Source organism: Nicotiana attenuata, unplaced genomic scaffold (assembly GCF_001879085.1).
Source record: "Nicotiana attenuata strain UT unplaced genomic scaffold, NIATTr2, whole genome shotgun sequence".
Classification (NCBI taxonomy): Eukaryota; Viridiplantae; Streptophyta; class Magnoliopsida; order Solanales; family Solanaceae; genus Nicotiana; species Nicotiana attenuata.
Window position 1 is genome coordinate 1 of NW_017674237.1, and position 65,499 is coordinate 65,499.

General features: G+C 41.2%; 1 protein-coding gene across 1 annotated transcript; it reads right to left on the reverse strand.

Annotated features, from left to right (window-relative positions):
- Positions 1-26,496: 26,496 nt before the first annotated feature.
- Positions 26,497-27,117, reverse strand: LOC109218266 (SKP1-like protein 11). Its single transcript, XM_019382619.1, has one exon. The coding sequence runs from the start codon at positions 27,104-27,106 to the stop codon at positions 26,609-26,611; it is 498 nt and encodes a 165-aa protein (XP_019238164.1). The 5' UTR covers positions 27,107-27,117; the 3' UTR covers positions 26,497-26,608.
- Positions 27,118-65,499: the final 38,382 nt, after the last annotated feature.

The window sequence follows — 65,499 nt, forward strand, 5'->3', positions numbered from 1 at the left end:
AAATCGGGTGTCGATCGGACCCTCAGTGAACGGTTCGCCCCAGCATTCTCAGAGCAAACGCATAACTCTGTAACAGTATATACCCCAAGGTGTGGTAAAGCTATCCTTTCAGCATCTTCTTCATCCATCAACACCTGCTGATATCCTGCGTAACAGTCCACGAAGGACTGTATCTCATGCTTGGCGCAGTAATCAACAAGGATGTGGATGTTTGGCAAAGGGAAGTTGTCTTTGGGACTTGCCTTGTTTAAATCTCTGTAATCCACACACACCCGGGTCTTTCCGTCATTCTTTGGAACTGGGACTACATTAGCTAGCCATGTGGTGTACCTAACCACTCTGATCACCCCTGCTTTCAACTGTTTCGTGACCTCTTCTTTGATCTTGTCACTGATGTCAGTTTTGAACTTTCTTTGCTTTTGCTGGACCGGGGGGTAATCGGGGTAAGTCGGTAACTTATGAACCACCAAATCAACACTTAGCCTTGGCATGTCGTCTTACGACCAAGCAAACACATCTTTGAACTCAAACAGGAGTTGGACTAATACATCCCGGGTTTTCCCGTCCGTGTGAATGCTTATCTTGGTTTCCCTAATATCTTCAGAACTACCCAAGTTAACCGGCTAAGTATCGTTTAAGTTTGGCTTAGGTTTATTCTCAAATTGTTCCAATTCTCGATTTATTTCCCTAAAAGCCTCTTCTTCATCGTATTCCGGTTCTTGGTTCATTATTTCACAATTAGACAGCGTGTTTGGATCTGGGCGTGAAGTCCGCAAGCATGTCATGTTATTTAAAGCCGCATTATTAGAATTGAAAAAAATAAAAGAGAAAAATAGCAAAATCAGAAAGAATAAAGAAAGATGAACGATGAAATATTGATTTCATTTCTTGGAATTTGAAGATAACAGGGTTTACATTCGGAAATTAAAAGACAAGAAATTAAAGAAAACACCCGAGTTACGCCCTGGAATAACTCGCAATGCAGAAAAAGTGGCAGGACAGGTCTACCGGGACTCCCGCCTGATTGGGAATGGCTTAGCCTTCCAATTCTGCAGCTTGGCGTTTGGTCCCATATACAGCACCTTAGCGGTGCTCGAGCCCTCTCCTGGCTGGACCATGTTGGTTTCATATAGTATCTTTCTCATTGCCTCACAGATCTCTTCAATCTCTTCGGCCGTAAAGGCCTCATCCTCCTCTTCTTCATTGTATTTTGGCTTGACAAATGTTTCGTACAGATGTGGCAGCAGTTGAGGCAAAACCCATCCGTCATTCTTTCTGTCGTCTGCCCATTTTATATCATCTGAAGTAGGTCGGAAGCCTACTCCGATGAACTTCTCAATGGCAGGCAAGGTAACTGGTTCAGCTATCCCTTGCAAGGATTTCTCAAGTCCCTTCCCCGGTTTGAAGCCATGTCGGATCATTTCTTTGGCCACCATGATTGGTGCATTAGAAAGGAAGGGTTGGGGGCAAGGGTTTCCCTCTTCGTACTAGTCTGCCACCACAACTTCAAAGGCCTGATAAACTATGTGCTCACTCCCCTCTCTTGCTTCAAGACATGGGACTGATGGGTCCCGATAAATTGATTGCTCATCTTCCCCGTGGACCACGATCTCTTGATCCTCATGCTCGAACTTTACCATCTGATAAAGAGTAGAGGGCACAGCCCCCGCTGCATGGATCCATGGCCTCTCCAAAAGAAGGTTGTAGGAGGTGTCCATGTCTAGAACCTGGAAGGTTACTTCAAAGTCTACTGGGCCGATGGTCAGAATTAGATCGATCTCTCCAATCGTGTCCCTTTTTATACCATCGAAGGATCGTAAGCAGACATTGTTGGGTCGGACTCTTTCAGTCCCAATTTCCATGCGCTGTAAAGTTGAGAGTGGGTAAATGTCTACCCCATAACCTCCGTCCACCATAACCCTCTTCATGTAGTACCCTTCGCATTAGACTGTTAGGTGCAGGGCTTTGTTATGTGAGGCTCCTTCTGGGGGAAAGCCATTTTTGCTAAAGGAGATCTGGTTGATCACAACAAATCTTTCTGCCATTCTCTCCAACTGCTCTACAGAAGTCTCGATAGGCACATAGGCTTCGTTAAGGGTTTTGATCAATACCTTCTGATGTTCGGTGGAGCTCATCAACAAAGATATTAAAGAGACTTGTTCGGAAGATTTTCGAAGCTGGTCGATCACCTCATAATCTGCCATTTTCATCTTTTGAAAGAAGGCTTCCGCTTCTTCGGCACCCACGGGCTTCTTAGATAGGAAGCACTTTCTAGTGGCATTGTTCACCTCTTCCAAATTAAAATACTTTTCAGCTGGGTTATTTTCTTGAACTTCACCTGAGATTTCTTTGCCCTTATAGGTCACCACTGATTTGTTGTAATTCCAGGGCACAGCGGCAGGATCTGTCATAGGCTTCTGTGGCGCTCGGCCAATAACCACGGGCTCACTCAGCCTTGGTGGATTAATTGGCCCCCGCATCACATAAGCTCCCTTGGGCACATACATTTGGGTTGTCTTGTTTAGCTGGAATCTCCTGGGAGGACTCAAAGTCATCTGCTTTTCTTTGCGGCCTCGAGGGATATAGAGAACAACATCTTTGGGAGGCGTTGCCCCAGTTTCAAGTTCAATCTTCTTCTTCGACTTTGGAGGGGTGGTTTTGTTCTTTTTCTCCCCTTTGTCTTGCTTTAGGGCAGCTTTTGGTTTCATTTCCACATCCGTGATGGCAATGATGGCCTTCAACACTGGGTCAAATTCCTTGTCCTCACAAATCATTTCGATTATCGGCCCGCTGTTGTGGGCTGGCAGTGGGTTGTTGGTCACATTGGGAATATCTTCATCCCTCAGCACTATCTTCCTTTGTTCTATCAAATCTTCCATGGCTCTCTTCAAAGTCCAACAATTTTCTGTATCATGCCCCTCAGCTCCTGAGTGATAAGCGCATCGGGTGCCACGTTGGTGAGAAGGTGATTCTGGGTTTTGCCTATTTGGGGGTACGGGCTGCAACAAACCCATTTGGACCAATTTTGGGAACAGGCTAGAATAGGACTCGCCGACTGGTGTGAAATTTGTTTTCCTTGGCGGCTCCCGAGCACGAAAGTTATTTTGTGGAGGTCGGGGATTGTAGTGGGCTTGGTAAGGAGGTTGGTTTCTAGGAAATGGATCTTGGTTCCAGTTGGCTTGCTGCTGAGGCTGGACATAAGGTTGAGCATTCATGACTGTGTATGGCTGAGGAGCGTAGGCCAGGTCCTGGTGAGGGTAATAGTGCTGCGGGTCCTTTCTGGGAAAAGGGATATGGGAGTACGGTGATTTCTTGCACCCGACGCTACCATGGATGTTTCTTCCTTTTTCTTGCCCTTCGCTATTCCTCCAGACCCACCCTGAATGGCTTGGGAGGTAGCTCTGATAGCGGATTGGCTTAGAATTCGACCAGTTTTCAGCCCATTTTCAACCATTTCGCCAATCTTGATGGCTTGAGCGAACGGTTTACCCATTGCAGACATCATATTTTGGAAGTAGTCAGCTTCCTGAGCTTGGAGGAAAACTGTGACCATTTCAACCTCATCCATCGGAGGCTTTACCCTAGAGGCCTGCTCACGCCATTTAACTGCGTACTCTCGGAAGCTTTCCGAGGATTTCTTCTTCAAGTTTGTCAATGAGTTCCTATCTCGAGCAATATCAATGTTGTACTGGAACTGCCTGACGAAATCTCTAGCAAGATCATCCCAGATGTGCCTGCGGGATATGTCTTGGTCCATGTACCATTCAAATATGATGCCAACCAGACTTTCTCCGAAATAGGCCGTGAGGAGTTCTTCCTTTCCACCGGCTCCTCGCAGTTGGTTGCAATATCTCTTGAGATGAGCAATAGGATCATCGTGTCCATGATACTTCTCAAATTTTGGGGTTTTGAATCCCAAGGGTAGATGTACATAAGGGAACATGCATAAATCGGCATAAGACACACTTTTCTGCCCACTCAAGCCTTGTATGTTCTTGAGGCTTTGTTCCATACTCCTCATATTTCTCGCAATTTCTTCTTGCTCAGGAGTTTTGGGAGTCTTTTCTTGTCCTGCAGTGAACTCAAATTGAGGCGGCTGGGGATAAGTATAAGTGGGGAACTGGGGAGGCTCCATTTGCAAGGTAGGTGTTTGGAATATAAAAGCTGAAGGGTCAAAAGTGGGCCTAGGCAATGTAGGTTGTGCCGTGGCCGAGCATGGGGGAGCGGTGAAGATGTTTGAGGCCGCACTGGACATGAACACTTGGGGGCGAACCTTAGAAGGTGTTCCCACGAAATGAGCTGATATAGTTGGTTGTCCGAGTGGGGTGTTCGGGTGATTGATTGGAACATTTGAGGTACCCCCTGATCTAGGAAAAAGTTCGGGGAATCCCGGGATGGCACTTGGCGGCTCTCTTCCATTCGCCCAAGCGTCCCACATTTCCATAACCCGAAGATGCAGGATTCTGTTTTTTTCGGCAGCTACCGATTTTGAGGTCAGGATGCCCGAGATTTGGCTTTCATCTGTGATGGGAATTGTTGGCAGAGTCATTTCTGAAGACATTCCGATGCTCCCCATTGATCTAGTAAAGTATTGGTGCGAAGCCAGGTTACCACAAAAACCAACCACCGTTCTATAAAAACCTGAACTGGATAGTAACAGCAGCAAACGGTTAGTTTGAAACAAGTAACAGATAGGTAATCGCACGTTGGGGTATGATGCACCTATACAGTTAAATGTATTTCTACATGTTTTGCAACGGTTGCATGCTTCATCCCGGCTTTACTTATTTTTCTTCATTTTTCTTCTTTCCACTTTCACTCTTCCTTTTCCATCTCATTTTTTCTTTTTCATTTTCTTTTCTTATTGGAACTATTTACAAAATTATGACCGGATCCGATGAGGACTGCCTACGTATCACGACACCGCGTGAATCAGATCATTACGTAGTTCAAGAAAAATAAATGCAAAAAGTAAGGAAACAATTTTTGGGAATTTTCAATTTTTTATTAATAAAACTTCTATTAAAAAAAGATGTTAAACTACTCGTTTTCTTGGAAAAGAAAAACTACAAACAGACTCAACATAAACGAAAATACAGACTCGATGCTTGAAAAATCAGGAATACATTAAAGCTTCAAGTACTGGGGCCCGCAGGGCATCATTCGGCCTCGCCGCGTGCCTATGTGCGAGACCCCCTTGTAGTCGCTCCAAATCACTCATAACTTGACGGACAAAAGTCAGCACTGCAGCAAAAAAGGTGGTACGAGTCATGTCCTCGCACGCTTGGCACTTCATGGCAATGTAGTCAGCGATGGTTTTGATCCTTTCTCTAATTCTGCCTTTTTCCTGAAGTAACCGCCCTATCTGCTGGTTCCGGGCTTCTAACACTTGGGAGTCATGGAAGTGTTGATTTTGCAGTTGCTGTATTTCTTTCTCCATTTGAGCCATCAGATCATAACAGTGCTCCCTATCAGCTTTGAAATCTTTAACCTGCTTGGCTGCCTCATTCTCGAGAGTGGTTACCTTTCTTCTTAGGCTAGTGATGGTCCCTTCATAGTTCCTCTTCATTTGTTGCACAAACCGTGCCCGTTCTTCTGCCTTCTTTGTCCATTGTGCCCGGATTTTTGCTAGACTGGCTTCAGACTTTTCCAGGTCTTCTTGACACTCGAGGACTTTCTTTTTTAGACCTCTTATAAGTCTTTCATCAGCCCCGCTTCTTTCATGGTTTCTGGCAGCTATTTTCATCTTCCGGATCTGAGCTTTGAGGGCCTCATTTTCCTGGGTTAGTTTTTCCTTTTCTCCCTCGTCTGCGGCGGCTTGAACACCCTTTTCAAACTGGAGCTCCATGACTTGCCTTTCCAACTGGCTTATTTTGGCCCGGTACTCGTTTTCTTTGGTCAACCAGTCCCATTGCACTTGTGCCCCATCGGTGAACTGTTCGACATGGGGTCTCTTTGCGGGCCTTTCAGGAATCTGGAATCTTTTGCCGAACCAGAAAATGTACTTAGGGCCCACTTCACCTCTGGCTAGATCTCGCACCATTGTCTTAGGTTCAAGAAATCTAAATTCGTTCCACACTTGGCGAATTTTCCCTTCTGGAAATATTGCTTTTGGGCCCAGATCAATGACATGTTTACTCAGATCTTCATCATTGGGGACGGTTTGAAATCTTCCTAATTGGCGCAAAACCCTGTAGGGAGCATATGGCTGGATGCTCCGGATGCCCATCAAGAGGATATAACACACTTTAGCTGACGTGTACACCGCTTCGGTGACAGGAAGCCATCCGAATGCCCACTCAATTTTATCAGCAGTCAAGGATCTCAAATGTGCAAGCCAAGCTTCAGTACCCTCAGGGAATTCAATACCTGCCACTCGGCTTTCAAATTCTTCAATGCAGCTCAACCCGGTCAAACCGTAATTCATATACCCAACCCGGTGGCAGAGATGTTCTTGCATCCATAATTGTAGTAACAAGTTGCAACCTCGGAAGAACTTTCCCCCTTCCCGACAGATGGTCAAGGCTCAGTAGATTTCAGATACGATTAGAGGAACCACAGTGTTGTTGGCTTTCTTGATTGCAACATCGATCATTCCTACGAGACCTATCTCTATATTACCATCTTTTCGTGGACAAATTACAACACCCAAGAAGGCTACCATAAAAGCTAAACCCCGCCTTGCCTCCCATTTGTCTTTATTTTCGGCATGGGTTAGACCAGTGTTCGGCTCTTCAAAACCTCGGGGGTTCCCATATCGATGATACAAAAACTGGAGTGTGCAATACCCTTCAGATAAATTTCTGTCCTTAATATCCCGACTAATACTCAGCAAATCCAGAAATCTGTGGGGAGATACCGGTCTTGGTGACAATGGATATCGACTTCTAAGATTTCCATTAAGGCTCGCATAACCCGCGACTTCCTCCAATGTAGGTGTGAGCTCAAAGTCAGAGAAATGGAACACATTGCGAGTCGGGTCCCAAAAAGGTATTAAAGCTTCAATTATGTCCAACCTTGGCTTGATGTTCAATAATCCGACGAGGCCTCCCAGAACTTTTACCAATGTTTCTCTACTGCCTTTTCCTAGATCATCCCACCACATGTGGAGCTTTAAGGGGATCTCATTAAGGACTGTGAAGGGTTCAATTTCATTCGTGCTCATCCTGCACATTTATTAAGGTGATTTAATAACTCATTTTGACCTAAAAGAAAAAGTAACACCATTTTTTTTCCAAAATTTTCATTTCAAAAACAAAACTCGGCTTTGCAGATACGGCCTTTTAGCACTTCGGGGAAAAAGATTTTAAGGTTGTGCCCGCTAACCGTTAAAAATGACCCAAGGTGGCTGTTCTTGCAAAAACAGCCTTCCGGCGCCCTTTTGGGACATTCAGCTTATTTTTAAACAAGAATGGCATCACCCGACTTATTTATGACAAAAATTAAAATTTTGTTATTTTTGGGCTATTTTTGCAAAAAGGGAAGTTGGACCCGATGGGGGTTGCCTACGTATCCCACATCCGGTGAGAATCAAACTGGCGTAGTTCGGGCAGATTTGACAAAAACCAACTATTTTGAAAATAAGGTCTTTCTTTTCTCCCTTTTTTTCAATTTTTCTCAAAAATTCGGCAGAGTTTCAGAATTTTTTTTAAAAAAAAACCTATCTCTCACTCTTGTTTTTTTTCTTTTTTTTCCCTAATCTAGAAGCTAGTCAACATGCAAGCCGAAACGAATAAATGCACAAGTAGCACGTAAGATGCATCAGGATGGTCTTTTCATTTCAGGTACACCTATCCTAGACAGACCCAACCTCTGTGTTGAGTCTCCTAAGTCAAATGCACGTGATGCAAACAAATGTTCCTACTAGGGATCCGGCATGAGGCTTTGTTATACTAGGTTTAAAACCTGGGTTTATTGTTCTAGACCTGGCTTACCCGAGCGAACAACTCGAGCCGAGGGTGGGCAGCGTACAATACAGAAGCTTCGCCGGCTTAGCAACTTGTCCGAACCTCGTTCTAAAATGGGATAAGACTCTAGACAGAAGAGAAGTCACACGAAGTGCACCCTTCTCCATGATGTAGAAGACTCAGAGAAAGGAAGGGTTTCGTAGCAGTTTATATATACAATTCACCAAATATCAAAGCGGTAAAGCATTTAGCACATTAGGATGAAACATGTAGGAAAATTAGATAAAGCCAATCATAACAGCTATTCTAAGCTCAAATTCTTGAACCCTGAACCGAAGTTCTGGGTTCGTATCCCCAGCAGAGTCGCCAGAGCTGTCACACCTCCTTTTTTACACACTAGCCCGAAAGGTAGAATATAAGGGTGTTTTTCCACTTTAAGTGACACTATTCGAAATGGGATCATTTATTCAGAGTCGCCACTTCGGATAGTTTATTTGGTGTCCCAAGTCACCGGTTTATTTTGAACCCCAAATCGAGGAAAATTTCGACTTTCCTTGTGAAGTTTGCGAACCAGAAATTCTGACTAAGGAATTCTGTTAACCTGGGGGAAGGTATTAGGCACCCCCGGATTCCGTGGTTCTAGCACGGTCGCTTAAACTATTACAATTGGTCTATTATCTGCTGGTAAACATGTTCAAACCTATAGTGCAATTTTAAATTATCTACCACTTTTAATTAATTTTAAAGAAGATTGAACGTCGTTTAAAACATGTCTTTGGATCGCGTCACATGAAATACACCCGCAATCCGAAACACATCTTATTCAACGTTTTAGGATTTGGATTTGGGTCACATGAAATGCACACCGGAGTTTAGGAAGGTGATATTATTAAAAGACGCGCCTAAAGCAACTACGCGTTTTTACTTTGCGAAGGCCATGAAAATTTGTTAAATGGCATGCCTCGAGTTCTAAGTATTTTAAAGGAAATAATTAAAGAGGGCCACGCATATATGATTTTATTTGGCGCGGCGCACCTCAATTTTATTTTTAAAGGATGTCCTAACAAAAATTCGGGAAGGCCATGGACTATTATGTTATCTAATATGGCCCTCCTCAAATTATTCTAACCTAGTTTCTAAATTATCCTATGTGGGCCATAAACTTAAGTATGGATCTAAAGGACCAAGGTTTCAATTTTGTTTCACCATTTGGGCCTGGCCTAAGGTGAGGCCCAATAATTTATTAAGGCCACAAGCTGCAAAGAAGGGATTCCGTAGCAAATTTCATCGGGCCCGTGTAAGAGGCCCAACATGCACAATCACGCTCAAACCGGGTGATGATAGGTCTCGTGTGTTGAACCAATGTCACAGCAGAAATCATTCAAACCTCCAAAAAAAAAGGATTTAAACAATGCAGATCTAAACAAACTTGGCACCGAATGATTGCTAAAATTAAACCTACAATTGCTAGGTGTGAAAGCCATGATTGAAATTAACTGAAACCCATTCCTATACCATTTTGAGTTAACCATGTGCTTATAATGTTCAATTACACACTAGAAACTGAAAATCATGAAAAAACATTAATTATTATAGTCATGATTCACGTCTCACTTGAGCTCATCCTTAACACATCAAATACAACTCTATGAATTTTCAGATTCTAGCACAAATTTTGAACTACTTTTTCTTTTTCTTTAAAAAAAAAGGAATTATAAACTGAGCTACATAAAGTCACGAGCAGAATGATAAGCAAATCAAGCCATTTTCAATCTCTTATCATAATGCACACCTCACAGAAATCGTCACAAAACAATACCATCATATTTAAGCTAATCATGAGACTTTGTCAGTATCAAACATCTGTCATTTTGCCCTTGACCTTTCTGACATCAAACCAAATATGAAAAATGTTCCCAAGCAGAGTTACTTATGCTGCTTAGAACTAACAGATCTAAAACACATTAAATCTGGCTAGACTTTTGAGCACAAAGTTTTAACAGTCCTTAAACAAATAGAAATGCAAGAGCTATTTAAGTAAACTTAGTATTCAAATCACAGCTAAGATTTACATAAGGAATTGATGCAAACAGATAGCTTAAGCATGACAGTATCAAAACTGAACATCAAAAAAACTCCAACAACTTCCATTCCTTCATTTCATTTGCCACTCGATCATCAGATTACATAGGTTTAGGAGACATGTACCTGGATGTAGAAGAAACAAAAGAAGGATAGAGGATCAGAAGGTATAGAGCAGCTATCAGCAGTTTTCAACCAATTTTAACCCAGAAAATGAAGTAAACAGCCTAGAAAAGCAACTTCATACCCAGCAATGAACCAGAAGACCTCAACTAGACTTGATTTCACTTCATTTCAGCTATCAGCTACCCAAAATTGTTTCAACACTAGGAGAAATTTCAAAAATCACCAACAGGACTTAATGAAACAGTATTTTTGAAGTTTTTAGCCGTCTAGAATTTTTTCAGGATTTTTCAGCTCTTCTAATTCTTTTCTCTGTATTTTCAGCTCTTCAATTTCTCTCTGTTCTGATCTCTAAATCTGATTTTTTCAGCTCTTGAAGTTCTCTCCAAATCTCCTCTTGCAGGGCAAGAATGCAATGCCTTTATAGGCAAGCAAGTAGGGCAGCCCTGCAGATTTTTATTTTATCCTTTAGGTCCTTTCTAATTTATGCTTTTATCTTAAAGATCCCTAAAATTTTGACTTGTTACTCAAGTTACACTAACAAAAAGTCTGAAATTGGCTAAAAGCCCCTACTAGAAGCTTCTAAGTTAGTTACACTAAAGATTCCCCTATCTAGATTGCCTATGCTACCCCTAATTACCCCTGTATTTACCTAAGCTTAACTGACCCAAATCATGGTCAATTTGACCTAAATTCAATTGGTAAGTCTGGGTCTAGCAGACTCTGGGCTGAATCTCTTCTTTTGGAGCCCAATTTCAATGCAGAAAGTTCAAACATACGCGGGGAAAGGGTAAAACAACGGGTTCAATCAAACCCTTCACAAGCCCAACTAAAAGGCAAACTAAAACAAATTAACATTTGATAACACACAAGAAAACTAATAAATCTAGGACAAAAATGCAGAAAATCAGAACAGGGGGGGGAGGAAAATTTAAACGCACTCACACAGTAAAAGGAAAAGATAACAAGTTAATTTTATATAGTTTCAAGAATTAGAAAAAAACAGACGCATACCTAGTAAAAGAAAGCCTAGACCAGTCAAAGCACAGGGACTTCAATTTTCCATGGATTATGGGTCAATCGGAGACTAAACGTATGTTCTTTTCACAAAAAACATACGACTAAAGCCTAATTGATCCGCAAAACTTCCAAGACTCCTCGAATTGGGATTTGGGATTTTTAGGGTTCTCTTTGATTGAGATTCGAAGGGTTCTATTGGGATTTGAAGGGAATGAGTGAGGTATTTGAGATGAGAGGAAGCAGGGGGTCTTGGGGTGTTAATTTGGGGCTACTTGGGTGGTGGCGCCGCCGACCACGGCGGAGGATTCAAGGGTGGTGCCCTAGTGTTTGGGATATTTGGGGGTTTTCAGTGAGATTCGAGGAATGCCGGTGGTGGCATGGGTATGAGGGGGAGGAGTTGAAGCTATAGTGAAATTTTGGTGGTCATTTGAGACTCGCCGCCGCCTTAGGTGATTTCCGGCGGCGGCAGCCGGTGGCGTTAGGGTCGGTCTCTGATATGAGGAGGGTTGAGAGAAAGAGACGACTGGATGGGGGGTAGGGTAACGCTTAGACATATATATGTCAAGAGACCCGAGCTTCAGGACCGTTTGATCATGAAACCTCGACAGTCCTGATCTACTGCCGATGAAACGGGGTCATTTGGATTATTAGGGTGCTGGACCGGGTGCCTTAACGGACTGGGCCGGGTGAATTGATTTTTGGACGGGTTTTGGGGCTTCTTGACTTGGGCTGGGGCATTAAAATCAAAGACTGGCCCAACTTCAATTGCCCTCCCCTTTTTTTCTTTTCTTTTCTTTTCTTTTCAAATTAACAAAAACAAGAACCTAAATTAATTCTTAAAAACTAAATTAACCTACCCCATTATATTAAACGCTAATTACTAATTAACACAATAAAATACCAAATTAAAGGAAAACTAACGAAATTCAATGCTAAGAATTAAGCAATGCAAAATAAATCAATTTTTTTTTGTGATTTTTTTATTTTTGTAAAATCCTAACTACTAACTAATCTAAAATATGTAAAATTAAATCCTAAATGCAAATGCAATACGTATTTTTGTATTTTCCATGAATTATATAAATTAAAAATGCACACAAAAATGCAAACAAACATGAAAATTATGCAATTAAATCCTAAAAATCAAATAATTAAAAGAAAAATCCTAATTTTGGGAATTCTGTAGGAGTAAATCATGCGAGGCAAAAATCACGTGCTCACAGATACAAGGGGGAAGGACTTGCTAGCGGAGTGATCTGATTCGTTTGAGGTAAGTATCTTATTTAAACTCGATTGAGACACTAGTTGCCTCAATTTACATGATAGCTACGTGCTATTGGGTTCACACATGCGTGGGGATGAACCCATGTGCAGACTCTGGGGTTATTTATTCATGATTCGGGTGGTGCTCAGGCTCTCGTAAGCCTAGAATTTGACTGTCTAACCTTAGACTATCATGCTCCGCACATTTGTGGCATTGTTGTGAATTATTTGGGCGATGTTTGAGGCCGCATAGGGTTTAAACCTTGAATGAACTGATTAATGTTATTCTTTGATGAAAATTTTCGGTTTGAGTTATGATAGTACACTTGCAAATGCTACACTTTAGCATGTTGTTTATTCCAGTCCAGAAGCATGAGATTTGTTATTCACTCATTTCATACATGTATACTTATTTATTTGCTCTTGTATGATGTGATTGGACTGGTTGTCTCTAACCACGCCGGTCGGATGTGTTATTGTGCCTATGACCATGCCGGGCGGATTGTGTTATTATGCCTGTGGCCACGTCCGGCAAATTGTGTTGTTATGCATGTGACCATGTCGGGCGGATTGTGTTGTTATGCCTATGACCACGCCGGATGAGTTGTACTGCTGTGACCACACCCGGCGAGTTATGATATTAAGCCTGTGATCAAGCCGGGCTGGCAGCACATTGAATTGGCTGTGCTTGCGTGTAGGTATGGATCCATACCCCTAGGGTCACCCTCTCATATTTTTCTCTTGATGGTGTACACGCGGATATTGGAAATACTGATTAGTGGTTGGAACGGATATGGAAAAGTGAGGGAGTCTGGCTATCATTTTGTTGCATTTTGTATTTCATCTTTACTTGCAATTTCCTCGATCATTTTGTCTGATTTAACAGTATATCCCCTCTATATGCCAAGATGTTGTCTGAACATAGTATTTGGGAAACTGTTCACATTCACATAGATGTTTTCGCACTAAACTTGATGATTTGATTTCAATATTGTCTTGTGATAAGTGAGGATTTTGACTACTTATTAGCGCCTTTTTAGCTTTCATTTTAGTCCAAAAGTGTTTAATTGTAATCCCAAAAACTGATGAAATATGTTTAATTGCAGGATTATTGAAAAATGAGCCACTAAGATGAAATCCAACTCAAGAAGGAGTGATCGGAACTCAAGAACAAAATCAGGCACAGAAGCTCAAAAGTGCGGAGCGCAGATTTCCATCTGCGGCCACAGATTGTGAAGGAAAGTTTATCAGATCCCAAGTGCAAAGCGCAGTCTGCCCAAATGTGCGGCCGAAGAAGCTATGAAAGAGCATAAGTTCAGAGTGTGTTCATGTCAAAAATCGTAGGAAGTGAGGCCGCAGAAGTTAGCTACGTGGCTGCACCAAGAAATGCGCTGACCGCAAAATATGAGAGATGCGGTCGCGGTTCAGAGTTGTGCGGCCGCATATTCAACTCCTGTCAAGACTAAAGCAAAGTGCGTGCGGACCGCACATGGAATTGTGCGGCCGCATAAACTCCGAAAGGGCTTTTTTGTCCGAAAATTCTAGCTTTGTATAAATAGAATAGTTTACGAAATTAGGTCATGTTTTGAATATTCAAAGTGCGCCGTTTTTTCTTTGCTTCTTTAGGCAACTTTAGGTTATTTTTGGTGATTTAACATTGGGTTTTTATATGTTAATCTTTCAATATGAGTTTTACTATCTTTTCTTCTTTGTTTTCTTCTATACCCATTATGAGTAGCTAGATTCTCACTAGGGTTGTGACCCAACCCTAGAGTTTAAACCTAATGGGTTTTTGATTTATGGCTTGTTTATGGATGGGTGTTTATTATTTAGACTTTTTCTTGCTTTTAATTGTAGAATTATTGGTTGCAAATATTAGTTCATGCGTATTTGACTTGGTCTCTACTTGAGAAAGAGAGACTTAGTCGAAGAAAACTTGGCTAACATGAAATTGGAAAAAAATCAAGAGATTGATAGTCCCCATTAAAGGGTAGAACCTAGAGATAGTAAAACCCGACTTGAGCATTTTATCAACTGTTTTGCTCAATACCCATTTGGACTTGAGAAAGCTATATTAGGAAAAATCACTCTCTTACCGAGAGGTATTATGTGGGTACTTCAGTGTTGATAGCTCTATAATACACCCCGACCAACAAAACAAGCTTTAAAGTTTACAACTCGTTAGGAAAACACGTAGCTGAAGGTCATAGCCTTAGGCATTTTACATTATTTGAAAACAACAACAAAAACAATTTCTTAGTTTTAGTTATTTATCTTGCAATCTTAGTTTAAACTAGACCTAGAATCAACCAGTTTTGTGGAAGTGTAATTTAAGATAGTTCAAACTCATTCACCATAATATATACCTCTAAATCCCATTCGTGAGCTCCATGTGGAACTCAACCCCGACTTTCTGTTGGGTATTACTATTGCATCGACCTTTTCATAACCTCAAATAGAGGTGTGACTTGAACGAGATCAGTTTTTGGTGCCGTTGCCGGGGAGCTAAAAACAGATTTAGCTATATATTTGGTTTTGCGTGTGAATTGTCTTCTTTTCCTTCCGAGTTACTACTCTATTTTGTAAAACAATTGTAGGTAAAACAATGGCTCTAAAAAATTATCCACTCGGAAACATGACTTTAGGGGATGTGGACGTTGAGGATGACCAAGTTGAAGATGTTCCTCTTGAACCTCAAGCAAATAGAAGAGGCCGACAGCCTCAAGACAACGTCCCAGTTCCACCCCCACCTCCACCAAGAGAGGCTCCACACCGTGTGTTGCCGTATGAAGGGTTTGCAAGTTCCATAGTCCCACCCCATATTAGGGTGGGCAACTTTTAAATCACTAATATAATGCTCACATTGCTAGAGCAACGGGGATTCTTCACCCAGGCTCCGAGTCAAAATGCATTCAAACACTTGAAGGGGTTGTGGACACTTGTTGGGGAGTAAACAGACAAACGTCCCTGAGGATGCTTTAAGGTTGAGGCTATTTCCTTTCTCTCTATGGGGGAAAGCCTTGGATTGGTTAGAGAGATTGCCAAACCATTCAATCCATACATGGGATGAATTGGCGGAGAAATTTATTTCCAAGTTCTTTTCTCCCGGGTATATGGCTACTGTTAGAGACGATATTCTAGCATTTAAACAAGAACCCAATGAGCCATTACAAGAAATATGGGAGAGGTACCGAACCATGGTGAAAGAGTGCCTAAATAATGACATGACAGAGGCTATGATTCAACAAACTTTCTGTAGGGGGATCAATACTACCAATCAATGCGTGGTCAACCAACTTTCCGGTGTAAATTTCATGAAAACTCCGTATACGGAATCTTGTGAGATCTTAGATGAAATGGCGGATACTTCATCGGCATGGAAAAGTAGAGCAAATGTTCCTTAAGGTGATCAGAACGTGATTCACCTACATAAAGAATTGCATGATCATGGGCAAGCCATTGCCGATTTGACCACCACAATGAATCAATTAGCCAAGGCTCAACTTCAACAAGTGCAAGGTCCTAAGCAAATCAATACAATGGAGGGAGTTAGTATGATCGTAAACAAGAGAAGGCAAAAGGGTCCACAAGTGAAAAACCGTGTGGAAAATTATGTGCAAGAAGATAGTGGGTTTGATCAAGATGAATCTTATAATGAACAAGAGGAGGAAGCACAATATGTGAACAACTCTCAAGGCCCGAATCAACAACAATGGCGACCTCAAGGTAATTGGAATGGTGGTAATAATCAAGGGAATTGGAATGGTCAAAAGAGCGAAGGCAATTGGAGTGGAAACAACCAAGGATATCGGGGAGGCAACAACCAAGGGGGATGGAACAATAACCAAGGCACTTGGGGGTCGGGTTTTCAAAGGCCCACGATGTACCAACAAGCGAACAACCCACCTCCTTATCCTTCCTATGGCCCAAGTTCTTCTAGCAATGAGATGGGACGAATTGAGAATATGTTCAAACAAATGATGGAGAAGAATGCCGACTCCGATGCCCAACTAGCCTCACACAACACTTCAATTCGCAACTTGGAAGTTCAATTAGGGAAAATCTCTCAAGCTTTAAACACTCATCCTAAGGGGGCACTACCAAGTGACTAGGTGGAGAACCCAAAGGGTGGTATCAACACGGGACATTCCATGGTCGTTGCTACAAGGAGTGGAAAGGTGGGGATGCGCCCATTTCAAGTCAAAGGAAACTTGTGGATGATGAGAAAGTTGTACAAGAAGATGAGATCCCGAACAATATGGTGCAAGCAAATGATGAAGTGCGGATTGATATTGATGACAATGTGGAGGAAGCTAAAGAGTAAGTGAACCCCTCTAGGGACCACATTGTTGACATACCGAAACTGGTAGTGCTAAAGGCTAAGGCACCAATGCCTAGGCCTCCTCCTCCATATCCTCAAAGGCTTGCCAAGCCAAATAGCGATAATCAATTCAAAAAGTTCATTGACATGATGAAGAGTATATCTATCAATGTGCCATTGGTTGAATCATTGGAGCAAATACCCGGTTATGCAAATTTCATGAAGGATTTGGTGACAAAGAAGCGGTCGATGAATTGTAAAACTATAAAGATGACCCATAAAGTGAGTGCAATTGTGCATTCAATGGCTCCTAAATTGAATGACCCTGGCGCTTTCACAATTTCTTGTACCAATGGAAGTGCCAAATTTGCTAAAACTCTGTGTATTCTTTCGGCAAGTATCAATTTGATGCCCTATTTGGTTTTCAAGACTTTGGGAATTGGGCAGCCAAGACCATTGGGAGTGATTGTTGATGTGTTGGTTCGTGTTGATAAATTCATTCTTCCGGTGAATTTTATAATTCTTGATTGTGAGGTTGACTATGAGGTGCCGATTATTCTTGGGAGACCTTTCCTTGCTACAGGGAAGGCTCTAGTTGATGTTGAAGCTTGAGAACTTACCTTCCGGGTTGGTGATGAAAAAGTGGTTTTCCATGTGTGTAAGTCTATGAGGCAACCCAATAGCAATGAGTTGTGCTCTTTCATGGACTTGGTGACCAATGTGATTATAGATGAAACAAGTGATGTCATGAATGTTGATGATACATTGGACGCTGTCTTGCTCAATTGTGACGATGAAGAAATGGAGGGTTACGTGGAATGTGTGAACTCTTTGCAAGGAATGGGGTCGTACACTTATGAGCCCCACAAATTGTCTTTGGATCTTGAAAATAGAACCATTCCTCCAACAAAGCCTTCAATTGAGGAGCCTCCCATCTTGGAGTTTGATCCATTGCCTCCACATCTTTGGTATGAATTTCTTGGCCCTTCTTCTACTTTACCGGTTATTCTTTCCTCTTGTTTGACTAACGTGCAGGTAGATTCTATATTGGCGGTGCTACAAAAATGAAAGAAGGCTATTGGATGGACATTGGCAGATATTCGGGGAATAAGCCCCGCATTTTGCATGAAAAAGATTAACTTGGAGGAAGGTGCCAAACCATCTATTGAACATCAAAGGAGACTCAATGAAGCCATGCAAGAGGCTGTAAAAAAGGAGGTCATCAAGTGGTTGGATGCCGGGGTTGTTTACCCCATTTTCGGTAGTTCGTCGACTTCTTCGCTTCAATGCATCCCAAAGAAGGGGGCATGACAATGGTCACCAATGATAATAATGAGTTGATTCCTACAAGAACGGTGACCGGGTGGAGCGTGTGTATGGACTACCGTTAGCTCAACAAAGTCACAAGGAAGGATCGTTTCCCACTTCCCTTCCTAGATCAAATGCTTGATAGATTGGCCGGCCGTGCTTTCTATTGTTTCCTTGATGGGTATTTCGGCTACAATCAAATTCTTATTGCTCCAGAGGATCAAGAGAAAACTACTTTCAAATGTACTTATGGTACTTTCGCATTCTCGCGGATGCCATTTGGGTTATGTAATGCACCAGCGACTTTTCAAAGGTGTATGATGACTATCTTCACGGACATGGTGGAGGATTTCTGTGAAGTCTTGATGGGTGACTTTTCGGTCGTCGGGAATTCTTTTGATGATTGTCTAGCAAACTTGGATAAAGTGTTGGCAAGATGTGAAGAAACTAACTTGGTGCTCAATTGGGAGAAATGTCATTTTATGGTTGAGGAAGGTATTGTCCTTGGCCACAAGATCTCAAAGAATGGCATTGAAGTCAACAAGGCAAAGATTGAGGTGATTTCTAAACTTCCTCCTCCAACTTCAATTAAAGGCGTGCGGAGTTTCTTAGGCCACGTGGGATTTTACCAGCGTTTCATTAAGGATTTCTCTAAAGTGGTAAACCCGTTGTGCAAGCTTTTGAAAAAAGATGCCAAGTTTCATTTCAATGATGATTGCATGAGAGCCTTTGAGTTGCCAAAGCTCAAGTCGACTACTACTCTCATCATCACCGCACCAAATTGGAGTGTTCCTTTTAAGCTCATGTGCGATGTAAGTGATGTAGCGGTAGGGGCTGTTTTGGGGCAACGCATCAACAAAAATTTTCATCCGGTCTATTATGCAAGCAAGACCATGAATAGTGCCCAAGTCAACTACACCGTTACGGAGAAAGATCTCCTTGCCATTGTGTTTGCTATTGAGAAGTTCCGCCTGTACTTGATGGGTGCAAAAGTAATTGTCCAGATGGATCATGCAGCACTTTGCTATCTTATGAGCAAGAAAGATTCCAAAGCCCGTTTGATGAGATGGGTACTTTTGTTGCAAGAGTTTGATATAGACATCCAAGATCGAAAAGGGAGTGAAAACCAAGTGGCGGACCGCTTGTCTCATTTGGAGGAGGAGGGGAGGCCGCATGATGGCCTTGAAATCAATGACTCCTTCCCCGATGATCAACTCTTGGCTATTTCAATTAAAGAGGTGCCTTGGTTCGCGGATTTAGCAAATTATCTTGTGAGTGGTATCATTCCAGTTGAGTTTTCGTCAAACCAAAGAAAGAACCTCAAACGGGATTGTCAATACTATTATTGGGATGAACCGTACCTTTTCTAGATTTGTACGGATGGAGTGATTAAAAGATGTGTACCGGAGGAGGAAAAAGTTGAAATTCTTGGGTCTTGTCACTCTTCGCTATACGGTGGTCACCATGGTGGAGCAAGAACGGCGGCCAAAGTGTTAAGTTGCGATTTCTATCGGCGCACGCTTTACAAGGATGCAAGTGATGTCGTCAATCGTTGTGATGAATGTCAAAGGCCCGGTGGAATCTCAAAGAAAAATGAAATGCCCCTCATTACCATTTTGGAGATTGATATTTTCGATGTATGGGGTATTGACTTCATGGGTCCTTTTGTGAGTTCTTATGGAAACACCTACATCTTGGTCACGGTTGATTATGTGTCCAAATGGTTTTAGGCCGTTACTTTTCCCAACAATGAAGCGAGAAGTGTGGTGACGTTTTTGAAGAAGAACATTTTTACAAGATTTGGTACTCCAAGGGCTATCATAAGTGATTGGGGGTCGCATTTTTGCAACAAAGCTTTCGACACCTTACTTACCAAGTATGGTGTCACTCATTAAGTCATGATTCCCTATCACCCACAAGCAAGAAGTCAAGTGGAAGTCCCCAACCGGGAAATAAAGAGTATTTTGTCCAAAACAGTGAATGCTAACCAGACGGATTGGTCCAAGAAACTTGATGATGCTTTATGGGCTTATAGGACGTCTTACAAAACACCTATCAAAATGTCTCCATACCGGTTAGTGTTTGGAAAAGCTTGTCATCTTCCGGTGGAACTTGAGCACAAAGCCATGTGGGCTTTAAAGAAGTTAAATCTTGAGTGGGATGTCGCCGCCAACTTAAGGGTGGCACAATTGAATGAGTTGGATGAGTTCTGGTACCATGCATACACAAGTTTATCCTTATACAAGAAGAAGATGAAGTACCTCAACGACAAGTACATTCGAAACAAGGAGTTTAAAGAAGGTGATCTTGTGTTGTTGTTCAATTCTCGGTTACAGATGTTTCTGGAAAAGTTAAAGTCTAAATGGAGTGGCCCATTTCAGGTTGTAGGTGTGACACCCTTTGGTGCATTGTACTTGAAGAATAAAATAATGAGGTATATAGAGTCAATGGTCACCAAGTGAAGCACTATATGGGAAAAGTTGATGATGGCCACGTCGTGGTGATAATCAATTTCAAGTGACGACGGCAATCTGCGTCGTGTCGCGACGTTAAATCACCCACTTCTTGGGAGGCTACCCATGTTTATTTTTCTTTTTCTTTTTCTTTTTCTTCTTCTATAGATAGGTCTTATTTTGTGCTAAGTAGTTTTGAAGTGTGTTGCAAGAATGAGTGTGCTTTACAAGGACCGTGCTCAGAAAAATTCGCTAAGTATGGAAAAAGTGCAGACCACACATTTATTGTGCGGACCGCACAATTTAGAATGCCACAGCAGAAAGGATCTGCAACCGCACAATTGGAAAGCAAAAATTGCACACTCTATGAAGTTTGACTGTCAGAGAAATGGCCAAAGTGCGTCCGCACAAGGAAATGTGCGGTCCGCACTTAAATCTGCGGTCGCACAAGTAATTCTGTGGACCGCACATCATTAAAGGGAAAAATGCACAACATGTATCAGAGTGCGGACCGCAGAAGGGATTCTGTGGCCGCACTCATCTCTTCAACTCTTGCCCAACCCGTTAAGTATAAATAGTGGACTTCACTCTACTATTAGAACTTTACACACTCTGAGAATTAAAACAAAGGCAAAAACATCGCACTCAACTGATTCACTCATCTGACACTTAGTTCATCATCTTTGATCATTGTAGACATGTAATTTTTGACCCTCCCCAAGATTTTACACATTTTAGCATAAATATTTAGTTTAGGTTTAGTTTTGCTATTTTAAATAGTTTTGATTCTTTTACTTTATTTTATCACAAAAATAAAAATTACAAAAAAAATATTTTTCTTACTTTAAATTTATCTACCTTACATAAAATTCAAAAATACAAAAAAAAAATAGTTCCACTTTGTTTTCAAGGAATATTATTTTAATTTTACAAAGATTTTTCCATTTTTTATCTTTTAGTATGATATTTGAAAAATACCAAAAATAGGTTTGTTTTAACGGTTAGTTTTATTTTAATAGTTATTTTACTTAAGTAGGATTAATTAGTAAATGGTGTAGTATTTTTGGTCTTGTTTTAGAAGAAAGAGTATGAAATTTGAGGCTAATTTTGTTTGGTCTTAATTGAAAAAGGGCCCAATTTTGGATAGCCCAAAACATTGAGCCCATACCCATTCCCCATTTGACCTAACCTAATCCCTACTCCCTATAAAAGAATCCCATAATATCAATTCCAAAAAAAGGAGGACAGATCTGCAGCTGCTCCCTTTCCAAAAAGACCAAGCTTTCATCTATCTCTACGACCAAAACCAACGATCACTTTCACCAACATTAATCCAAAAAGAACAAGCCAGCCATCCTTCCCCAAAGAAAAAGAAAGAAAGAACAAAAAGAAAAATGCAAAAAGAAAAGTGAATAAGTTGAAGAGTTGAAGGGATTCAAAGAAAAGTAACGACGCAAGGCATGGAGAAAGCAAAGAAGGAGAAAATGAATATCATGACCAAGAAAGAATGATGTTAAGTCTCTCTATTTCCCCTAAGGAAAAAGAAAATGCCTCAAAGATTCGGCAAAGCATGAGCCAAAAAGAAAATGGAGTGCTTAAGGAAAGATAAACTCGTTCTATTCTAACATTTCCAACCTTAGTCCAAAAGACTTCATTATATTCCGAAAAAGCCCTACGTGATTTCAAGCCGAGTGAACTTACATTAGTGGTGATCTACATGAGGGGCAAGCATATGGTACTTAGAGTCGTACTTGTGACATTCTTTTGAGAGAGATGAGCGAACTTTTCACAAATCTTTGAATTGAGTGCTAAATTCTTAAGTGGGGATATGCTAACGGAGAGTAGAGGAGGAGGAGTTTGGGATCCTCAATGACCTACATGAAAGAGCGATATTCCTTGATGAATAAAATTAACTCTTGATGCTCAAGTGTCACATTAGAACTATTTGTGCTTAAAAATTCAAATTATTGTCTTGTTGATAATTCATAAGTGTTGCGGGTAACTGTTGGTCCCAATTGATGTGTGATTGGTGCATCATAGATTAGCTGGAACAGCTCTTAACTTGTTGTATACGGTGAAATCGGAGGGCCCAATTTATCGTTATCTAGGCACTAGGAAGATCACCTCGAAGGCTCGAGGCCGCGGCCGAGTATCTTTCCTCGAGGGTCGATAACACTCGACTCCAGGGTAGTAATGATCATGGTAATGGTGGAAATGGGGAGTTCCCAAGGCACGCGGCTAGGTCTGACACAGTCTAGCGGGCTACTCTGAACCCAAATAAAGGCGTCATTCAGCCGTCCCATCCCCGTACCTATGTAATTAATGTATTTTGTACTATGTGGGGATTTCCCTCCTATATAAAGGGAGTCCTTGTCATTTTGTAAGGATCTGTTGCTTCAGCTGCTCCACAAGAAATATAAGACAACATTCTCTCTGCTCTCTTACATATTCTCTTGATATTATTGCTCCCATTTATTATCTTCATTATTGTTTATCATTTATTGCTTATCATTGGCCATAAAGAGCCTTCTTTGATTTTATTATAACTGTTAGCCATACTTCGATTACCTTCGATAGCTCACAATCGAGCCCTGGAATCGATCTCGAGGCCCCCGAATCGACAAGCTCGAGGCCCGATTGCTAACCTATCGGTTTGACCATCACCTTATCCTTAGCTCTTATTTTGTTTCTAAGTCTCACATACATAGTATCAACTGCTTAACAACCGGCATAAAAATAGATCACGTATTTTTAGAGTCCTATAATCAAATTTAATTGTTGTTACCATTTTCACAGTAAACAGTTTGGCGCCCACCGTGGGGCTAAAATTAATAGTGATTATTTTCTTGCTGGTTCCATTACACAACGCAAGTTATCTTTCACGCTTTTTCTTGTCAAAAGATCTTTGATTTCAGGTCGGAATGTCTGATTCAGTAAACAATAACCTTGAGAACCACGGAGAGAATGGCGTGGCCGTTCCAGGTGTTGGTGAGCCACCACGAAACCTTGAGAACGCACCAGGACCAATTCCGGTGGACGAAGTCTCGCGCGACACTCAACACGTCAAAATAAGCTCCCACACTAACAGGAGCATACTCCAAGGCGACCAACAAGAAGCCCAAAAAACCCCAGCACGGGAAGAACGGGAGGTTAGCCTTCACGTTATTTTTGAAATGTTGCAGGCACAACAGCTGGCTATTGCTCAGCTGCAAAGCTACCAGAAAACTCCTAGCACAGTAGAACCGGGGATAGCTACCCCGGCCGAACAGGCACCGGAGAGATCGAGCAATAACGGGTCGATGTCCAATCCCGTCATCGTAAAGATGCTCGAGGACCTCACCAGAAGGATCGAATCGGGCGAGAAAATGACAGAAGCCAACGATAAGAAGGTCGAGACTTACAACTCTAGGGTAGACAAAATTCTAGGAGCACCCCCGATCTTGAAAGGTGTGGACTCAAAGAAGTTCGTACAGAAGCCGTTCCCACAGGAAGCGGCCCCAAAACCCATTCCAAAGAAGTTCAGAATGCCCAACCTCCCAAAGTATAACGGAACGTCAGACCCCAACGAGCACGTCACCGCCTACACTTGTGCAGTAAAGGGCAAAGACCTAAGGGATGACGAGATCGAGTCCGTCCTGCTGAAACAATTCGGGGAAACGCTCTCTAAAGGGGCAATGATGTGGTATCACAACCCGGACCCAAACTCGATAGATTCATTTGCCGTGTCATCGGACTCTTTTATCAACGCACATGCTGGCGCCATCAAAGTAGCAACAAGGAAATCCGACGTCTTCAAAATTAAACAGAGAGATAATGAGATGCTGCGAGAGTTTGTATCTCGCTTCCAAATAGAACGAATGGAACTACTACCGGTCTCTGATGACTGGGCGGTGCAGGCCATCACTCAAGGTCTAAACGAACGAAGCTCGGTGGCTTCGAAATAGGTGAAGCAAAACCTAGTCGAGTACCCGACCGTGACTTGGTCGGATGTTCATAACCGATACCAGTCAAAAATCTGGGTCGAGGAAGACTAGCTTGGGCCCCCCTCGGGCTCGGTATATCCAAGCAGTCTTCTGGCAAAAGGGTCCAAAACCAAACAAAGAGAGGTACCGGCCATACATTGAAGAAAGGAGAAACGCCCAGAGGCGCAACGTACCCTGCAACGATCGAAGGATGGACCGAGGACAGAATCCTTGTGTAATCGTCAACAGAGCCGGGTTTGATAGGCACACGGGGCCAGCAGAGGCACCTCACCTGTCAGAATACAACTTCAACGCCGATGTATCAGACATCGTGTTCGCCATCAGCAAAATCAGAGATGCCAAGTGGCCAAGGCCTGTGCAATCGGACCCTTCGCAAAAGAATCATAACTTAATGTGTGAGTTTCACAACACACATGGCCACAGGACTGAGGATTGTCACCAGCTCCGAGAAGAAGTAGCCAGACTACTCAATAAAGGTCACCTCCAAGAATTTTTAAGTCTTAGAGTCCAATGAATTTGATGTAACCTATAATGCTGGTGCACTATCAGTTGCAGCGGCCAGATCTTTGTTCTCAGTTTCAGTGGCGAATGATGAAGAGTTCCCATCATCAAGTCCAACTAGTAATGAGCTACAAGTGATGCATGTGAATATAAGCATTTCCAATGACCAACTGCTCTCTTTATCATAAAAGTATGAAGAAGTTACGGCTGATAAAGAAGCACAATTGGAGGAGTGCTTGGAAGGGATTAGCAATCGTAATGCTGGTACCGGAGAAAATAAGCTTGGTTAAATCTCAACCTGAAATATTCTTCTCTCACTAGGGTGAGCTTTGCTCGTATCATTATTCATTATCTATGTACGGAAAAAATTAAAAGCTATAGAGTGATTTTAATAGTAAGGGAAACAGAAATAAAAGACTCCAGTTAGATGGTCTTGAGATTTAATTCTGCTTATCAACAAGTAAATGTAAATGTGCCTAAATATTACTCTATCTGACTAAATTAATGTAATGCAGTTAGGATTTCGAGAGTTAAACAAGTTTTTCTTTGTCCACGATTGTCACATATACTTATTAAATATTTTGAATTGTTATGTATCATGACTTATAGTACTTTTTATGTCGTTTTCAAATATGTAAATTTTATTTCAAAATAATTAGAGATTTTACGGCTGAATTCACAGTTAAAATTAAGATGTTTGATTCTCGAAATTCGAGTTACATAACATAAATTGGAAAAAATAGAATATTAATTTTTTCTTCAACTAGATGGAAGTATTGAATGAGCAAGAGTTCCTTCTATATTGAGGACAGTTATCTCTTGAAATTTGATCTTAGGTACAAATGAGAATTCCAACCTAGATTGCATGTTGTCTACTAAAATCAAAATGGCACCGCATCCAATTGGAGTTGCTAAACTATCTTTTTCTTAGTACTCGCATTGTTGTTCAACTAATTAGAATTCGCGGCATATAGTACACACTAAAAGAGAGGGTTTTCCTATAAGAATTATAAGTGAATAATCTTAGAAACCAGTTTGTTTTAAATTAATCTTCATGTGTCATTTTCTATTTAATTGATATTCTTGGATGTCACTGCAAACTATGGAAAGAAAAATGAGAGAACGTTTTCCTTTTATGGCTTTCATTTTCTTGGATAAGAAATTACAAGGGCGTGAATTATCACTCTTAGGGATTTTTACGAGATGGAATATTTTCTTCACCCATATCCTAGCCATTATTTATTTTCCACTATATATACTCAGAAAATATATCTTTCTGCACTCTAATGGGAATTTATCAATATTAATTAATAGATTTTACAAAAATATAGTAGAGTTCAAGTGAATAATTACCTAATGGAAGAATTAGCACCATTTCGTGGGTAAAGTACTAGTCAACAATGATATTCCTGACACATCGAATAAATTTTTTTTTAGAATAATTCATGAAAAATATTTAAAAGAAACAACATATATAATAAATATATGTTGAATACATAGACGACCCTTAAATTTATGAAAGACTTTTATTTAGACACTCTAACTCATGCCATAACTTATTAGCCACAAGATCTCTGTTAAAAGAGAAGAGGCGCAAACAAAATTAGAAGCTCACAAAGCGAGAAACAGTAAAGACACAAATGTAAACTAGTCAAGGGATTGATCAAGATCCCCTTCAAAGGCCCATGGAGTCTCATTTCGAATCTCTGCCTCTTCCTCTGGGGTAAAGTCATTAGTGATATTGAAAATCTTCCGAACAGCTTCAGGCGTCTTGTTCTTAATCCTATTAGCCACCGCCTCAGCGCACAACTCAAGCAAACTATTGATGTCAAGGAAATTTGCAGCTTCTAAGATTTTAAAGATGGTTTTGAAGCCAATGCTCACAAATTCCCTGTTGAAGTTCTCGATTTCTTCTTCATTTGAAGAAGTCAAGGAGTGCATCTTTAGGTAATCGATGATCTTGATCAGGGTTTCTGTGTCGACGTTGCTCAGCGGGATGACACTAGAGGAGCATCCATCTTCGACCATGTTCTTGATTGTTACAGACTGAATGGCAATGGATTCTTCCAACTCAAACTCATCACCATCTGACGACTTCAGAGTCAAAAACTTTTTCTCTATGGTCGATGATGTTGCCTTTGCCATTGTTTAAATTTTGTGTCTGCAATTAAGTGCTTGTTCTACCATTCAATTATATATGAATCAGATGGGTAGTTTCTAATGAATGATTTTAAATACCAAATCAGATTATTATATATCGAATCTAATTATTAAAAATTGATTTCGAAGGTTATTTAATTCAACTTTAAAGAATTAAATTATTTACTAAGTTTCATTTTGTGGACAATCTAGCTTTAAATAAGATTTTTTTTAAAATACTTATAAGTAGCTTCAAATCTAGCTTTATATCATATGAATATGCATTTATAGTAGATTATTTATTTTTATATATTTTAATCCAAGCTTTATGATGGGTTCTAATGAGTGAAATTATATGATTTTTTGATTAAAGAGGACCGTTGACTTGGGTATTATCTCTTGATATTTCAATTTTAGCTATTCAATAAAGAAATTACTTCCTAAATACTAGTTCTTATTATAGTGCTTACCTGGATACCGCATTTAAATATTGTTAGAAGACTGAATTTGCTTGTTACTCTTTTGTCACTGTCACGACCCAATTTTCATTATAGGCCGTGATGGCGTCCAACGTTGCCGCTGGGCAAACCAACGGTGAACTACCCATTTAATTTATCATTTTAATATTTTTAAAGTCTTTGATTTTAATTTAATACGAAAATAAATAGTAAGTGAGCGTAGTAGTGTAAGGTATCAACTAAACGGGAAAGTAAGATAGCGAATTCAATAACCCAAAACCAACGAGTGTCTACATGAACTCCCAGAACTCAGTATTACAAGTGCACGAAATCTAGTAGAATATACAAAACACTCTAAGAACTACTGTCTGAAACAAAATAGACAGAAATGATAAAAACATAAGAAGCGAAGGTTGCGGGTGCTGCGGAGCGGATCATGAAGAGCATCTCAGCGCTAAGCCTCCGGGTAATGCGCATGCGTGCCCGGACGAACTCCAAATGCACCTGGCTCAGAACCTACACAATATGTGCAGAAGTATAGTATGAGTACGTAAACAACGTGTACTAGTAAGTATCTAGTCTAACCTCGAAGAAGTAGTGACGAGGGGTCGACATTGACACTTACTAGTGGGCAATATACATAATGTACAAGAAAATTTAATAGACATGAAATACAACATCAATAATGGAATAAGAGGCAATAATTAAATTATCCTTTAACAAAATAACCATTAAAAGTCTCCAAATATCACATGCTAATCTCAACAAGTACGGGCTCAACATGTATTTATAAATCCTCGAGTCATAAAAGACATGTCAAGTATAATCGAACTCCGAGTGACAACACGCACGAGTTATGCTGAGGTTGTACGGCCTGATCCATAATTATAGTGTACATACACTACCGAGGTCATACGGCCCGATACATGTTTGAATCCCATAATATATATAAATATTGCTGAGGCGTTCGACCCGATCCACAAGAATAGGGAAACTCTTCGCATTATGAATTATGTATTTACAACTTTAAGGTAAGCCCATAAAAGAATATAAATTTCCATCCATGACTAAATATTTTTGCCAAATATCTATGTAATGAAGCTCGATTTAATATCATCCTTAACCAAATTTTACTTACTAAGTCGAGCAATTAAATTAGCAAGTTGAATTCAAATAGTGCAAGTAATAGCATGATAGAGGCCTATGTCTACCTAGACATAAAATGAATTTTAGCTACGCACGGACTCTCATCACTTCGTGCGTACGTAGCACCCACAATTAGAAGAAAATAACAAATTTAAATACCTATCGGGTTAATTCCCTCTTACAAGGTTGGGTAAGAGACTTATCTCGTTCACAATTCCACATTTCGGTCCACAAATAACTCTAAAAGCCTCAAGTTCATGCCGAACAATCCGAAACTAGCCAAAAGTATTACAAACTAATCAATAATTGCTCAAACGTTCATAATTTAACTGTTACACTGATTACCCAACCGAATTTAAAAGTTTCCTAAAATTAACCCCCAGGCTCGCGTACCCGAATTCCTGAAATTTTCGTAAATAAATGTTACTCATAACCTCACGAGTCCATACCTGTGTTTTTTTCTCAAAAATACGAGCCCAAATCGACTCTCGTAACTCAAATTTTCATTTCGCAAAACATAGACAAAGTTTCTCAAAATTTCACTTTGATTCTCATAATTTTGATGTTAAATCTCATGTATAATCACGTATAATAGTTGGAAATTGATCAAAATCACTTACCCAAAGATTGTAGATGAAATCCCTCTTTAAATGTGTCTCCTACCGAGTCTAGGGTTCCAAAATATGAAAATGAGACCAAAATCCCGTCCCTTAGCTTTTATGTCCAATCACATGTGTCGCAGTTACGACCTGGGGTTCGCAAATGCAAACCCCGCAAATGCTAGGAATCCATCGCAAAAGCAAAGAATCTCACATCCCTACTTTCATCGCAAATACGAACTTGGACAATTCGCAAAAGCGATCACAGTGATCGCAAATGCGACCAATGCCCAGCCCTGGCTAGTATCGCAATTGCGATGGGGAGTTCGCAAATGCGAATACTTCAGGCCATTGTGCTCTTCGCAAATGCGACAATGAAGCTATAAAATGCGACCTATTTCTCGCAAATGCGAGATCTGAGCATCAGCAAGAATCTGAACCTCCTACGAACTATCTGAAATGCGTATGATTCTCACCCGAACGCTCGGGGCTCCAAACCAAAAATCAACACAAGTTTAAAAATATAATACGAACTCACTCGTGCGATCAAGTCATCAAAATAGCATCCAAAACCATGAATCGGACCCCAAAACATATGAATTCAACATGAAACTTAAGAACTTCTGAAAACACAATCGCGCATCCAATTCCTATCAAATCAACCCAGAATGACGCCAAACATTGCGGACAAGTTCCAAATGACAAAACGGACGTATTCCAGGTACCAAAATAGAATCCAAATACAATAGGTATGAAGTCAACCTACGGTCAAACTTATCACAATTCCAGGCCTTTAAATTGTCAAATTTTAGCAAAACAACACAAATCAACCTACGGATCTCCGAATTTGATTCCGGGCATACCTCCAAGTCCAAAAGCATCATACAAACCTATTTGAACCATCAAATCTCGGTTACGAGGTCGTTTACTTAAAATATTGACCCTAGTCAAACTTGTCCATCATAGACCACTATTAAGGAACTAAGTGTTCCGATTTCGACCTAAACCCTTCCAAACCTAAACCAACCATCCCCGCAAGTCATAAAATAGAAAAAACACATATGGAAAATCTTAATCAGGAGAATGGAGATCTATAAAGTAAAACGATCAGTCAGGTCATTATAGTCACGACCCCAATCTCCCCCCGTAGGATGCCGTGATGGCACATAGTCTCTAAGACTAGATAAGCCTAACACGCATGAAGAATTTAACGGAAATATTAATAAAACATCAAATGTAAACCAGTAGCTAGCATAAAAAGGACTCCACAATACAACTAAACTTAGTGCCCAAAAATCTTGTGATACCGAGTCTTGCGAATGCCGGCAGGTATACCTTGAAGTGTCCGATCAAAGCTCGACTCACGGATGCCTAGGCTGGTATGAAGTACCTGGATCTGCACAAAAAGATGTGCAGAAGCGTAGTATGAGTACACCACAATGGTACCCAGTAAGTATCAAGCCTAAGCTCGGTAGAGTAGTGACAAGGTCAGTTCAAACACCTACTAGAATAAATAAATAAAGTCAACAGGTATAATACAACATAAAAATGGAAATAATGGAAATGATACAATGAAGGAATATAACAAGAACAGTTACACTGAAATTAAGTAAATTAAGACATCACGGAAGAAACACATAATAAGAATGTCAATGAAACTATGCAGACAAATACAACTTATGTAAATAAAATATAGCAACAAGAATCACTACCGAGGTACTGCCTCTTAGTTGCATTTATCAATCAAAATTCACAGTATTTCCTTATACCACCACGGGAACCTTGCATTTAGTTTTGAAAATCATTTTCCCGATTTATCACACCACGTGGCTTCAAGTAGGTCCCCTACTAGCAACACATGTATCAAGCCTACCTACCTTATCTCACCGCATGCGTATCAATCCCAATCCTTATACCACCATATGCGTATCAATATCACAACATTTCACAAATCGCACCTCAAATTCCCCAAACCACAACTTTCCAAAGAAGTCAATAACAATAACGTTTCCAGAATAAATATCTCATGGCGCAACAACAATATGTACAAGAGTCTCAACAATAGCAACCGAAATTGAATCTCAACAAGAATGGTATTTCAATAATTTACAACTTTGCCTCAATGTGAATCACGACCTTTATAACTGCAACACCATAATTCAACAATAGGATATTTCAAGAAATAACAACTTCAAATAAGGTAACATAGCAGTTAATAATTAACAATGAAATTAGAGAACAGTAACTTCAATTAAGCATGTAAATATAAATCACAAGCAAGAGCTGAGACAAGTGTTTAAAATGTCAAGTAAATCACGTACGGATATATTAACGATGATGAAGATAATATGTAATGACGATTCAACTGAAGGCATGAAAAGAATCTACATAACTTTAAATCGGTCAATTACCACATATAGCCAGTGTACCCACTTGTCACCTTGCGTACACGGCTTTCACGTACCACAAATGAAACAAAATAACTCCAATCCTAAGGGGTAATTTCCCCACACAACGTTAGGCAAGACACTTACCTCAAAGAAGCCAAATCAATACTCTAAAATGACCTCCTCGTCGGAAGCAATCTCTAGATGGCTCAAATCTAGCAAAAATAACTTAACATCCTTAATAAAAACCAAAGATAACAATTTCGGATAATAAAACTTCGATCTTCAATGAAAACTAAAAAGTCAACCCGGGCTTGCACCTCAGAAGCCGACAAAACTCACAAAATCCGAATACTCATTCCGATACGAGTCAAACTATATCAAAATCATCTAAATCCGACTCCAAATTCGATGTTCACAACTCAATTATTCACTTTAGAAAACGTTTAGACAAAAACCCCTAATTTCTCTTTTTAATTCTCATGTTTGATGTTAAATCTAGTGATGGATCCATGTAAATATCATAGATATATATTAGAATCACTTACTGCATGCTTGTAGATGAAGGTCTAGGTTGAAACCCTTCAAAATCGAGCTCCCATGTCTCTAAAGGGTGAAGAATGAAATAAAAGTCCAAAAATCTCGTTTATATAGTACAAGATATGATCTCCCACAGTGCTGACCGCACTTTTTTTATGTGGTCCGCACTTCCAAGTTCTGCGGCGGCAATCTAAATTGTGCGGCCGCACTCTTACAGTAACTGCACTACGAGTCTTTAGTAAAGTGACCGTAACTTTCTATACAATTATCCAAATAATGAACAGTTTAATTTTCTTGAAACTAGACTCAAAGATCTATAATTTTTATTTTTGGATCATCCCAAGTTCTTCATAGATTGAGAGATATACGCTCCCGAAGTCAGACCAACGAACCTTCATATTCCATGTTGCGGCCCTCGGTGCGATCCGCACTTTAACCGGTGCCTCCGCACTTGGGAGTTTACAGCCGCACATGAGCCTTTGCTTCAGCACTCCAAAAGTGTCCTTAGCACTCCAAAAAGTGCCCTCCACACTTCAGCTGCTCCAGAACATCATCAAAGTGCCGAAATGCCCAAGCTTGCTCAAAACTCATCCGAGGTCCCCGGGACCCCATCCAAACATACCAACAAATCCTAACACACAATACCAACTTACTCGAAGCCTCAAATCACATCAAACAACATCAAAACTATGAATTGCACATCAATTCAAGCCTAATAAACTAATGAACTTCCAACTTCTAAAACTCATGTCGAACCATCTCAAATCAACTCCGAATTACCTCAAATTGTGCATGCAAGTACCAATTAACACAACGGAGCTATTCCAACTCCCGGAGTTGCAATCCTAACCCGATATAAATAAAGTCAACTCCCCCTCAAACCTCTCAACCTTCCAAACCTTAAACTTTCCAACATTCGCCAAAATACATCAAATCAACCTACGGACTTTCAAATCCAAATTCGGACACGCTCCTAAGTCAAAAACTACCATAAGGAGCTATCGAAACCATCAAAACTCCATTCCAGAGTCGTCTTCACAAAAGTCAAATGCGGGTCAACACTTTCAACTTAAACTTCCAACTTTGGGACTAGGTGTCCCAATTCACTCTGAAACTCACCCGAAACCGAACCAATCACCCCGGCAAGTCACATAACCACAATATAACATAGAGGAGGCAATAAATAAGCGAACGAGGCTAAAATACTCAAAATGATCGGCTAGATCGTTGCACCTTAATATTTATAAGCAATTTTTTTTAAAAGAAAATTGACTTGTGTTGTATAATTATCGTTGTGGAGGAAAATATTATAGAAATTATAAAGTTTGTTTCATACTGTAAACATTATAGTCTATTTGCTTGAAGGTGTTTGATTGGATACAAAGTTTAAGAAAGATAAAAAATTATTGGGATGTACGGAAGGTATCTGCCAAACACGCAAGCACACAATGGCCAAGCGTGGAAGGGAAGTCTTGCCTTCTTTAATTTAATAATTAGAATATATATACAAGTCAAGTATTAAACCTTAGTCCTAACAAATATGTAAAACTAGTCCTAACAAATATGGAAAAGAAGAACTCTCCTAGTCCTAAACAATTTTTTACTATCCCTATATACCCATACACACAGGCACACACGCTTTAATTCCCCCCCCCCCCCCAAACCTAGCACATTCGGATTATAAATGACCAACTTGAACAAGAGAGTAACATACTGAGATTTTCTTAATGCCTTCATAAATATATGTGTCAATTGCTCATGTGAAGGCACAAAGCTAGTATGAATATTCCCATTGTTAATATCGTCACGAGTAAAATGACAACCAACTTCAATGTGTTTGGTTCTTTCATGAAAGACTGGATTCTTTGCTATGTGCAAAGCTGCTTGACTGGCACAATAAAGATGAGCAGAGGAAGTGTAAGTCACTCCTAAACTAGACAAATTTTCTTCAACCATTTCACCTAATAGATTGTCATTGCCATAGAACGATATTTAGCCTCTGCAGATGATCGAGAGATGGCACACTACTTCTTAGTTTTCCAAGATATGGGTGAGTCACCCAACAAGATAAACCAACCTGTGAGCGAGCGTCGAGTCAAGGGACAACCAGTCCAATCGGAGTCACACCATCCATATAAACATAGATCATATTTGCTTTTTAACAAAATAAGTTGTTCTGGATTTCCTTTCAAGTAGTGAACAACCCATAAAGCTGCATCCTAATGCTCCTCTTTTGGTTGCTGCGTGAACTGAGATAAAATATGAACATTGTAGGACAGTTTCGATCGAGTGAAACACAGATAAATAAGTCGGTCTATCAAACGACGATAATGGGCAGGGTCATCAAGCACCCATCCACCCGCCAATACTGGACAATGATTACGTTCTAACAGCATTCCCACAGCTTTAGCACCTAATAATCCAACCTCTAAGATAATATCCGAGGAATATTTCCATTGGCTCAAGAAGATGACTTCTAAAATTTTGGAGACTTCCACTCCCAAAATATAATTCAATGTACCCAAATCCTTCATTTGAAAGCATTTTCCATGATAGATTTTGAACTCGCGAATAGCCTTGGGCTCATTGCTAGAGATAATGTAACATCCGACCAGTCATTTTGATTGTTGTAGCCCTCTTTTCCCATTTATTACTTATACTATGCGAAATTGTTGTTATGTGACTTGTCGGGGGTAGTTGGCTCAGTTCCGTAGATGTTTTAAAATGAGTTGAGACACTTAGTCTCAAGGTTGGAAGCTTAAGTTGAAAAGGTCGATCGGATGTTGACTTATGTGTATTAGGTTTTCGGTTCGTGAACCGAATGTCTCACCTAGCGACTCCAGACTTGAGTCCTGGAACCACAGCCATTCAACGTGATAATGGCTCTGGAATGGAGTTTTGATGGTTTCAATGGCTTTGTTGGGTGATTTTGGACTTAGGAGTGTGTGCGGATCGTGATTTGGAGGTCCGTAATTGATTTAGGCTTGAAATGGTGAAAGTTGAAAAATTAGAAGTCTTGAAAATTGAGAAGTTGGACCAAGAGATAACTTTGTGGTTACCGGGCTCGGATTTTGGTTCTAGGATTTGGAGTAGGTCCATTGTGTCATTTATCACTTGTGTGCATAATTTGAGGTCAATCAGACGTGATTTGATAGGTTTTGGCATCGATCGTAGAAGTTGGAATTTCCTAGTTTCATTAGGCTTTAATTGAGGTGTGATTCATGTTCTTGATGTTTTTTGATGTTGTTTGAGGCCTCGAATAAGTTCGTATCTTGTTTTAGGACTTGTTGGTATGTTTGGTTGAGGTTCCGGGGGCTTTGAGTTGGTTTGGATGGTTAACAAATAGAATTTTGGACTTTGGAAAATGCTGAAGAGTGTTGGATTGGTGTAATCGCACCTGTGGAGGTCATGGTCGCAGGTGCGAGGCCCCAGGTGTGAGGCTGCAAGTGCGAGGCTCCAAGTGTATAGAGGAAATCACAAAACTGGAATTTCGGGCGCATCTACGGAATCGCAGATGCGGTGAGTTTGAGCGCATATGCGAGGAGTAGCAGAAGCGTGATTGAGGTCGCACCTGCATTTGCGTAGAAGCGGAGCTTGTTTCGCAGGTGCGAAGGTATGGTCTCCAGTGATTCACCGCAGAAGCAAGAGATTTGTCGCTTCTGCGACCCCGTAGATGCGAGTAAGTTGGTTGCAAATCCGAAAAGCCCTTGACAGAATATAAACGTTGGTTTCCAAGGTTTTTATCATTTCTTAACTTTGCAAATTCGGATTAAGGCAATTTTGGCGGGGGGGCCTTTGATGGGTTTCATGAGTAAGTCGGTTGTGATCATTTTTATTCAATAATCTTGCTTGCCTATGTAATTTCCCACCAAATTTGTGCATTTTTGAGGTGGAATTTTAGGAGTTTGTGGCTAGGGATTTGGAGAGTTAATATGGGGATTTGAGTGATGATTTGGTGTCGGAATTTGGTAAATTTGATATTGTTTGACTCGTGGTTGAATGGGCTTCCGCATTTTATGACTTTGATCGGATTCCGAGATATGGGCCCGGAGGTCGACATTTGAGTTGACTTTTTGACTTTTGATTAAAAATTTAGTATTTTTTATGGAGTTGATTCCTTTAGCTGGTGTTGATTGTATCGAATTGTTTGTGGCAATATTCGAGGCATTCGCAGGCCGATTCGCAAGGCAAGGGCTTGTTGGAGTAGAGTTTTGCACGGTTTGAGGTAAGTAACACTTCTAAACTTGGTTCTGAGGGTATGAAACCCAGAATTACGTGTTATGCAATTGATGTTGAGGTGAGACACATGCTAGGTGAGGGGCGTGTGGGCATGCACCGTAATAATTGTTATTTAGTTGATTCCATGGAATTATGTAGCTATTTTATGTGAAATATTTTACTGTAATCTATGTGTTAGAGAATTTGAGCTGTAATTTATGCTATAAATCATGTATAGGTTATATGCTGGTACTATTGGGACTCACAGGGGTCGTTCTTTGCTGTTGAGTTATTTTCTAAATTGTAGTTATGTACTCAGTCGTATTCCTCATTAAATATCATATCATAGTCTCTTTTATAGTATATTGTCACATCTCGTATCATTGATTAGGGTTGCTTAGCACGAGTGTAGTGAGCCCGAGAGACTGGAGAGACTGATGACAGAGTGAGGCCGAGGGCCTGTTGTGAGTGATATTTATGGGATCGGGCTGCACACCGCAGCAGGGTTTATTGATTCATGCCAGGATTTGGCTTATTAGAGCGCTTGGGCTAGATCTGCCCCTCCGAAGTATGCACACCCACAGTGAGCACAGTTGCTATTGATTCATTTGCTTTGGGCTGAATCTGCCCTGGATTCATTTGCATTGGGCTGGATCTGTGCTAGATTTATTTGCATTTGGGTTGGATCTGCCCTGGGTTGGATCTGCCTTATACAATGGTGAGTGATTGAGTGTGATGAGTGAGAATTGAGACAGTCACGTTGAGTACTACGAGAGTATGAGTACGTGAGGCTTACATTGTATTGCATGACATACGATATGCATAACTGACATGTAGATATTAACACGTATGATTTTTTATTTCAATTGTACTTGACATATCTTACCTATTTGAGCTTTAACTGTTAGATTGAAAGCGTGTCTACATTTTCTGTACTATAGCTCTATAATTGGACTGTACCTATGAAACTCGTCATTACTTTCAGTCAAAAGGTTAGATTTCTTACTTATTGAGTTGGTTGTACTCACACTATACCCTGCACTTCATGTGCAGATCCAGGCATTTCCGGGCGCAAAAGTTGCTGATTCTTAGAGTTCGGTCACTCGGAGATTATCGAGGTAAATGCCAAGGTGTCCGTAGACCTTGACTCTCTTCCCCTATCCCTAAGTTTTACTTGTTCAGTTTTAGTTTCTTAGATTGTGTTTCACACTTTGTATTTGTATAGATGCTCATGTACTCGGTACATCCATGTTTTGGGAAAACTTTTGTATTGAGTTATGACGGTCTATTCCCGTTTTATGAGATTTTTCACTTATTTAAACCCGTTTTAGTATATTTTAATATTTAAAAGGCTGGTGTGTCTGAATTGTCGGCTTCCCTAGTATCATGATAGGCGCCATCACGACGAGTTGAATTTTGGATCGTGAACAGTTGGTATCAGAGCCTAGGTTACATAGCTCTCACGAGTCATGAGCAGGTTTAGTAGAGTCTTGCAGATCAATACGGAGACGTCTGTACTTATCTTCGATAGGCTGCCAAACTCTTAGAAAAACTTCACATTCTAGTATTCTTGTCATGCGGATTTGTTGATTCCGAGAATGCAACTTCTATTATTCTATTCTCTCACAGATGGTGAGGACACGTGCTACCGGACCGGATGAACAGCTTCCCGTACCACCGGCTAGGGCCACGAGAGGTCGGAGCTATAGTAGGGGTTGCGATAGGGGCCGAGGTGCAGCTCGTACAGTGGGGCCAGCTCCGGCACCACTTGTGCCCATTGTGATTCCACGCTTTTAGGAGGCTTTGGCTCAAATATTGATTGTTTGCACTAACCTTTCTCGGGCGGTTTCTGTTCAGACCGTGCCAGCCACTTCTCAGGCCGGAAGAGGTACTCAGACTTCTACCGCCCGTACTCCAGAGCAGGTAGTGCAAGGACTTCAGACATCGGGGGTATTACCAACCCACTCGGTTGTAGTTGCTCAGGCCCAAGTAAGTCCCATTATGTCTGATGAAGAGAAGAAGAGGCTAGAGAGATTTGAGAGGCTCATGCCTCCATCATTCAGTGGGACTAAGTCAAAGGATGCCCAGGACTTCTTGGATAGGTGCCAGCAGATTCTTCACACAGCGGGTATTCTGGAGACTAGTGGAGTCTCTTTTACAATATTTCAACTATCAGGGGCTGCCTTTAGATTGTGGCAGGCCTTTGAGAGGCGCAGGCCAGTCGGTCAAGCACCACTTACATGGCATGCGTTCTCCATTCTCTTCTTAAAGAAGTTTGTGCCATGGATCCGCATGGAGGAGCTGCGTAGGCAGTTCGAGCAGCTATGTCAGGAGGTAATGTCTGCAACCCAGTATGAGATGAGAATTTTAGAGTTGGCTCGTCATACAGTTTGGTTGGTTCCCACTAAGAGGGAGATAATAAGGAGGTTCATTGATGGCCTCCACTATTAGTTGCATTTTGTTATGACTCGGGAGAGTATCAGGTGATACGTTCGACGAGGTGGTTGATATTGCTCGGTAGCTAGAGATGGTCCGTAGTTAGGGGCGTGAGGAGAGGGAGGCCAAAAGGCCTCGTGGTTTGGGTGGATTCAGTGGTGTTCCTTCTAGGAGTAGTCCTACTACAGCAGGGATCATCCTTATAGGCCCGCTCAGATGGCTCATCTAGTTCATCGTGGTGCATCAGCTAGCCATGGGTCATATAGTGCTAGACTGAGTCAGTCATCTCATGCACCTTCAATATAGAGTTTATCTACACCAGGTTCTTCTGGTAGTTATTCCAGTTCTCGGAGTCCGCCTTAGTATTTGCCACCATTTTCCGAGAGGTGTTGTTTTGAGTGTGGAGAGTTGGGTCATGTGAAGACGTTTTGTCCTCGCCTTATGGGAGGTCCAGTTAAGTAGAGGCCATGACTTCAGCACCAGTTACTTCAACACCCACCCACCCACCTCGAGGTGGGGCTCAGGCAGCTAGGGATCACCCTAGAGGGGGAGGCCAATCAGATTGCGATCAGGCTCGATTCTATACTATTCCTGCCAAGCCTGATGTCGTTGATACAAATACAGTGATTAGAGGTATTGTCTCTGTATGCCACATGGATGCTTCTATATTATTTGACCCTGGTTCCACTTACTCGTATGTATCATCGTATTTTGCTCGTTATCTGGAAATGCCCTGTGGGTCCTTAGTTTCATCTATTCATGTATCTACGCAGGTCGGTGGTATATTGTTGTGGTGTATATCGGTTGCGTGTGGTGACTATTGGGGGATTGGAGACTAGACTTGATCTCTTATTGGTTAGTATGGTCAATTTTGACGTGATCTTGGGTATGGATTGGTTTTCTCCATGTCATGATATTCTAGATTTTCACGCTAACACCGTGACGTTGGTGATGCCGGGTTGCCAAGGGTCGAGTGGAAAGGTTCTCTAGATTATGTTCCCAGCAGGGTGATTTCATATTTGAAGGCCCAACGGATTATTGGGAAGGGGTGTTTGTCATATATGGACTTTGTGAGGGATGTTGGTGGTTATACTCCTACTACTGATTATGTTCCAGTGGTGCGAGACTTTCCGGATGTGTTTCCTGTAGAACTGTCAAGCACTCAGCGTATTTGTATTCCTCCGTATAGTATGGCACCACTGGAGTTGAAGGAATTGAAAGAGCAGCTTCAAGAACTTCTTGATGAGGGGTTTATTAGACCTAGTGTGTCGCCTTGGGGTGCACCGGTTCTGTTTGTGAAGAAGGAGGATGGTACTATGCTGGTAAGCATCGACTATAGGCAGTTGAACACTGTTACAATCAAGAATAAGTATCCTTTGCCGCGCATTGATGATCTATTTGACCAGCTTCGGGGAGCGAGGGTATTCTCTAAGATTTATTTGAGGTCTGGGTATCACCTATTGAGGATTCGAGACTCAAATATTCTAAAGACGACATTAGAGACCTGTTATGGTCACTATGAGTTCCTTGTGATGTCTTTTGGGCTGACCAACACCCAACAACATTCATGCATCTGATGAACAGTGTATTTCAGCCATATCTCGACTCGTTTGTCGTAGTATTCATTGATTATATCCTGGTGTACTCACGAAGCTAGAAAGAGCACGCCCAGCATTTGAGGATTGTATTACAGCGGCTTAGAGAGGAGAAGCTTTATGCAAAGTTCACCAAGTGTGAGTTTTGGATTAGTTTGGTGGCGTTCTTGGGGTACGTGGTGTCCAGTGAGGGGATTAAGGTGGATCCAAAGAAGATAGAGGCAGTTCAGAGTTGGCCCAGACCGTCCTCAACTATTGATATTCGGAGCTTTTCTCATCTTGGCCGGTTATTATCGTCGCTTCGTGTAGGGTTTCTCTTCTATTATGGCGCCTTTAACCAAATTGAACCAGAAAGGTGCTCCAATCAGGTGGTCAGATGAGTGTTAGGAGAGCTTCCAGAAGCTCATGACTACCTTGACCACAACTCTAGTTCTAGTTTTGCCTTCAACTTCTGGCTCTTATACAGTGTATTGTGATCCTTTTCGGACTGGTATTGGGTATGTATTGATGCAGGAGGGTAGAGTGATTGCATATGCTTCGCGCCAGCTGAAGCCCCATGAGAAGAACTACCGTATTTATGATGTGGAGTTCGCAACCATCGTTCATGCAATGAAGATTTGGAGGCATTATCCCCATGGTGTGTCTTGTGAGGTATTTAAAGATTATCGGAGTCTCCAGCACTTTTCCAAACAAAAGGATTTAAATTTGACGCAGCGGAGATAGTTAGAGCTGCCAAAAGGACTATGATATTACCATTCTGTATCATCCTAGGGAAGGTCAATGTGGTGGTCGATGCCTTGAGTAGAACGGCAGTGAGCATGGGTAGCTTTGGATTAATTCCTGTTGGTGAGAGACTGCTTGCAGTTGATGTTCAGGCCTTAGCCAACCAGATCGTGAGATTAGATGTTTCGGAGCCCAGACGGGTTCTAGCTTGTGTGGTTTCTCGGTCTTCCTTATATGATTGCATCAGAGAGCGCCAGTATGATGATCACCACTTGTTTTTCCTTAAGGAAACGGTTCGCATGGTGATGCCAAGGATGTAACTATTGGGGATGATGGGGTGTTGAGGATGTAGGGTCAAATATGTGTGCCTAATGTAGATGGGTAATGTGAGTTGATTCTTTAAGAGGCCCACAGTTCGTGGTATTCCATTTATCCGGGTGCCGCGAAGCTGTACCAGGACTTGAGGCAGCACTATTAGTGGAGGAAGATGAAGAAGGATAAAGTGGGATTTATAGCTCGGTGCCATAATTGTCAGCAAGTGAAGTGTAAGCATTAGAGACTTGGCGGATTGCTTTAGAGGCTTGAGATTCCAGAGTCGAAATGGGAGCGTATCACCATGGATTTCGTAGTAGGGCTCCCACGGATTTCAAGGAAGTTCGATGCTATTTGGGTGATTGTGGATCAGTTGACCAAGTCCGCGCATTTCAGTCCAGTTAGGACTACTTATTCTTCGGAGAGGTTGGTTGAGATCTACTTTTGCGAGATTGTTTGCCTTCACGGTGTGCTGGTGTCCACCGTTTCAGATCGGGGCACGCAGTTTACATCACAGTTTTTGAGAGCAGTGATGAGTGGTGATTTTACCATTTATTCTAGTCTCTTTTCTTTAGTTTTTGTATAACATGAGGTTATTTATGGTGTGTATTGTTTGATTTTCAGGTAAATGATGTCTTGAAGAGAGTTGAGATTAAATGAAGTGGAATAGTACAAAAAAGAGTAAAAGAAGTGAAAATTTTTCAAGTGGAATCACATCTGCAAAGAATGGTCCGCTTATGCGGCCTCGCATCTGCGAGAAAAGGTCCGCATCTGTGGAATAAGACCTGGAAGGTAGAAATAGCATTTGCGATTAATTTACCGCATATGCGGTCGCGCTTCTGCACTTGGTGTCCATGTATGCGGTCTCTTGTCCGCTTATGCGGAATAGCCATCTTCACACAAATTCGCTTCTGCGAGAAGGTAGCTGCATAACTGCGATAATTCTGCATAGTTGTGGCCAACGGCCTCCAGCTCCGGACAGATTTGGCATTTCACATTTTCCTTATCCCAACCCTTTTATACACAACCTAACTTATTGGAAAAATCTTTGGCCGATATTTGAACTATTTTTGAGTCTCTTGACTAGAGAAGACAAGTTTTGAAGCTAGGATTCTTGCAGACACACTTGGGTCTTGAAGATTTGAAGCTTTTGGTTGAGAATTTCTTGCCCATTTATGTTCATTCCTTCATTTCCTTGCTTTATATTGTATATCTAAGTGTGTAGTATTTTTCCAACACTTGAATCTTGTTTATGAGAATATTCATATCGAAAGTGTGGATCAAATATCTTGTTGTGCTTATGTATTGAATGATTTTTATCTATATTGAAGTGAGTTATGGTTTCCTTAATTATTCTTGTTCTTTAATGTTTAAAAAGGGATTAGCTAACCCTAGGACTCGCCCATTTACTTCGAATTAATTTTGCAAAGATTAATTAACAAGAACTTGAGGCTTTAACCCTCATTTTATAGATTCTACCTCGGGATAGGATTGAACTACTTGTAGCCATATTCGGGTGTGCTTAATCTCTTAATTGTTTTAGGGATAATTCAATTAGGAAGTCTTTTTAGTCTTCGGAAGAAGCTGATATAGAATTATTACCCGAGGTTAATTAACATAATCTTGCTCATATTTGTAAAATCATGAAATACATTGGATCATTACTAGAGTGCAATTTTCCTTGTATCCATGCTTGTAGCGATTGATCATTTAACTTTCTTTCTACGTTAGATTACATTTTCTCATTTAGACATAAATATTTTCTCAAAACCCTTTCTAAGTGTTTGGCATTGCATAATAAGTGATAATTCCCTTACACGCCTAATCGCCTACATATTATTCTTTGTGGGATACGACCCCGACTCATAGTTGGGTAAATTATATTGCATGCGACCTTGTCCATTTACTTTTCAGTAGTAGATTTAGACGTCATCAAAATTGGCGCTGTTGCCAGGGAACAATTTGGCGTATTTAGTTTGTTTGAGAAATATGCGTACGTGCTTTGGTCTAAACTTGTGAATATTTGTGTAATTATTTTAGTATCTTTGTTTACTTTCCTTGTTTGTTTCTTGTTTATTTTCTTAGTTTTTTAAAAAATGGCATCATGTAATAAAAATTGGTCGGATGCTAATTGTTCATACTTTGATGACCCATGTCCTTATAGTGGAGGACCACACTCTTGGCAAAATTGTTTAAATTCTCCCGGGGCCGGATTGTGCGCACAATCTCAAACCCATGAGTGGAATATATGTGATAAGTGTGGTGTTCAAAATGGCCCTTGGGATAATTGTGCTTATTTGTCCTTCCCTTCCCTGAACCCCCACTATGATGATTCTACTTTTTGTGATGACAAGTATAGGGAGATGGAAGTGGAAGAAATTGAGCATGGCCAAAATGGAGAATTTAAGCTCATGATGGAATGCCTACTTGAAGGAGGAAACAAAGAGCAAAAGGCCTTGAAGGACTTTTGGAAACTAGTCTCCAAAATGATTTGCCACTTGAAAGGTCAAACTTACAATTAGCAGAAATGCTTGAAGCTTTAGAGGTCCAAGAAGCCTCATAAGTGAATGATAACCAATAACCTTTCTTAGATGTTGAGGCCGAAAATCCTCCTTTGGCACTTGATCAAAATCAAGAAGAACTCTCAAATGCTAAAAATGAGAGGATGATGCTCACATTGTAGGCCATTCTTGAAAATGAGGAGAAGCAAGACCTGACACTCGAGGACTTAAAACAAGCACTACATCAAAATGATGAGACTATCCGCACTTTGGAAGATCAAATGAAATCATTGATTGAGGCGCGTTATGCCTATCAATTTGAGAGTGTGGAAAGAGGTCAAGACGAATCCAACTTTGAGGAAGAAAGTGAGCTTTATTTTTAGGAATCAAGAATTGAACATCTACCAACCGACTCCATGCTTATTAATGATGCCAAGAAAAATATGGAATTTGAGACAGCCGATGCAGCTGAAAAGATGGTTGAAAATGACTCTAGTTTGGGGGAAAAGAGGATGTCAAAATCTGGAAAAAGTTGCAAGTTGGGAGTTTGATATCTCATTCCATGCACTTTTCAACTTTGGACTTGTATGGTGATATGGGAATTGAACCATGTGAATCCATGTGGGAGTGTAAAGAAGAAAGACAAGAGCCATTTGAATATTCAAGAACACAAAATGACATTCCTCAAAAGAAAGCCAATAAATGCAAAACGAAGAAATTAATGCTTGGCTTGATCATCTACTCACCACCCCCCGTCGCTCATGGTCAAAAGCTTGATTCCAAGTTACGTGCCCAATTTATATAGTCTAAGTGGCAAGAAAAGAGGTAAAGTTGATTCGCGTCATGCCACGGCGGTAAATGCGGCGCTTGGTGGGAGGCAACCCATCATTTTCAAATTTTTTATCTTTTTTGAATTATTTTTTTAGAATATTTTATTATGTTATTTTTGACTAATCTGCAAAGTTTCAGATTTTTTTGAGTTGAATTGAGGAGTTTGAGGTGTTGGAGTGCACAAAAACAATGGCTGCCAATTCTATGCATCAGTCATCTGGTGCAACCGCATCTGCGGAAAACTACTCGCAAATGTGGCCGCGCAGAAGCGCCAGCTGGAGCGCAAATGCGACTTCTTCACAGAAGCGTTCATTGACCACAAAAGCGTTGGCACAGAAGTGGTATAAACCCTACAGATGCGACGTGTCGGGTGAGTTTAAAGAAAAAGGCCTCTCTTACAGGTAACACTTTAAACCCTTATCCTCCAAACTCCAACTCCTTTTTCTATCATATAACTGCCACTCCATCTCCCCATTGCTCTCAATTTCTAGTGCTCTCACACAAGACAACTCAGGTAAATCCTGTTGACATCAAATTTTGTCCCTCTTTTCATTCAATTAATTTTCTTAAGCTTCTAAGTTATTAATATATCAAATACTTAATTTTTCAACATTTACACTATTATTATTATTATTATTATTATTATTATTATTATTATTATTATTATTATTATTATTATTATTATTATTATTATTATTACTTTATCACAATTACTATTAGTTCTATTATCATTATTATTATGACTACCATTACTATTAATATTCTTCTTTATATTGTTATTATTGGCACTATCATCATCATCGTCGTCATTATTATTTTTCTAACTATAATTCTTATTGTCATTTTGCGAAAATAAAACTTAGAAATAATAACATTTCTTTCATCCCACACTTTATAAAAAAATTACTATAATAATATTACAGCATTTTATGCAATATCTATTTTGTAGTATTTCATAACTATTTTATTGAGTTGCTATAAATTATAATCTTGTTAAGGCTCTTAAATACTTTAATTAACTTATGAGAAAATTGTTCTATTTAGAAGCCCAAAGAAGTTTACAAGCAAGAAATTCCAATCCAAATCAATATTCCTTTTTTTTTTTTGAAAGTTTCAGTTCATTAGCCAACTGAGCATGGCCAAAATCACAAATAGAGCAGCTCATTTAACACCCTTCTGCAGCCCAAGAACCTAAAAATAATTAGGGTTCCCACTCTCTCTTCTCTAACGCTACTAACCCCTTTCCTTGTCCCCTTCTCCATTTTCAAAAAACTTCCAAGCTCTTACATCTTTCGAGCAGAGAAATGACGCACCATTTTTGTGCAAAAAGGTCTCTCTACTCTCATTTCACGTATCTAAATATCCCAAAGGATATTCCTTTTTCCTTTTTCTTGTTTGTGCTTGACAAATTAAAAATCTAATGGAATCAGACCGCAACCTCGCCAATTCGGGTAAGGACTGGAATGAGTCACGCTATTTTGACCAAATCACATGAAGCCTGCAAAGTCCGTCCAAGAAAGTTCAACGATCAAATTTAAAACATTCAGTTTGAATGAAAATCAAAAATCAAAATCCCGCTGAAAATCACCTCAAAGAACCCTAACTTTCCTTCTATAAATACTCTCTTTTACCTTTTGTAAAAGGGGATGTTGTTAGAAGCTCCCTAGACTAGATACAAGGACTAGCCCTCTCTTAAACACTGCTACTTTGCCACTCTCACTACTGTCATAGTCTTTCAAACACACACGGGTCCTTTACAAACAAAACTTTTCCTTTCTGTCTCGGTGAACTTTGGTCGTAAGAGGTATTCGAACTCATTCGGCTCAAGGTTCGGATATGTTCATGACAAGAGAGTAGATTCGAGATCGACGTCCTGAGTTTATTGCCCAACACAAGGTAAAATCTGATCCTCTTTCGATTTTGCTTTTCCGTTTATACTTTGTATTTGCCTAGAAATTCATGTCTTATGTTTTCTCCATTCGTAGTCGTACATGTGCTAGTACAATTAGATAAATGATAAAATCATGTATTAGGGCCTTTTATGTCCTGATTTTTCTTCCCGAAATTTTATGACCAGATCTTGTTACTATATACTTTTAAATATCCATATAACTTATGATAATATCCGTATGTATTAGAATTAATTGCTATAAGAATCCACTATTTAACATGAAAATTGAATGAGTATGTATCAATGTGTTATTATTCTTTAGCTTTAGGACTAAGGATGAACTCGAATATCTGCTATATACCGTGTTTAGAGCCTTCTTCGCATATTGACAATGTTTATTTTTAGAGGTATACCAAAGGCTTTTAAGATTTTACCTAGATTAATTTGTAAGAGTTTTGATGATAGAACAATATACTTTTTTGAGTAATACAGACCATGTCTTAGAAGATTTATGTGCTAATCAGGTATCACGTGTAATCTAAGTATAGCTGAAATTAATATACCCAATATTGTATTGGAGTCTTTCTCTACTTTAGAGATCCTGCCGTTAGGCCTTTAACTTTATAGCGTATGTTTTATGTGTTTCTGTTAATTTAGAAAAGCATGCCTATAGGATTTATTGAATGGTTCTAAATCTGTGTTCATCTAAATATTTAGGCCTTGTGAAACAGAATTTCAGTATGAAACTTTTATAAGAAACTCTTATAAACCAGTAACGAAGAAAAGCTTAACGAGTTATATTCTCTTTGGTTTCTTACTATCATATTGAAAATGGATACATGCTACTTTATGATAACGATTTCATGATACCATGACTTACTTTCTTACTTTTTATCTTCTGTGCTTGCGTTTATATGCTGGCTTTAATAGTTTAAACTTGGCTAATAAAGGATTGTTAATAAACTTCTCCATAAGGACACAAAGAGTTACATGTTTTTGTCTTTTCGTATGAATTGTTAGATGACATTTCTTAAAGCCTTTTTCTGTTTATTATGAGTCCTAGTTAGGATATTGGGTACGTATAATATAGTCTTAATCTATTAGTGTGAATGGTGTCGCTTAAAGACAATGGGAATTAGATAACAGTGTGACTTTTCTCTTTACATATTTTCCTACGCACATTTGTGATGCAGATATCTCTCTTCTAACCGTTTTGCTCTTTCATTATTTTACATGAACATCGAAGTCGACGAGTTTTACTTTGAGACTCAACGACGCCGCTACCTTGCCAAGATTGCACACCCTCATATTTTACCACTTTTACATCGTCTAGGCAGCAAAAATACAGAAGATAAAATCTTCTGGGGAGCCGACATGGCTCTTAATCATTTCATTCTACTTCATTTATATTTTAACTACTATTGCTATTCATATTTTGTTTTTCAGTTATGTTGAACCTGGACATGTTATGCGGTAACTAACTTTCATTCGGTCATTTATGAAGTAGTTGTCTCTAGTTGATAACAGAAATAGATACACTGACTTTACACGGTACACACAATAAAATGTTTTATCTATATTAAGAGTTTAAAAAAAGCAGTTTGTTCTCACCATAACGTCCACTTCTTTGCTTTACTTCATGCCTTTTTTCTTAATATTTCTAATTTAAATGGATTTTCCTATCAGGTTTCCAAATGAATTCAAATGATGTGTCACGTCACGTTTTTAAGTCTTGATCCAATTAAATCAAAATATATTTTCAAAGAAATGAACAAGTCCAAATCAATCTTCTTAACATACAAACACAAATCTTCAACTTGACTTTTAATCTGAATCTGAGTCTCCTTTTAAAAAAAGGGGTTTTTACATGTAAACTTAGTTAACTATTTTAGTCTGGTTGGTTAACCATTTTAATATGGATCTTAAAAGGGTACCTTAAAAATCTCCCCTTTAGATTAATTGAACCTTTACCTAGAAACTTTAGGTTAAGTAGATCATTAACAGAGTTATGCTTTATTAAATTACTTTAATCAATTTAGGTGTCCTAATTCACCTTAGAAATAATTAGGTGGCGACTCTCTTTAACTTTACTCAAACTCGAAATTACCTATAGGTTGTACCTTACTTTATCCAGTTTCAAATGGGGTATAACAAATCTTTATCTCTACTCTCCTTCTCTCTTCTTCTTCTTCTTCTTCTTCTTCTTCATTTATGAGTTTCCATGGTCGTATCCCCTAATTGCCTATTTCCTTCTGATTAGTGTTAGTATTAGGGGTGAGGAAATTCGTTAAGTATAGTGTGTTTGCTTGGTGCTGTTGAAAAGAAATTGGGAAAGTCTTAATTACCCAAATTGTTTTAAAGAAAAGTCAATACATTCTATGCTTGTCATGTGTTCGACGAATTGTCCAAGTGAAATAATCTTGCCATTGGCCTTGAAATCATGTGTAACTGAGTCTCCTAATCATTTAGTGCACAAATTTAGATGTCTTTAGTAAAAATAGTGTGCAAAAATCATTTTCGGAGTTGAAAAGAAATGGCAGTTCTGGGCTTTTGAACCCTATTATGAACACTCACAAACGTGAAAAAGGACCGCACCTGCGAGGACTTTCCACAGATGCGATGTTTGGTCAACCGTTGATCGCAGAAGTGACAGAATTTCCGCAGAAGCGGAACCGCACCTGCGAGGATTTTTTCGCAGGTGCGGTAACTGGGCAGTTTGTGCAAAAGAGTAACTATGCAAATTTGGCTTGATGGGCCTATTTGGCTTGATTCTTTGGCCTAATTGCATTTTTTAACACAAATCTATTACGCGACTCATAATCGGGTAAATTATATTGCATGCGGCCATGTCCATTTACTCTTTAGTAGTGGATTTGGATGTCATCAAAACTTGATTTTGATTTTTGAATGCACTTTGAGCTTAAAATGGACCCAAACATGAAAAAAAATGCGGGCTTGATCACGAAATTGAAGAAGTGGCTGAGGATTTGAACTATGATGCCAACAGATTCATGTCTTCCGAGTGCCAAAATCGGTATTATGATGATCTCCTCACGAAGAAGCTCAAGCTTGAGAAAGGAATTGTCGATGACAAAGTGGCCGAGCTTCTTCCGGATGTCCATGGCCGGCTAGTTTCAAGCGGTTGGACCTGCTTCATCCCTGCCACGACCCCAAAACCGACCCGGTCGTGATGGCGCCTATCGTGAAACTAGGCTAGCCGACATGTTTCCAAAATAGTTGAACATTTCATTTAAAGATTAAATAATACCATTTTTCAACTGAAATCCCATAAAAGACATAAAGTCAAAACCAAAATAAAAGCGGAAAATAAAAGCCCGACCTCGGGTGTCACTAAGTCATGAGAAATACTACATTTGTTCTGAAACACAACTAGACGAAAATAGTCTGAAATATCCAAATTATACAAAAAGGAAGATAAAGAAGAAGGAAGGCGGGACTGCGAACGTCAGGCAGCTACCTCGCTATCTCCGGTGAAATCCGCGTCTGGAACAGTCAACAGCCGCTACCGTGGCCTGAGATACCTAGATCTGCACAGAAGGTGCAGGGGGTAACGTGAGTACACCAAATCAGTAAATAACAAGTCCAAACAATGGACTGATAGGTAGTGACGAACTAAACCTCAGTAACTATAACACATTTAAGTTGTACAGGAAAGTAGGCATGCTGGCAATTAAATATTTTTAACGTGGCAGTAAAGAAAAGTGCTAATCCGAACAATGTAAAGTATAAAGCTCAGTAAATCTCTACGTGTCAATGTCAGAAATATATGAAAATGCATCGTGTGCTCCCATTTTCAAGTGCTCAGCCACTCGGTACTACATATGGCCATCCGGCCCAGGGAAATCCATCCCGAAACATATACAACGTTGACTGCAAGTCATCCAGTACTGAGGAACAAGGGTAATCCAACCCTGAGGAGAAATCCATCTCCAGGTATATAAGTATACACACTCAACCACTCGGTACCGCATATGGCCATCCGGCCAGGGAAATCTATCCCAGAACATAGTCAACAATGACTAGACGTCACTCGGTACCGAGGAAAAAAGGAAATCCATCCCTGTGGAGAAATCCATCTCCGTACGTTAATAATTCGGACAAATCCATGTCCAGGGAAATCCTTCCCTCAATAATATCATCCGCGCTCACTGGGGGTGTGTAGAGTCTGGAGGGGCTCCTTTCAGCCCAAGCGCTATAACAAGCTAATGAAGGCATAATCAACAATCTGTTGCGGCGTACAGCCCGATCCCATAACTGTCACTCAAATTTAGGCTCTCAGCCTCAATCAGTCAAACTCTCCAGTCTCAAACATGCGGGCTCACAATACCAAGAAACTAGCCCGAAACAATGATATGATGTGCTAAATAACGATAACTGAGACTGAGATATGATATAATATGCATAGACAAGAGTGAGTACAGAATATCAATGAAGCTAATGATATGACAGCAAGAAAGGACCTCTCGCGTCTCAACAGTATCGGCGTGAAGCCTTAACATGGTAATTATCATGATTTACAGCTCATTAACTTAGTCACATAATCACTACACATGTATCAGCAAGAAAGAGTCACTAAGCGGTGCCATGGAATGATCCAGGCCGCAATCCTCACGGTGCACGCCCACATGCCCGTTACTTGGTATTTATGTCACCTCAATATTTAATCATAGAACACATAGTTCGGGTTTCGAACACTCATAACCATGTTTGGAAGCATTACTTACCTCAAACCAAGCCAAGACTCTAACCCGCGATGCCCTTGCCTCCCGATTTGGCCTCCAAATGCTCCGGATCCAACCAAAATCAGTATATTAACATCAATATACGCTAAAGGAATGAAACCCATACGAGAATTATCAAATTAGACCCAAAATCCTGAATTTGCTCAAACCCGGCCCCCTGGACCCAAGTCTTGGAATCCGACAAAAATCGCAAAACTAGAAACTCCTTTCACTCCCGACTCTATACATACCAAAATCATCAAAATCGGACCTCAAATGGTCCCTCAAATCCCCAAGCAAAGCTCTCCAAAACTCAAGCCCTAACCCCTTCACTTCTCTACAAATTCCCACTAAATTCCATGATTAGACAGCGGAAAAATCATCACAAACACAATTAATAAAGCCCAAGTAACTTACCTCACTGAATCCCCTGGATTCCCTCATGAAATCACTGCTTGGAGCTCCAAACTCGTCCAAAAATTATGGAAAAATGACTGAAATTTGCGAAGGGTAACTTATATACTTTCTGCTCAGAACTTCCGCATCTGCGGTCCTAATCTCGCACCTGCGCAACCGCTTCTGCGGTTCAACCAACCGCACCTGTGGTTTCCAGTTAAACGTCCAGGATCGCATCTGTGCCCCAGTCACCGCACCTACGGTGCCACAGATGCGTCCAACATACCGCTTCTGCAGTTCTTCTCCTGATGGCCAAATTACGCATCTGCAATCTCCATATTGCATCTGCGAACACGCACCTGTGGTCCCCAATACGTAGGTGTGGAAATGACAGAAGCAGCAAATTCAGCAGCATCAACTCAATGCCAATCTTTCCATCAACCACCCAAATTCCTCCCGATGCCTTCGGGACCTCAACCAAACATGCCAACAAGTCACATATCACATTCAAACTTATTCAAACCTTCGGAAGACTCAAAACAACCTCAAAACACCAAATCACCCTCGGATTCAAGCCTAAGGATTTCCAAACTTCCGAATTCCGCAAACGATGCCGAAACCCATCAAACCTCACCTGAATGACCTGAAATTTTGCACACACGTCACAAATGACATAACGGACCTACTCCAATTTCCGGAATTCCATTCCGACCCCGATATCAAGATTTCCACTACCGATCGAAAAACGCCAAATTTCTAATTTCGCCAATTCAGTCCTAAATCTACCACGGACCTCCAAATTACATTCCGAACACGCTCCTAAATCCAAAATCACCCATCCGAGATCTTCTACACATAAGTCAACATCCGGTTGACTTTTCCAACTTAATCTTCTAAATAAGAGACTAAGTGTCTCATTCCACTCCACAACCACTCCGAACCCGAACCAACCAACACGATACGATGAAATATAGCTGAACAACACATAAAGAAGCAGAAATGGGGGAAACGGGGTTGTAACTCATGAAACGACCGGCCGGGTCGTTACATCCTCCCCCTCTTAAACAAACGTTCGTCCTCGAACGAGTCAAGAAACATACTTGAAGCCTCAAACAGGTGAGGATATCTGCTTCGCATCTCCCGCTCGGTCTCCCAAGTAGCCTCCTCCACGGGCCGACCTCTCCACTGCACTTTCACTGATGCTATATCCTTTTATCTCAACTTTCAGACCTGCCGCTCCAATATAGAAACTGGTCCCATGAACCCCCAAAATCGATGATACAAGCGCGCAACATGTCCTCCAATATCTAAATAGTGCGCTCGGATTGCCCGTCCGTCTGAGGGTGAAAAGCTGTGCTCAACTCAACCTGAGTACCCAACTCTCGTTGCACGGCCCTCCAAAACTACGATATAAACTAAGTACCTCTATCTGAAATGATGGAAACTGGGACACCATGCAGGCGAACAATCTCTCGGATATAAATCTCAGCTAACCACTCTGAAGAATAGGTAGTACATTCAGGAATGAAGTGTGCTGACTTGGTCAGCCGATCTACAATCACCCAAATAGCATCGAACTTCCTCAAAGTCCGTGGGAGTCCAACTACAAAATCCATAGTGATCCGCTCCCACTTCCACTCTGGAATATCCATCTGCTGAAGTAAGCCACCTGGTCTCTGATGCTCATATTTCACCTGCTGACAATTGAGGCACCGAGCTACAAATCCCACTATATCTTTCTTCATTCTTCTCCACCAGTAGTGTTGTCTCAAATCCTGATACATCTTCGCGACACCCGGATGGATGTAATACCACGAGCTGTGGGCCTCCTCTAGAATCAACTCCCGAAGCCCATCTACGTTGGGCACACATATCCGGCCCTGCATCCTCAATACCCCATCATCACCAATAGTCACATCTCTGGCATCATCGTGCTGAACTCTGTCATTGAGGACAAGCAAATGGGGATCATCATACTGGCGCTCTCTGATGCGATCAAACAAAGAAGACCGAGAAACCACACAAGCTATGACCCGACTGGGCTCCGAAATATCCAACCTCGAAAACCGATTGGCCAAGGCCTGAACATCAACTGCAAGAGGTCTCTCCCCAACAGGAATATATGCCAAACTGCCCATACTCACCGCCTTCCTACTCAAGGCATCGGCCACTACATTGGCCTTCCCCGGATGGTACAAGATAGTAATATCATAGTCCTTTAGCAGCTCCAACCACCTCCACTGCCTCAAATTGAGATCCTTCTGCTTGAACAAGTGTTGGAGGCTACGATGATTAGTAAACACCTCACAAGACACACCATAGAGATAATGCCTCCAAATCTTCAACGCGTGAACAATGGCAGCCAACTCCAAATCGTGAACAGGGTAGTTCTTCTGTCACGACCCTAAACCCGGACCCGGTCGTGATGGCGCCTCTCGTGAAGACAAGGCCAGCCGACACATTCCCATTCCAATCTTAAGCAATAAAATAATAAGTATTAAGTCGTAAACATGATAAAATCTCAATAATAAGCAGTTAACAGTATAATTTGCGGAAAAACAAACCCAACACAGCCCGATATCGGGGTGTCACTAGTCATGAGCATCTACTAAGGTCCGAATGCAACCACAGTCAAAAATGTACTAAATATAGTCTAATGAAATCGAGAAGGAGAAAAGCAGTGCTGCGAACGTCGCAGCTACCTTGCTAAATTTCGATGACTCTGCCTCTAAGCAACCAATACCCGCAACCGGATTCAGAAATACATGAATCTGCACACAAGGTGCAGGGAGTAAAGTGAGTACTTCCAACTCAGTGAGTAATAAAAATAAATGAAGGCTGAGTGATAGGAAATCACAAAGAGTACATCAACATGCTGTATAGAAGCATTACAAAACCAGTAAGAAAGCAATGAAGCTGTGAAATCTAATAAGCACCTTAGCTCAGTTTAAACTTCTTCAAAAATGGCTTTTCAACAGTTAAGAAATTGAATGCAAGCAATTAGAACAAATAAGCATAGAAGATCAGCCCCTCGGGCACAATTACACAATTAAACAGGTACATGACAGGTAAATAAGAAAGATAAGCACATAAAGGTTCGCCCCTCGGGCACATTGTCAACAAATCCGCCCTTAGGGCAATATCTCAGAACAATACCAGCCCCTCGGGCTATATCTCAGAACCATACCGGCCCCTCGAGCTATATCTCACATCACAATGGGTACCCGCGCTCACTGGGGGTATGCAAACTCCTGGAGGGGCCCCTTACGGCCCAAGCGCGTTATCAAGCCATCTCGTGGCATCATAAACAGGCTCTCGCCCTCATATCAATATCAAGCCACCTCGTGGCGCACAATCTCAGGCTATCGGTCTGATTATCATAATCAGTATATCTCTGCTGCGGCGTGCAGCCCGACCTAAAAGTATCCTCACAATACAGGCCCTCGGCCTTACTCAGTCAGAATCTCATAAGCCCCTCAGGCATCAGTAAAATATGAAGATCAACTCAAATATCTTTAAAAATATCAATTAATGTGTTTAAAATAGAATAACACAGTTGAGTTTTTAAAATAGGGAAAATATAGCATGACTGAGCACAAGTATGAAATCAATAGTGAGGAAAATATCATTAACAATCCCCTAAGGGTTCAAACTGTTGGCACGAAGCCCAAATATGGCATTTAGCCCAAAGTATAATAATATCAAACAATTAGCTGCCAATTATACAGAAAAATAGTCATTCAGGATGGACTAAGTCACAATCCCCAACGGTGCACGACCCCACGCTCGTCATCTAGCGTGTGTTTCACCTCAATATAGCACGACGCTGTGAAATCTGGGGGTTCATACCCTCAGAACAGCATTTAAAATCATTAGTCACCTCGAACTAGCCCGAAAAGCTACTCTGCAGCACGCTTGCCTCTCGACCCAACTTCTGAGTGCTCCAAATCTACCAAGTTCAGATTTTTATCATCAAATTATGCTAAACGAATGAATTCCAATTGAAAAATATCGACTTTAAGCACAAAACCCGAAATCAGTCAAAACCCGACCCCTGGGCCCGCATCCCGGAACTGGACAAACATTATACCAAAATGTTCTTCATTATCTCACGAGTCCGTACATATAAAGAACTCGAAAATCGGAGTTCGTTTAACCCCTCAAATCATCCCTAGAAGGTCTCATAATCTCAAGCCCTAACTCCACCTTTTTCTACTGATTTTCATGTCTAAATCCATGTAAGATCACATATTTCACTCAAAAATAGGAAGAAATCACTTACCTAGTGTTGCTTGGTGAAAATCCCTCCTTGAGCTCTCCAAAATCATCCAAGCCAAATGAAAGAAATGAAAGAAATGGGCTAAAACTCGTGTTTAAAACAATCTGCCCAGTCTTCATCGAGTTGTATCTTGCATTGTGCAGGTTGTACATCCTCTTACCATTTTCCCATGCTGTACATCTTCTGTTAAAACGCCCATAACTCCTTGTGAAAATATCCAAATGACAAACGTTTTGATGATTTAGAAACTTGACTCGAATATCTTTCATTTGATAGGTTGTACACCATATAACTCTTTATATATTCCGAGATATGAGCTTCTAAAGTCGGCTCCATGCATCGAAACTGCTCCACCAGCCATCTTCAATCGATCATAACTTTCTGATAAAATGTCCAAATCATGAATGGTTTAACTTTCTGCAAACTAGAATGCAAGGGCTACAACTTTCGTGTTTTGCAATTTTTCTGATTCCTTATAGATTGCATGATATGAGCTTCCAAACTCGACTCCTCGCATCAGAAATTTTCTGGTGAACAGCTGAAGCTCAAAAATCTGTAACTTTTCCAAAGAATGAAATAGTCCGTTTAACCACCCGAAACTCACCCGAGTCCACCGGGACCTCAACCAAATATGCCAACATATCCCATAACATTATTCAAACTTGTTCCAACCTTCGAAACGCTCAAAACAACATCACAACACCAAATTCGCATCGGATTCAAGCCTAAGAATTTCAAAATCTTCTAAATTACGCTTTTGATCAAAAACCCAATCAAACCACGTCCGAATGACATGAAATTTTGCACACACATCCCAAATGACACAACAGAACTACTGCAACTCTCGGAATTCCATTCCGACCCATATATCAAAATCTCACCTATCAACCAGAAAACGCCAAAAACTCAATTTCGCCAATTCAGGCCTAAATCTACTCCGGACCTCCAAAATACATTCTGATCACGCTCCTAAGTCCCAAATCACCTAACGGAGCTAACCAAATCATAAAAATTCCAATCCGAGATCATATACTAACAATTCAAATCTTGGTAAAACCTTTCAAATTTCAAGCTTTAAACTGAGAACTGTTCTTCCAAATTCATTCTGATCACCCTGAAAACCAAAACCAACGATTTACATAAGTCATAATACACTACACGGTAAAGTCATGCCCGAGGACTGGCGAGTGATCGCTTCCAACTCGACACTACACCAAGGTAGGAAAAGCGGGTCGCAATAGATTTTACCCGAATAGTTGTCGGGATCGGTTTCCAAAGGGAGCTAGTAGTGGAGTTGGATTTTCTTTCTAGTCTAGAGATGTGTTTGTGCTCCTAATGTCACTTCAAACATTCTTGGTTTTTTTGATTTTATATCTACTATGATAAAACTAATGATTAACGCTAAATTATGCTACTGGAATATTGCAAAGTTGTATCTAATGGGAAGGAAGGCACTAGGGTCGTGGCATTACCTTGGTGGCTAATTGACGGGTAGATGTTACTAAGGATAGATTGACAAATTTGGGGCTTATGCTATAACCATTGCACAATTGTACCCACTCTCACACCTCACGATAGAGAAAGTGATTTTGCCCAATTGACTCTCTCGAGACCAATTGGGTAGGCCAATAAGATCAAGCAACTAGGGTTCAAGTAGGGTGATTACTCTCTCGAGATTTAACCCGTTAATTGGGACTATCATTTCTCATGAGTCCATCCCAATTCCTTGTTGGGTCAATTTTGGAGTCATAAACTCTCTTTCTCAAGAAGAGTCAAACCCGCAAAGCTTGAATCAGTGTTTGCAACCACCAATTCTTAAATAAAAACATAAAATCAACCCAAATAACAAAACCCATAATCAATTAACCCTAGATGGCAACACCCATCAATTACCCACACTAGGGTTGAGCCACAACCCTAGCTAATGGGTTTAGCTACTCATGCTAGATACAGAAATTGAAGTAATAGATGAAGAACTAATCATATTAATTGATTACTAAGAAGAAACTACAATAATCTATCGTTAATGAAGAGCAAAAGTGCCAAAAATGGCTACAAAAGTGAGTCTCACGAGCGCAGCTAAGTCTGGAATATAAAAAGTGACCTAAAAATGGTGAAATGTTCTATTTATACTAGGCTGGAAAAACTGGACAAAAATACTCCCTGCGGGGTCAGTGCGGGCCGCGCAAAAAGGACCGCGGCTGCACTGGCTCTTGGACTTCTCATTTCTGCTTCTCTGAAGTTGGGGACCGCAGACCGCGTGGAAGTTAGTGCGGCCGCACAAAAACAAGCGCGGGCTGCATTGCTTGGAATTGGCAAAATGTGAGCTCTCTGAATCTCTGCTCCGCGGACCGCACAAAAGAGTAGCGCGGCCGCGGAGCCTGACCGCGGACCGCGTGAATCGTACCGGCCCCGCGTTGCCTCTAGCTTGAAAATGCCAACTCTCTGAACCTCCTAGTACGGCCGCATTCACTTTTGCGCGGTCCGCACTAGGTTCTCTTTTCCTCAATTTACTTAGTCTTTGTACTTGAGCAGGTTTCACTCCTTTTTGAGCCGATCATTGACATTCGTCGCTTTGTCGATCAAATCTGCAATCAAGCACAACTTGTGACCATTTTGGGACTATTTTGTAGCAATTCACAACCAAAGCATAGGCAAGTAGGGCATAAAAACATGTTAAAATCCCGACTATCAACTCCCCCAAACTTAAACCTTTGCTTGTCCTCAAGCAAAAACAAAATAAGACCCACCCCTTAAAGGACAATCCAAGTTAATTCCAGCTATCCTAAAGTAACCTCAACAAGCATCAATTGGGACTAACCATTGCCCTCAACACAAATGGATCATTTAACAACATTCAAACCTTGAAACATGGATCAAGTGTGACACAAGAGCATCAAGAATTGACTCATTACATCAAAGAACTCTCTCATTACTTTGGTCGCTGTGGATCCCCAAACTCATACATCCTCAACTCTCCCTAAGGCAAACCTCACCTTTTTAGTGTATACACACACAAACCGAGGTAATGGGAGTTCACTCGTCCTCTCAAGGAAAGGTCACAAGTCCGGCTCTAGGTACCGTATGCTTTACCCTCATCCAACTCAAGATCATATAGGGCTTTTGTGGAGTTAATGTGAAGGATTTTGGGTAAGGGTAGGATATGTTTTTGTTCAAGTGGGTTCAATCTTCCCTTAAGCGCTTCTTTTGATTCATTGGCACAATTCACTTGACTGTTTGAGTCATTTCACCTCTTCCAAGGGGTTAGAGAGACACTTGTCACTCTTTCTTACGCAATTCAAAACATTTCTCCTTTTTCTACTTTTTCCACACCTTTTTCACTTTTGTTTTTCTTTGAATTCCTTTTTATTCTTTTTTCATAGTGGGCTTTCTTTTTGTCTTTTTCTTGTCTTTCTTTTTCATTGCCTTCCTTTTCTTTTGCTTTGGTACCTTTTACCCCTTTTTGTTTCCTTTCTTGTCTCCCCCCCCAAACTTAGACTTTGCCATTGCTCAAGGGAAGATGTGGGTGCCAAGAGAGGGTAGAATTTAGAACGGGTATAGGCTTGTAGCATTGGTTCTTGAAAGAAGAAGGTTTAAGGCTCAAAAGGGTTAGCTAGGGACTATCTTATTAGTAGGCTATGGAATTGTTCAACTTATCATTTGGATCAAGGAGAGCCTATAATCACTTCTCGAGTCGAACTTCACTCAAAATTTCGCCTCAACAAACATTCGGGGCAAGTTCTAGACCATTGGCTCGGGACTTGGACTCATAATTCAATTTCTCACCACACACACTCAAGGGTTGCTTAAGACATAGAGTCGAGGGCCCAGAACAACCTTATATACGATTGAGCACACAATAGTCCTGAAAGACCACATGATGTTTGTTTGGTCAACTCAAGAGTCTCAAGGTCACTAATTTCACCATCCTAAACAGAACCACTTGTCTTTGACCATGGGATCAAAGGCAAATGTGTTAGGCCCAAGTGAAGCTATGATTGAAGTACTCTTAACTAAAAACTACTAAAAACAAAAGAAAAAGCAAAAACGGACGAAAACCCTTAAGAAGGTTGTCACGCCATCCATCATCGGGAAGAGCCACCCGGTTCACACAATACTCTACCCTTGGAAAGAACCGTGGCCTTAAGAAAACCAAGGGCTTATTGAAAATGCCAAAAACAAAACAAAGGGCTGCGAGCCTAACTACGAAGCTAAAAATGAAAATTTTTTACGAAAATACAAAAATAGAAAATAGAATGAATATTTACAATAGGGGCTTAGAACATACAATGGGGGGATGAATATGTACAAAAAATGTAACTTTATACACAGACCAAAGAGAGAATAAAAAGTACGATAAAAGTACTGAATGTAAAGTTATATACATACCAAATAGAAAATCAACCAAAAACATAAACTGAGTCAACTAATATATACAATCATCCAGATAATCAACAAAAAAAAGTAGGCCGCACTCCCACGAATAAAAGCTGGCATTGTCCCCAATGCCAACTATCAAAATAAGCATCAAAAAGTCACAAGAAAGGATATAGGGGCTCCCTAAGCCTGGTCTGTCTGCATGGGATCATCAGTGGTCCCCAAGTCCTCTATATGTGCGGGAACCTCAGACTGGTTGCCGGTCTCCTACTGCTCAGCTGCTGGGACTGGGGCCTGTTCCTGGACCGGCTGGATGTCAGGTGCATCATGTGGCAAACTGGAGGAGGCCTCCTGTTGGGATGCCACCTCAATAACTGTATCAGCTGTACTGGGGAGCTTCCTCTTCTTCCTTGGCTGCCTGGGTGCCTGCTCCTGCTGTGGCTCTGCTACTGGTGCTGCTGGGGCTGCGGCTGGGTTCCCGAATAGCAAGTCTAGAGGCATCTGGTCTGCCAATAGCTTGTCCACATCTGTCCTGAGCTGTTTCACAGACTCCTTGGAAGCCCGTGATCTCCTCATCTTCTTGTGCTCCTTGGCAAGCTCCTTTAGAGCCTTGCCATGTGACTCCACTGCAGTAGACAAGGTAGCCCGTGTCTTCATAATCTTTTCCTGGTTCTCCAGGAGCTTCTTCAAAGTGTCCTCAATGGACTGAGGAATCTGAGCTGGCTGAGGTGCTAACTGGGTCTCAATGGTGGAAGATAATGTAGACAACATGGATGTCGCAGCTGACATCCAGTTGTTCAAACTGGCCAATGTCTGGCTCAACTGATGGGCAGTGATGGGATACCTCCGGGAAGATGGAACCCCCGGGCCAGCTGAAGTGCTGGGACCAGCAGCAGAGGAAGGTCCTGGAGGCAAGTCCTCAACTGTAGTGGCAGCAGGCATAGTAGAAGGCTCGGTGGAAGGCTCTACCGCAACTGGCTCCTCAAACTGGCCAGTTGTGGCAGAGGTAGGTGGCTGGTAGCTCTTGTGTTTAGGGTTGTCCGGATCCTGCATACTGTACCAAGAGTAAGGAGCCACAGGCTTGGTCTTGACATCATATCTCTTCTTCTCCACCTCCAGGTCCCGGAAATACATTTAAAGGGTGTTGGGGAAAGGGTAATTCCAGTCATGCTCTTGCCCCACAGCAGAAACCACACGGGACATCACATTGCCCACATTGATAGGGTACCCGGTCATAATAGATGCAACAAGAACAGCCCGGGTAAGTGAAATAGTCTGATCGTGGGTAGAAGGGTCAAGTCGACTGCACACAAAAGTCAACCACCCTCGAACCTCAAAGTTGAAGGTCTTCCGGTATATTTTCCTCCCTGCCTGCAACCACTCTGGAACAGTACCTGGGATTACCAAGTACTGGGCCAACCAAGGACGGACTTCCTCACCCATCCCTAACTTGGCCAGAAATAGAGACTCATCTTCATCCCTGAACCCCAAATACTCATTCAGAGAATTTCCATCAAACAACACCGTTTTGTCTCTAATTTTGGTCACCTTAGTAACCTTGACGATGTGGGCCACATTAGAGTAGAATTCCCTGACCATGTGCTCATTTGCATCAATGCACTTCTCCATAAAAAACTCCCAGCCCACTCTAGTTCTAAACTCCCTCTACACATTAGGGTTGTGGGGTAAGAGGTCATTATAAATAAAGCTCCTCTCCAGTATCAATTTCCTCACCGGCCACCACTCCCTAAACTTGTGGTAAGCCACTTGGCTCACGAATCTATATTCCCACTCTTCGGCTTTCCTAATTTGTGCAATTCCCCCAATCTGAGGCTCACCACCCTCATCGCCGCCTGCACTCTCCCCAGATTATGAAGCTGTAGGGGAGGTGGAGTAGTTCCCACTACCTGCTGCTGACTCGTCAGATGAATCAGAAACTACATTTATCGGTCTTTTGGTGGTGGGTGATGCTGGAGGGGTATCAGTTAGGTGGAGGGGGTTGGTTATGTGAGTTGGGACTGAATCTGAGGAGATGTCCTTGGAAGGCACATAATCACTCCTCGAGGAATGAGAAGCAGCCCTATCAGCAACTCTTATCAGTTTCAGGGTCTTCTTTATGTTCTCTCGAGCCTGGGGAGTGAGTTTTGCTACTCTCTTGCCTTTACCCCCTCGGGAGGAACCACCTCTCCCGGGTTGTTGTGATCCCTTGTTTCCTCTTTGTTTAACCATTATTTGCAAACACACGCATCTAACATTGTTAGTTTAAGCACAGGCAGTGAAACAGGTGAATGAAAAAATTGCAGACAACAGTTGAAGAAAATAGTTGCAGAAACATGCACCGCGGCCCGCACAAGAAGGAGTGCGGCCGCGTTGGAGGCATTGCGGACCGCGCAAAAGCAACCACGGTCCGCGCTGGGCAAAGGCCCAAAATAACAACTCTCTGAATCTCCCACCACGGTCCGCAAAAAATGGGATCGCGGCCGCGGTGGGCCAGCGCGGACCGCGCAAAAGTGTAATGCGACCGTGCTGGAAAAAGTCAACTTGCAGCCAAAGAACACCGCGATCCGCACAAAAAAGCAGCGCGGACAGTGTCAGGACAACGCGGTCGCGCAAAGGCGACCGCGGTCCGCGCTGGGCTAGGGTTTATGGGCACTAAGTTACGATTGTATTTATGCCATTTTTGTTCAAATTTTTACACCTACTTTGTCCCTACTTATTTTCCCAATCATTAGACACATTCAGCACATAACCCAGGTTTTAAACTATCCTAAACTATCAATTAAATGAGAAAGAAGAAGCTAGGAGACGACAGAAGAAGCTAAAACTACTAGGCAAGCAATTAAAATGAAAGTATGAAATTAATTAATCACAAATGCATGAAATGTTACCAGGTTTGTGAAGATTAATGCAATTAGTCCAAGCAAGCAAGAGTTACGGTCTCAGAAAGGGATGAACAGTAGTTCTAGGGCTCAGAGTTTTCAGAGTTCGAAAAGGTTACACTGAGACCCTGGGGCTCTATTTATAGAAAATGATGCAGGCCCCATACTCACCTACAGCGCGGCCGCGCAAGACGGATCGCGGACCGCGCTGGATTTCACCAAATGAAGTTTCAGTAGGCAACCTCCGCGGACCGCGTAAAAGCAGACCGCGGCCGCGAAGGTCCACCGCGGACCGCACTAACTGGGATGCGGCCGCGGTGGAAAACTTCAGAGACCATCATTGTTGGACCATGCCAGTGCGGACTGCGCTATGGTGACCGCGGCCGCACTGGCAAACTTCAGAGACTGTTCAATTTGTTCCAACTTATTTTGCACTGCATCAACACAATCCCTGCAACATCTCACAACCAATTAGCTCAAAAATCCTAAACTATAAAGAAAATCAAAGAGAAAGAAAAAGACATGGGTTGCCTCCCAAGAAGCGCCTGATTTAACGTCGCGGCACGACGCGGGTTACCAACGCATCATTTGAAATGTACCATAGCCACCACGTTGCTATCATCAATCTTCCCAAGATAATGCTTCACACGATGTCCATTGACTCTGAATATTTCACCATTCTTGTTCCTTAGATCAAGAGCACCAAATGGGGTCACGAACACAACTTCAAATGGCCCACTCCACTTTGATTTGAGCTTTCCCGGAAACAGACGTAACCGAGAGTTGAAAAGAAGAACCATATCACCAACTTTGAATTCCTTTTCCCGAGCATATTTGTCGTGAAGATACTTCATCTTGTCCTTATACAAGGACGAGTTGGAGTAGGCATGATATCTAACCTCATCAAGCTCATTAAGTTGCTCCACACGGAGATTCGCTGCAACATCCCATTCGAAGTTTAACTTTCTCAAGGCCCACATAGCTTTATGCTCCAATTCCACCGGAAGATGGCAAGCTTTCCCAAACACCAACCGGTACGGGGACATACCAATTGGGGTCTTGTAAGCTGTCCGGTACGCCCATAAGGCGTCATCCAACTTTTTCGACCAATCGGTCCTATTAGCATTTACCGTCTTGGACAAGATACTCTTTATTTCCCGGTTGGAGACTTCCACTTGACCACTAGCTTGAGGATGATAGGGGGTGCTCACTTTGTGATTTACTCCATACTTGGCCAGCAATGAGTCGAAAGCCTTGTTGCAAAAGTGAGACCCACCATCACTAATGATAGCACGAGGGGTGCCAAACCTTGTGAAGATACTCTTTTTCAAGAATGCCACAACACTCCGGGCTTCATTGTTGGGTAAAGCCACGGCTTCAACCCACTTTGAGACATAGTCCACCGCCACGAGAATATGTGTTCCCACAAGAGCTCACGAAAGGACCCATGAAATCGATGCCCCAAACATTAAAAATATCCACCTCGAGAATCGTATTGAGAGGCATCTCATCCCTTTTTGAAATTCCGCCGGCTCTTTGGCATGCATCACATCTCTTTACCAAATCACTAGCATCCTTAAACAAAGTCGGCCAATAAAAACTGCAGCTCAAGACCTTTGAAGCCGTCCTCACCCCTCCATGATGGCCACCATAGGGGGAGGAGTGACAAGCCTCCAAAATGCTCAATTGTTCACCTTCCGGGACACACCTTCTAATCACACCATCCGTGCAAATCTTAAACAAGTACGGATCATCCCAATAAAAATCCAAACTATCCCATTTGAGTTTCTTCCTTTGGTTGGAAGAGAGCTCACACGGGACAATTCCACTCACAATGAAGTTGGTAATGTCCGCGAACCATGGCATGTGACACATTGACACAGAAAGAAGTTGCTCGTCAGGGAATGTGTCATTTATCTCAAGGCCATCATATGGCCTCCTTTCTTCCTCCAACCGGGACAAATGGTCTGCAACTTGGTTCTCACTTCCCTTCCGGTCCACTATTTCTAGGTCAAATTCTTGAAGAAGTAACACCCATCTCATCAATCTTGCCTTGGAATCCTTCTTGGTCATCAAATACCTAAGGGCG

Bases quoted from the DNA above. Each gene is read 5' to 3' on its own strand.
- LOC109218266 (XM_019382619.1), bottom strand. From the start codon at position 27,106: ATGGCAAAGGCAACATCATCGACCATAGAGAAAAAGTTTTTGACTCTG.